Source organism: Medicago sativa, chromosome 2 (genome assembly GCF_051527215.1).
Source record: "Medicago sativa cultivar Bolivia chromosome 2, Bolivia_mono, whole genome shotgun sequence".
Classification (NCBI taxonomy): domain Eukaryota; kingdom Viridiplantae; phylum Streptophyta; class Magnoliopsida; order Fabales; family Fabaceae; genus Medicago; species Medicago sativa.
In genome coordinates, this window is record NC_140750.1 from 62,626,988 (window position 1) to 62,694,543 (window position 67,556).

General features: G+C 33.2%; 5 protein-coding genes, 1 long non-coding RNA gene and 1 pseudogene across 6 annotated transcripts in view; 3 read left to right on the forward strand and 4 right to left on the reverse strand.

The window, feature by feature from the left end:
- The window catches only part of LOC146949501 (uncharacterized), a 1,514-nt gene extending 806 nt beyond the window's left edge, over nt 1-708 (forward strand). The window contains exon 2 of the long non-coding RNA XR_015027287.1: nt 26-708. This is a non-coding gene — a long non-coding RNA (uncharacterized LOC146949501). The remainder of the gene's footprint in view (nt 1-25) is intronic.
- A 5,760-nt stretch (nt 709-6,468) lies between these two features.
- On the reverse strand, nt 6,469-7,843 carry LOC146949502 (zinc finger protein ZAT2-like). Its single transcript, XM_085741518.1, has one exon. It carries the CDS (start codon nt 7,629-7,631, stop codon nt 6,924-6,926), a length of 708 nt encoding a protein of 235 aa, XP_085597644.1. The 5' UTR covers nt 7,632-7,843; the 3' UTR covers nt 6,469-6,923.
- Nucleotides 7,844-33,395: 25,552 nt separating this feature from the next.
- On the reverse strand, nt 33,396-34,475 carry LOC146949503 (uncharacterized). The gene is made up of 2 exons (XM_085741519.1): nt 34,267-34,475; nt 33,396-33,886 (listed from the first exon to the last, which is right to left on the reverse strand). Exons 1-2 carry the CDS (start codon nt 34,350-34,352, stop codon nt 33,487-33,489), a joined length of 486 nt encoding a protein of 161 aa, XP_085597645.1. The 5' UTR covers nt 34,353-34,475; the 3' UTR covers nt 33,396-33,486.
- A 2,913-nt stretch (nt 34,476-37,388) lies between these two features.
- Nucleotides 37,389-47,319, reverse strand: LOC146949504 (putative WRKY transcription factor 62). The gene is made up of 3 exons (XM_085745499.1): nt 46,880-47,319; nt 38,111-38,215; nt 37,389-37,987 (listed from the first exon to the last, which is right to left on the reverse strand). Exons 1-3 carry the CDS (start codon nt 47,236-47,238, stop codon nt 37,531-37,533), a joined length of 921 nt encoding a protein of 306 aa, XP_085601625.1. The 5' UTR covers nt 47,239-47,319; the 3' UTR covers nt 37,389-37,530.
- A 12,204-nt stretch (nt 47,320-59,523) lies between these two features.
- Nucleotides 59,524-62,843, forward strand: LOC146949505 (putative WRKY transcription factor 38). The gene is made up of 3 exons (XM_085745500.1): nt 59,524-60,694; nt 61,795-61,899; nt 62,056-62,843. Exons 1-3 carry the CDS (start codon nt 60,288-60,290, stop codon nt 62,465-62,467), a joined length of 924 nt encoding a protein of 307 aa, XP_085601626.1. The 5' UTR covers nt 59,524-60,287; the 3' UTR covers nt 62,468-62,843.
- Nucleotides 62,844-65,060: 2,217 nt separating this feature from the next.
- Nucleotides 65,061-65,471, reverse strand: LOC146949506 (uncharacterized). Its single transcript, XM_085748534.1, has one exon. It carries the CDS (start codon nt 65,469-65,471, stop codon nt 65,061-65,063), a length of 411 nt encoding a protein of 136 aa, XP_085604660.1.
- A 1,531-nt stretch (nt 65,472-67,002) lies between these two features.
- Nucleotides 67,003-67,556, forward strand: part of LOC146949507 (uncharacterized) — a 7,056-nt pseudogene continuing 6,502 nt past the window's right edge.

Genomic DNA, 67,556 nt, shown 5'->3' on the forward strand with positions numbered 1-67,556 from the left:
ATATTTGTTGTTAATTTCTTTTCAGAAAATGTGCTAACAACAACAAAAACAAAACAAAAGTTTATGCAATGAAACCAATAGTTAGACCAGGAGGAGGATTGGGGACTGATCCGCAATCGACGTTCAATCGACGACCAATAGGTGAACCAACGGGTAGCACAGGAAGCGAAGGTTTGGAGACTGATCCGCAAACGACGATCAATTCCCATGATGGTGAACCAATGGGTAGCACAGGAAGCGAAGGTTTGGGGACTGATCCGCAAATGGAGAATCCTCAGCTACCAACAAATCCACCAAAAAATTCTGATGATGATGAAGATCAACTTTGACAACACTTTTGCATTCAATCTTAGTGGCAATGAGTGAGTGGTGATTTAGGTGATTTTTCAATTTGAAAAATGATAACAAGTGCTTTTAGGGCATTGTTTAAGCATCAAAAATAGTATACTTTTTATTTTGGAAATTATGTAATCATGATTTTTATGTGTTTGTCTTGCATTTTCAAGACAAAATTTCTTTTTGCAGGTTCCTTAAACAATGTCCTTATCGTAGGTTTCTGTTTACCCGTGTTTTTGGTAAACAATTCTGTTTACCCATGTTTTTGGTAAACAAGATTGTTAGTTTTAAAAGGTTACTTGCAGGATCAAACTATACTTGTTGGATCAAACTAGAAATCCAATGATATATTGTGCAATATTTTTTCAGAAATTGTTTGAATGTTCATCATATTGTTAAGTTTTAATACTTGTTAAGTTTTATTTATTAGGTTGGCGGTAGAGGATGGGTGTTCTGTGGGGTGCCAACCTAGTTGGGATGCTTCAGCGACACCTTGATGCCTAACCTTCCTATTGGCCTTATCAAAAAAAAAAAATGAACAAGACGAAGGCAACGGCTTGATTCGACTTAATCAAACAAGTTCTTAGTAATTTGCTAACAAACTTGACTTTAAAGATAAAGATGAAGTTTAAAGAAAACTAAATTGCATTGCATTAATAAAGATGATTCATCAAATCATGTTACATACCTGTTACTCCTTATCTCTACGTCGGATAATTCGAGTATGAGAAATCTTGTTAATGATTTGTGACCCTTTTTTCCTATGAAAAACTAACATGTGTGTGTGTGTGTGTGTGTGTGTGTGTGTGTGTGTGTGTGTGTGTGAAAATAACTAACATACCAACAGTCCTAAACTATATTTATTCGACAGACTTGACTTCTGCTTCCACGTGTCTTGGACCTTTGATATTCCCTCTTCAGAGCGGATTTGAATGCCTCCTAGTTGAATTCAAAAGACTTGGAACTACTCACATATTGAATTTCGTCGAGGGCACTTATCCCTTGTATTTGAAGAACTTTTTCTTCGACTACAACCTTACCTGTCGAAAATGAACATTTAAAAATACAAGGCTACAACCGTACCTAGCATTTTGCAGTGAGCACAATAAGGAGGCTGCTTCTCATATTGATTTGTGACAGGGAAAGGCATGACCCTCTCTTTCAACTAGCATAGACTCAAACAACTCGCTCGACTTATCCTCATCCACCAGAACTCTTGCATACAATCCAAAGATCCTAGCTTGTGTAGCTTCATCAATGGTAACATGGGTTCCAATTCCAAAGGTGATCTCATAAAGGTTTTTCTTCATCCAATATTCTTGGGGCATGTGCATTAAACACTCCAATATTTGAGCATGGGTCTGAACTTGATGTTTGGGGTGTGAAATCTCTTGCCCAGCGATAGAATCTCAATATACGAGGCTTCAAATTAACCACTCCAATAGCCAAAATTTTCGTCATATCCTCCAGAGTGTTGAACTTGAATTCAAAATAAATCATCCAATTAAAATTTGACAACTGTGTCTTGAAAAATTCTTGAAGCTATTTTTCTTGAGAAGTAGCATTTTCCAATTAAATATATCCTAAATTCGCCTAAAATAAAACAAAATAAAAATATTTTATTTTTTTGAAAGAAGAAAAATATTTTTGTTATTTTTAAATAAGTTATGGAAAGAAAATAAATCTAGCCTATGGAACAAAAAATAAAACTAACCGAGAAACAAGAAATATAAGAAAATAAATCTAGCCTATGGAACAAAAAATAAAACTAACCGAGAAACAAGAAATATAAATACTAACTTAATCTAAAATAAAAAGAAAACAAATCTAACCTAAGAAATAGAAAAAGAAAACTAACCTAAATAAAAGGAAAATAAAAACTAATCTAATCTGAAAAAAGATATACTAAACAAACTAACTATTACTATTACCTAACAGATAAAACTAACGTCCTATTATTACCATGACTTACCCTTATTACCATGATTTCTCATCTTATTTGTTTTCAAATGCAAAGAAAAGTACTAAAAATACCAAAAATATCATATGATGCCCCGTCATAATAATGCTAACGTGCTTGCAGACATCATTCTTCTACGGCGACGAAGCTTGCTCTCCGCCGCACCGAAGCATTGTGAACAAGCGCAATACCAACCTCTGGACTAGGAGATTCATCGTTACGATCCTCTGATCTTCACCGGACAGGTCAAGATAGAATTAGTGTTGTATAAATTTAAAAAATTAAAAGTCCAACATCGGATATAACACACACATGATGTTTATATAAGAGGTGAGTCACTCCCAAGGGTATGCCCTTGTGATACCTACTTTTGTGAACGGATAGAACACTCACAAATACATAAATCACACGCGATGTTGAGGCCGTCATGTCGGGCCGAGCTTGAGCTAATATGATATATAGTTTTTATCCCCAAAAAATGTTAAATTAATTAATTTTTTCATTATTTAATAGTGCTTTCTTAATTGACATGTTTCGTGTATATCTGATCTAACTAACTATCCCGATATTTTTGGTCTTATCCGCTTGCGAGCTCCAACTTGTTTCCCAAGCTTATCATATCCGTTTGGTAGTTGATCTAATGCGCGGAGATCTTGTTCCACAAATTTCTCAGGATCAGTTGCGAATTTTCCTTATAACAAGAGAGCTCGCATAATTCATGTAGTACACAACAAAAGGCTTATTAGTTATCAAACCATTTCTTCTCTTCTTCTTTTGACTTGTGTAACGAGCTATTCTAATCTCCATATTTTCTTTATGTCCTTAAGTTTTGAGTAATATACGTACCATATTTGAGTGGCCATACTATCCATATTTGAGGGAGTGATTCTATCATGATTTTCTCCAGTGCAGTAGTTAATTGCATAATGAACAAGGTTGTTTTATCGTGGAGACGTCATGATTGATAGTCTGCCTTGTAGAATTTTTGAGTTGTGTCGTAAAACATATATCCACCTGGTCGTGATTGAAGTCGGTAATCTTTTTTATGGTACTCCTTTTAAACAGGGGGCGAAGCCAGATATTAAACAACGGGGGACCAAGTTGTATACTTTAGTTAAAAAAAATGTACTGTTATGAAATTAATCCAAAGCATTGCAAGATATTGTACAACATAGAAGAGTAGAGAGAAAGGGATAAAGTGATAACAAAAGAGTATGTTGTATTGCTTCTCAAGTATGTCTTTACACTAAAATATGAGTCCTATTCATAGGATACAATATGAGTAAGTGAAGGATCAAAGTAATTAAGGACCACTAACCATCCATTCACTTATGGGAGCTGAAGGAAGGTGGAAGACCAAAGATGGACATCCACTAACTTATAATAATTATTCATAACACTCCCCCTTAGATGTCCATTAGGATCTGCCTCGTTAAAATCTTACTAGACAAAACCCAATAGGAAAAAAAATTCTAGTGCAGGAAAAAGAGTACAACATCCTTTTGTGTCATAATCTGCCTCATTAAAAACCTTACCAGGAACACCCAGTGGGATACAACCATGGTTAAGGGAAAAAGAGTGCAGGACACATTTTTGTCTCCCTCTCATAAAGACAACTAATAAGTTTAAGTAATCTTTTATACTAGTTGCTTAAAATCTTTACTTGGCGGTGACTCTATCGAAAGATATGATCTATCTCCATACTCTTCTCCAAATTAGCGGCTCTTGAGATATCTTCATATCGACTTGTTGAAAGAACCTCCTTTTAAAATTAGAGAACCGCAAGTTTCTTGTATGTATAAAATCACAATCTTTAATAAAGAGAATTCTCCATTTCCTTGATGTGGTGTTAGCAATTTCAAATGGTTGGGTGATATTGTTCTTTTTCTAAGGTACAAATTGTATGTTTGACTTTGCTGCAATATCTGTATTGACAAAACTAAAATTCCACAATATATATAATAAGCAAAATACATTAGTGTCCTCACTAGACCAATTCAAGTTGTTCATAATTTTCTTGAGGACATGATTTTTACTCAAATCAAGTGACATCATAATTATTCTAGTTTAAATAACAAATTTTAGAATATCTTCAGGATTTCTAATAATATTTTATACCATTATCATAAAATCGATTATAACGAATTCATTTCCAAATCCTTAAAATGGACAATGGTGTCATCTTTTCAATAATTTTGATAGCGTCTATTACGCAAATGAAATCCTTCAGGGAGTTTCATATATCACTATCAAGTGAGCAATACAAATATATTGTAGCACATCTTTCATATAATTTGAGCCTTTCATGTGCTACTGAATTTAATCAAGTATGAAAAAGTTCTTGAATTCACTTCAGGTGAATATGTGCCTAAAGAATATATGTCTCTTAAAAATAAATGGTAGACATTTATCAATTCACTTCAGGTGAACATATCAAACTCTCTATATATGTATTTTACCATTCTAATTCCCTTTTTGCGCGAAAAATCATACATATCTAATTAACTTCACATCTTCGAGTGTGTGGACTACAGGTCCAAAAAATTCAGCATTACAAAGCGAGTTTGATTTCACTAGAATTGTCTCTTTCCATCTGCAGATATTTTCCTTTTCTATAATCTTTAATAGACTTGAACTCATGATCCTCATTATTACTTATCACATATACCGCTATATTATATCCATAAACATGTCGACGTTGGCTTCATTTCGGTTCCATCTCATTCCATTGAGATCTTTCATTCATGACATAATTTATTAATATTTCATAAGTTTTAGGTACCTGATTAATTCTTCTGGAACTGCAAAATCAATTATGTCAGAAAACTCTTTTAGAGTTTCTATATCCTCATTTGGGTTATCATTCCTTTAAGCTCCTTTTCTTATTTGAGGCTTTTTATATTTGGAACCGATTGATCTACCATGCTTCGGGCACAGTTGAGACTCATCTGCATATTAGATTATCCGACAAGAACATTTATTTCATTTGGAGCATTAGCAGCTGATATTTGATTTATTTACCTTTGCAAATGAGTTATACCTTGAGGATCAAGACAAGACAATAATATTTCCTTTCAAATAATTTATTGAACTCAGGTTCACATTTTCAGCAACTTCAGGTTCACATTTTCAGCTGCTTATTATCTCCCCCTAATATTGGGAAAACTAATCCATCGATTGATAATCAGCCTACTAGGCTGTAAATAAGTTGATTCAATACAGTTAATGATAGATGGAGATTCATATCAATTATTTTTCCCAATATTCTTTCGAGATTTATCGTAGTGCATTATATTGGAGCAATTGTGATATACACAACACATCCAAACATTCACTTAGATGAGAAATATTAGGTTGTTAACCTAAAACCAATGATAAATTAAGGGGAGAACATATATAGTATTGTGTTGGCTTGATGGGAATCAATATCTCAACAACTTGTTGATTCCCAAAATTGAGTTTATAAGACATGGTCTCATAACCAAAATAGAGTTTATAAGGCATAGTCTGATAAGTATCAATTATACAATTAACTTTAGACGTCTAAAGAATGGATCTTCAAGTCCATTTTTATGAGCATATGCTACCGGTTATTCAATATCAATTGACAAATGATACTTATCAAATGCTTTCTGAAATGATCTTAAAATAAACTCTTAGTCAAATTTGTTGACATAATAATCTCACAAACTTCTGGTTGTGGATATACATGTGATCATTTAGTTATAATATCCAAGTGATTTAAATATCACATTATATAAGTGAGAGACTCGTTCTTATTGTCAACTTTCTATGGGAACTAGTAACAAAATAATTACTAGACTGAAGAATCTTCTGGCTCTTCAACATATATTCAATTTTTTTTTTCAACTAATTTATGCATCATAATAGATCTGGGATAACCCAATCGGTTTTGCAACGATAAATTTAATACAATTTGTAAACTTTTGGTTTACAATAATATGTGTTTCAATTGCACTAAAAATATAATATGTAAACTTCTAGTTTAAGTGCACTAATATAAGTGCAGTATAAATCAAGATATAACCTTTTTTTTTCTTTTTTTTTTTCACTACACTTATTTTCTCCAGAGTAATATCGTAATATAGAGATATTTAACCTTTTTTTCTCTTCAATATGATATAATGTTGTACTGGATATCAAATAATGCATCTCAATACGTAATTTTATTATTCAATATAACAATATATTTGCTCTTCTGGAGCCTTCTATAATTTTTATAGTGTCAAATATAATACTAAAATTAATTTCACAAAAGACAATATATTTGCTCTTCTGGAGCCTTCAGTAATTATAGCATAATTTGTAGTCTTTCACAAAGCACATCTTTCGTTCACAAACAAAATTCAACAAAATATACATAAAATTATTGTGATCCTTAGTGAGGTCAAGTTCTAGGAGAAATACTTGCTTGAGATCTCAAAATATCATAGACATGCTTTTTAGAAGGAATTAGTACTACAAAGTTCATATATAGTTCTCCTGTCAACTAACAAGGTTCCCAATTCAAAATAATATCAAAAGAAATAATAACATCACATTCACTACCACAATAATTAAAATTTCATTGGAAAAGCAATTATATAGAATAATATAAATAAGAAACCTAGCACTGATGTGTAGATTCTTGAACAGAAACCTCATCCTTAGCATCATCTTCATCGCTTGATAGAGAACAAGCTGACCTTTTCACCCTCTTTTCTGACTCTTCATAGGTATCCTCGTGATCATGCTTATGATCTTTATCCAAACTAGCCATAGTATTATTTCCTTGTATTGAGAAAGGGGTATCAACCTTTTGTGAATCATGATGAAGTTTCTGCTTAAGGAAGTGAGATCTTCGGTGACCACCCAATGCTTTTATTTTGCTAAAAATTTTTCCACAAACATTGCATTGATGTGTAGTTTCTTGAATAGAAAGCTCATCCTTAGCATCATCTTCATCACTTGATAGAGAACTAAAAGACCTCTTTATCCTCTTTTCAGACTCTTCACGGGTGTTCTCAAAACCATGCTTACTATCTTTATCAAAACTAGCCCTATTATAACTACCTTGTATTGAGAGAGGGGTTTGTACCTTTTGTGAACGATGATTAATTTTCTTCTTAAGAAAGTGAGATCTCCGGTGACCACCCAATGCTTTTCCATTGCTAAAAGTTTTCCCACAAACATTGCACTGATGTGTAGATTCTTGAACAGAAACCTCATCCTTAGCATCATCTTCATCACTAGATAGTGAACATGAAGACCTTTTCATCGTCTTTTCCGAATCTTCATAGGTTTTCTCATAACCATGCTTATGATCTTTATCCATCGACCTGAGAAGAAATTACAAAAAAAATTAGAAAAACAAATAAAAAGAACGATGACAGAAAGAGCTAATTAGCTAGGGTTACAGCTTAGACAGAAAGAGCTAATTAGCTAGGGTTACAACTTACAATGATGAAGAAACGAAGCTTTTTTTGATTTTTGAGGATATGAAGAAGCAAAGTAGAAAGCTAATTAGGTAGGGTTTTTATCGGTTTGAAAGTGACGAGAATGGAAGAGCGATTATAAACCTGAAGGAATAGAGAAAAGGTGTAATTTTGAAAAGAATTAGAAGAGGAACGATATCTATATATTCTCTCCCAAAATTATTTGCAATTAATTTATTTAATTTTTATTATATAATAATAACGGATTTTAATACCAACTAGTTTAGAGACCCGGCGTTGCCCGGGTTAGATATTAAATAAGTTTTATAAGTTTGTGTCCACGAATACACGTGTCAGTATATTAGATTGAATTTATTTAAATTTACAATTATAATAATATCATAAAAATAAATATAAATATTTCAAAAAAAATTAAAAATAAATATAAATGATGAGATGAATGTCCAATGCAAGAATAAAAAGTGTAACAAAATCAATAATGAATTAGTCCAAGTGGTAATAGTTTTGGGTCCTTTAAACATGGACTATTACTTTCCCACCCTATTGCCTTCTCCCGCGCCTTGTAAAATTTCTAAAAATGCCTTTGTGCATTCCGGATTTTGAAATTTGGATTCATGTTTACTATTTCGGATTTTATAATCCGACCAATTCTTATGTATAATCAGCCATCAAACTCTCACATTTCAACAGTTTTGAGTTTTCCTTTTAAAAACAACAAAAAACTAAGTAAAAAATGCTAAAAACCAGTCAAATAAAATCATAAAAATATAAAAATAGTTCCAAAAAATTCTAAAAATCAAATAAAACTAATGGAAATTTTTTCGGATTTTTCTGAGAATATGAAAAATTAATAAAAATGAAAAATGGGTCTAAACGATGGAATTTTGGGTTTTGAGGGGCGGAGTCCCGTAAGAAGTTCCTTCTACGGGAGTCATGGTCCTTGAATTTTTTCTGATTTTCTGGGGATGTTTTGGAGCAATTTGATCAAGTAGCCCGAAAACCCGATTTTTGTTAAATAAAATATTGGTTTTTAAAAATAGAAAAAATAATAAAAATATTGAGAATGAATGTGGAAGTGACATGTGGCATAAAAAACCTTACTTTATATATATACTATTGATTGATTGATTGATTGATTGATTGATGTGTAGTTTGTTGAGATAAAAAATACTGAGTGCATAAGATCAAAAGTTTGTTGAGATATTTATGTTAAATAAAATAGAAAAAATAATAAAAATATTGAGAATGAATGTGGAAGTGACATGTGGCATAAAAAACCTTACTTTATATATATACTATTGATTGATTGATTGATGTGTAGTTTGTTGAGATAAAAAATACTGAGTGCATAAGATCAAAAGTTTGTTGAGATATTTATGTTAAATAAAATAGAAAAAAATAATAAAAATATTGAGAATGAATGTGGAAGTGACATGTGGCATAAAAAACCTTACTTTATATAAATATTGATTGATTGATTGATGTGTAGTTTGTTGAGATAAAAAATACTGAGTGCATAAGATCAAAAGTTTGTTGAGATATTTATGTTAAATAAAATAGAAAAAATAATAAAAATATTGAGAATGAATGTGGAAGTGACATGTGGCATAAAAAACCTTACTTTATATATATACTATTGATTGATTGATTGATTGATGTGTAGTTTGTTGAGATAAAAAATACTGAGTGCATAAGATCAAAAGTTTGTTTAGATATTTATGTTAAATAAAATAGAAAAAATAATAAAAATATTGAGAATGAATGTGGAAGTGACATGTGGCATAAAAAACCTTACTTTTTTTTTTGATAAGGCAAGAGTCCCTTGACATAAAAAAGGAATAGAAAACAGTCCAAAAAGATGAAATGTCTTGTAAATTCCAGTCTATGTCAGGTTTTTTTTGGTTACACCAGTCTATGTCAGGTGCTCATATATATTATTAAAAAAAAGGAAAAAAAAATACAAAAAAATTGGGGGGACATAAACCTAACCCAGTCAATCCACACAAAGTGTAAGCCAACCCAATCGAGTGATATGAAGAAATAAAAACAACACCAGTGGATGTGTAACATGCGGTGTATGGACAAACCGTCAACACGGAATGAATCCAAGAACCAACAACTCCTTACGAAAGCAACAAGCATAACGTCTCTTTCGAGCTAAACAGTCCAATATCAGGTAGACTGATGTGGACAACTCCTTACTTTATATATATACTATTGATTGATTGATTTGTAGTTTGTTGAGATAAAAAATACTGAGTGCATAAGATCAAAAGTTTGTTGAGATATTTATGTTAAATAAAATAAAAAAAATAATAAAAATAATGAGAATGAATGTGGAAGTGACATGTGACATAAAAAACCTTACTTTATATATATACTATTGATTAATTCGTTTTCTCAAAAAAAGTATACTAATTAATTCATTCCTTTTTTTTTATGAACCATTCCTGGTTTATATAAATTTTTGGTGTATATGTTTTTCTTCTTCTGAAAGATTCCGGTATATATGAAAATTATATAGTCTTTTTGTATAAAATTAAAAGGTATTTTTTTTTGACAAGTAATTAAAAGGTATTTGTGACTGTATTATAAGATTACGAAAATTTATATAAAAACATTCAAAATATTTCTTTGTTACTATTCAAAATAATAATAATAATAATAATAATAATAATAATAATAATAATAATAATAATAATAATAATAATAATAATAATAATAATAATAATAATAATAATAATAATTTGTCAAAATAATAATAATAATAAATCTCAATCTCCTAAAAAAATTATTAATCTATATCTATATTATATATAAAGAAAACTATCCCTTTCAGCACACTTTTGGGTTGGAATTTTCTTTCCAAAAATACCCTTTATTTTTAATTTTAATTTTAATTTTAAATACAAATAACAGATGTAACAAATATATAAGAATAAATTTAATTTAAGGAGAAAACTTACGCACAATTCCATATGAACTGTTCTTATTGTTAGCCAATTATAAAATAACACGTGAATTACTATGCCATGTCACTAATCGTCTCCGTTAACCCTCTTTTACCTCCGTTAACCACATATCAAACTCACAAAAAACTAGCATAAAACAAAAACTCATGTTACTTTTTTATCTGCCGATTTTATGTTGTACATCTGTGTTGTTCCCCTCAATACAACCGATAAAGGTTGCCAAGTATTTTCATATCCCTTCCACAAAAAACAATATTCCCTTATTATTTTTATTAATATAAGTTATTCTTCCTTAACCTTTGATCATTTGTAACAAACGTGAGTAAAAAATAATGGTAAAGATTGAAATTTAAATCCTTATAAAAAAAGATTAGTAACAAACGTGAGCAAAAAATAATGTTAAAGATTAGACTTTAAATCCTCTAAAAAAAATTAGTAACAAGTGTGACCAAAAAATAATGTTAAAGATTGGACTTTAAATCCTCTAAAAAAAAGATCAATAACAAACGTGAGCAAAATATATTGTTAAACATTGGATTTTAAATCCTCTAAAAAAAGATTAGTAACAAACGTGAGAAAAAAATAATGTTAAAGATTGGACTTTAAATCCTCTAAAAAAAAAAGATCACTAACAAACATGAGCAAAAAATACTGTTAAAAATTGGACTTTAAATCCTCTAAAAAAAATATTAGTAACAAACGTGCCCAAAAAATAATGTTAAAGACTAGACTTTAAATCCTCTAAAAAAAAGATTAGTATCAAACGTAAGCAGAAAATAATAATGTTAAAGATTGAACTTTAAATACTCTAAAAAAAAAAGATTAGTAACAAACGTGAGGAAAAAATAATGTTAAAATTGGACTTTAAATATCTTGATAAAAAAGATTAGTAACAAACGTGAACAACATATAATGTTAAAGATTGAACTTTAAATCCTCTAAAAAAATATTAGTAACAAACGTGAGCAAAAAATAATCTTAATGATTATACCAAAATAAAAAAAAATGTTAAAGATTGAACTTTAAATCCTCTAAAAAAAGATTAGGACTCAAAATATTTTAGAAAAAGATTTCTTAGCACTATATTAAATATTAATAAGTAGGGTTCTCACAGTTAATAGTTCGTTCCCGCATTGTTTAGTTTTTCTCAACCTCTCTCAACCCTCTGCATCAAAATTCAGAATTAACCTGTTTAATTTTTTTTATTTTTCTTTCATGTTACAACTAATCAAAGTCGATTAATTTTATGGATTATATATTTGACTTTGCTGGTTATAAGCGGTTATGATTCAAATTGTTTACGATTAATTTTAAGAATTATTTGACTTCGCTGATTTATAATTGCTTATACAAACTATGATAGCGTACTTTTTTTATATATAAAGAGAACCGTGGTTTTTTTAAATTATTAAATAAAGGGAAAATAAGCAATAACACCCCCCGCCGTTAAGCTCCTTCCACTGTCGTTTAAAGGAAAAAAAGCATTGCTTTTTTCTTTGTGATTCCAAACGTTCTGCATGTATACAATTGATAAACTTCTCCCATGGCCCCCATCCAATACCCAACAAATTACCGTGAAATCAAAGTGTTAAAACCATTTAAACAATTCAAAATTGTTAAACGATAATCACACTCATGTTACCAACAACTAAAAACAGAAACACTGGAAAGCTTCAAACCACCATCTTTTGTTTTTAGTTACATTCAAACTACCATCTGAGAGGCCATAAAGAGGACCGCTAAGAAGTATGGATATGAACAGCGGCACCAGATACGACAGGATACTGACACATCAATAACGTTGATAATTTGAGAAAATCACATAATTTAGGGTGATTATATTTGTGGATGCGGATGCAACACGTGTTCAGACACATCTAATATGAGGAGTGTATGTGATTCATAGGCGATGAGTAATATCATAATTCAGATATGGTCGAAAGAGCCATAATTACACCTACAAATGATGATGTTAAAAAATTGAATGACATAATTATCAATTAGTTTCCAGGGGAATAACATAATTTGTTGTCATTTAACGAGGTTGAAGGGGATACTCATAACTTATATCAACCGGAATTCCTAAACTCAACTACTCCAGGAAGTATCCGACCACATATTTTAAAGGTAAAAAAAGCTGCACATTTGATGTTGTTGCGAAACATAGACCCTAGATATGGCCTATGTAATGGAACACGATTGTTATGTCGTGGTTTATTTAAGAATATGTGAGATGTGAAAATCCTAACAGGAAGCAATGCTGGAAAAAGAGCATTTTTGCCCAGAATTAAATTAAAAACAAATGTGAGTTCATGACTTCCTTTTGTGCTTAGTAGAAAACAGTTTCCCGTTAGAGTAAGTTTTGCTATTACCATAAATAAGTCACAAGGGCAGACATTCCCAATGTCGGAATCTATCTTCCACGACATGTTTTCAGCCATGGTCAATTATATGTAGCTTTATCAAGAGGAGTTTCTCAAAATTCAACAAAAATTCTCATTAAAGAAGGGAAAATAGAAGGAGAAGATGGAGACTTTACGAAAAACGTAGTTTTTAAAGATATTCTTTTATCATAATCATAGCAATGTTTCTTTTACTTAACATGTCATTTATACATTTATTTATGATGTTTCTTTTACACAACACACACATTTATGTTTTGATGTTACTAATTACTATAAGAATAAACAATAAAGGATCATTCTTTTACCTTAATTTTATATGCAAGCAAACTAAAATATGTTGAGTTCAAAAATAATTTTGTTATATGGCTTAACAATATTTTGTTTATAAATCAATATATATCAATAATTTCCATAATATTTAAAAATTTAAAATTTTAATCAAAATTATACAAACAAACATAATAAAATAATCACATGCATTAACGCAGTAGAAAGAGCGGACAGACGGGCACGATAGTGCCCGTCTTTCCGCTAGTAATAATAACAATAAAGCTTGTTTGTCAAAAAAAAAACAACTATAAAGCTTGTTATCAAATATATAAAGATCATTAATAATAATAATAAAGATCAATAAAGCATGTGGTTTAAAAATGAGTAAACTACCAAATTCGTTGATGTTATAAATATAGATCCTTGATATTATAAAATTTTACTCATATTAGTAATGCTAAGAACTAAATTGATAGTAAATGATTAAAATATAAAGATCTAATTGATAGTAAATAGTTTGTTTAAAAAAAATTGACAGTAAATAGTTAAATATAACAAACTTGACAGTTTAAAAAAGTTAGGAACCTTTATAAAATATTTATAATCTTAATGACTTATATGAGAACACTCTACAAATTTAAGGATTAGTTTACCGGTGGTTTACTCATTTAAAAATATTTTTAAAAAAAATTTGAATTAGCCCATTGAAATTGATACCGATGAAAATTGAAGTTTAAACCTTGCGATAAATACAATTCAAGGTCTCAAACCAAGTGGGTTATCTCATTTAAAAATATTACATACATGCATCTAACCATTTCTTGGAATGTAAGGTCAAGTCAGTGTCTTTGGGTATCTTGGTCTTACTTAGTCCTGGATGATAGGCCTATAGACTATCTATTTTTATAGCCTTATTTAATTTAATAATTTAGCGATGCAGCTTGTTGTCCGCTTGCCATCTATTCAAATGTAAATACCGATATTGAGAATAGTTGAAATCATAATTATTTTTATTTGCATTTTACTAGTTTTTGTTTGTTTTCCATTTTCTTAGGTTATGAAAAGGAGGATATGCAGAATGTGAAGGAAATTAATACAATTGTGTTGGAACAAAATGTGTTTAACAATGAACCTTAAAGAGTTTTGATGATAACAAGGTATTAAAAATTGTAAATTGGACTAGTTAATATTTGTTCAAGTGTACAGGACCACAGTTAAAAAGTTACATCATTAATTGGTTCTGGATGAGCAAATAAAGAGCAAAAGAAAATGAAGCTTAGACGCTTCTAAAGGCAATACGCTCCTGAAGACGGAAAGAGCTCCTGAAGTCAAGCTGCTCCTGAAGTGAGTAAAGCGCTCCTGAAGAAATGGTGCTCCTGAAGATTACTGCTTCTGAGGACAAGAGGTCCAGAAGACACATCATCAGAAGCTGCGTTATCAGAAGCTGCATCATCAGAAGCTGCATCATCAGAAGCTGCCTCATCAGAAGTCATTTCACCAGAAGCTGAAGATCAACTGGATTTGCAAAGATTCAAAGATTGAAAAATCAACACTGCAAAAGCTGTCTATTGGATTCGAAAACATAGCAGAAAATTAGTGGAACATTGCAACGGTCATTTCAAAGGTGTTTGAAGGCATGTGCTTGCAATTTGGACGAAAGCGTTGACATTGTACTATTGTACGATATGTACAACCACCTTCTCCACTACTCTGTTTTGTGTCCACGCTACAAGACAAGAAAACAGCTCCAGAATACGGCTTCGCCTGCTTAGATGTTCCTTTGGATAAGGAATGGATTTCAAATTGGTTCTTCATAGGACAACAACCAAATCAGGCAAAAGATCATTGGTGAAAGATAAAGCTTCAACAACGACTCTTTGATGTGCTGGCAATTTCACAACGTCTCTTTCACACCTCTATATAAAGGAGTGAAGACTTAGAGTTTTGGTAATGCTAGAACGCTAAACGAAAGACTCACAACATTTTTATAAGTGCCAAACCTCTGCTGAAATTGTTCTACATTCACTTAGAATTTCTGCGTCTCAAAGTCTTATCTTAGAAATTCTTATGTCAATTGAGTCTGTATCTGATTTGTATTGTGAGCACCTCTGATTGTATATCAAGTGTTCAACCTTAAACAATTTTCTGTGTAATTTTGTTTAGCTAGAAGTCTCTTGCAGTTGTGCTTGAGCAGGGAAGTCTCTTGATTGTGTTCTTGAGCAAAGGAAGTCTCTTGCTTGTGTGCTTGAGCAATTGTAATCAGATATTACTCTTAGTGAAATCTCCTTGGAAGTGCAAGGGGGACTAGACTACTTCCGGATTTTGGAAAGAACCTGTATAATTGCTTTGTGTCGTTCTTCTTCTATCTCTCTGTTTTATTCCGCTGCATTTAGATTCTGATAACCACTTCAGAAGATGTTTCACTTAGCTTCTGACCAGTGTGTTCAGTTTTTAGGAGAAACGAAGAATTTTCCAAAACACAATTCAACCCCCCCTTCTTGTGTTTTTCTCACCTTCAATTGGTATCTAGAGCCTTGGTCTGTTGTGTAACGCTTAATCGTGCAACAGTCAAAGATCTGAGAAAAACATGTCTACTCCCCCTCCTACTGGTTCTGATGATACTAGCTATAAACATGTCTCATATGATTATAGTGATAGTAAGAAATCCAGTGTTGGAAAGATTCCAAAATTCAATGGAGATGCTGAAGAATTTTCTTGGTGGAAAACCAATTTTTACAGTTATATCATGAGTTTAGATGAAGAACTATGGGATATTCTGGAAGATGGTGTTGGTGATTTAGTCCTTGATGAAGAAGGAGCTGCTGTGGATAGAAAGAAACATACTCCTGAGTTGAAGAAACTCTACAAGAAGCATCATATTATCAGAGGAGCTCTTGTCACTGCTATACCCAAAGCAGAGTACATGAAGATGAGTGACAAATCCACTGCTAAAGCTATGTTTGCTTCACTCTGTTCAAACTACGAAGGCAGCAAGAAGGTCAAAGAAGCTAAAGCTCTCATGCTTGTACATCAGTACGAGTTATTCAAGATGAAGGATGATGAAACTATTGAGGAGATGTACTCAAGGTTTCAGACCTTAGTCTCTGGGCTACAAATTCTAAAGAAGAGCTATGTTGCTTCTGACCATTTGAGCAAGATACTCAGAAGCTTACCTGCAAGATGGAGACCAAAGGTGACTGCCATTGAGGAAGCTAAAGATTTAAACACTTTAAGTGTCGAAGATCTTGTTAGTTCTCTCAAAGTTCATGAGTTAAGTCTCAATGAACATGAGTCTACTAAGAAGAGTAAATCAATAGCTCTTCCATCCAAAGGCAAGTCATCAAAAGCTCTCAAAGTGATTGAATCTGAAGAAGAAGAACAATCAAGTTCAGATTCTGAACCAGATGCTGCTGAAATGGCCATGCTCTCAAACAGACTTCAGTATCTGGCCAAGAAGAACAGAAAGTTTCTAACCAAGAGAAGCAACTCCAGAAGCTCAAGGAAAGAAGATCAGAAGGGATGCTTCAACTGTAAGAAGCCTGGACATTTCATTGCTGAATGCCCTGATCTTCAAAAAGAAAAGACAAAGGACAAGTCAAAGAGGTCTACATTCAAACCAAGCAAATTCAAGAAGCAGATCAAGCAGAGTTTAATGGCAACCTGGGATGATTTGGGAAGTGAATCTGGATCTGATAAAGAGGAAGCTGATGAAGATGCAAAGATAGCTGTTGGGTTGGTAGCAACAACAACTTCAGAAGCTGGATCAGATTCAGACTCAGAAGATGAAAACGAGGTATATTCCAAAATTCCCAGAAATGAACTTGTTGAGTCACTTAAAGAACTTCTAACACATTTTGAAGTAAGAACCAATGAGTTGAAGGACTTAAAAGAAAAATATGTTGATTTAATGAAACAACAAAAATCAACTCTATTGGATCTGAAAGCTTTTGAAGAAGGACTTAGGGGCTTTGACTTCATTTGTAAAACATATGAAGACAAGCTCAGGTTCTTATGTCAGAAGCTACAAGAAAAGTGTAATGAGAAACCTTTAAGCAACCATGAAATTGCTCTTGAAGATTTTATCATATCTGGCATTGACAGAAGCAGAGTGGCTTCTATGATTTATAGCATTTACAGAAACAATGGCAAAGGGATTGGTTTTTCAGGAGGGAAACCAAATGAAATCAGTCTCAAAGCATGTTGTGAATGCATCAAGGAACGTCTGAAAACAGTTTTTGTACCTGAAAGTGCTGAGTTGGAAACTATTGTTCAATCATAACCTGAAGCTTCTAGTTCTAAGGCTAAGATTACTTCAAAGCCAAAGAACCCTAAGCCAAAGGCTATGATCAAATCTGATTCCAAGACTTCAAAAATCAGGATCCTGAAAAGATCAGAACCTGTACCTCAGAGTCTGGTGAAACCAAAATCTGAGGTTCTGAAGTCTACGCTTTAGAGGAAGACAGTTACTGCTTCTGAAGTACCAAAACCAAAGGTAATGGTTAATCAGAAGCAACCCAACTCACAACACAAGGTACAAGGAGTGAAGAGTAAAGCCTTAAGCACTAACCTTTCAGGACCCATAGGACAATGGGTACCTAAATCTGAAAATGTCAATGATGCAGGTATGTCTAAGAGCAACACCAAAGCAAAAATCATGGTACCTAGATAGCGGTTGCTCAAGACACATGACAGGAGAGAAGTCCAGCTTCCTCAGCTTAACAATGAAAGAAGGAGGAAGTGTGAAGTTTGGGGGCAACCAATCTGGCCAGATCATAGGTACAGGAACCATTGGTAATTCCTCTACCTCAATAAATAATGTATGGTTGGTAGATGGTCTTGAACATAACCTTTTGAGCATTAGTCAATTTTGTGATAATGGTTATGATGTGCTTTTTGAGAAAACCAACTGTACTGTAATCAACAAGGAAGACAAATTCATTGTGTTCAAGGGAACGAGAGTTGACAATGTCTACAAAATTAATTTTTCTGAATTGGCTGATCAGAAGGTGATTTGCCTTCTGTCAGTGAATGATAAGAAGTGGATGTGGCGCAGAAGGTTGGGACATGCTAACTGGAGGTTAATCTCTAAGCTTAGTAAGTTACAACTTGTCAAAGGGCTACCAGACATTGACTATCATTCAGATGCACTATGTGGTGCATGTCAGAGAGGGAAAATTGTGAAATCATCTTTTAAAACAAAAGACATTGTCTCAACCTCCAGACCCTTAGAACTACTCCATATTGATTTATTTGGACCAGTTAGTACTGCATCCTTATATGGAAGTAGATATGGATTAGTCATTGTTGATGATTACAGCAGATGGACTTGGGTGAAATTCATAAAGAGTAAAGATGTTGCTTGTGATGTATTCAGTAGTTTCTGCACTCAAATTCAATCTGAAAAAGAATCTAAGATTTTGAAAGTCAGAAGTGATCATGGTGGAGAATTTGAAAATGAGCCATTTGAAGCTTTTTGTGAAAAACATGGAATTGTCCATGAATTCTCATCTCCTAGAACTCCACAACAAAACGGGGTTGTAGAGAGAAAGAATAGAACTTTTGATGGCGATATTCGCAAGTGTACGAAATCGTTCAAGTAGTAAATTTAAATCGGTAAGACTGAGTGTCGAACTCGAGGATCGCGTTAGATTGTTGAATCGTATTTATAACTTAATCGAACAAAAGGTTACGAAGTTGGTTTGTTTTATCGCAATATTGAAAATTAAACAAAGTAAATTGGTACAAATTATTAAGAGAAAAGCGTTGGGGATGAGTTTCACCGGATTATTACCTAGACCTATTACCTGATTATCACAATTGAATTGACTTATTTAATTGTTACCGAATTCTCTACAATATTCGTGCCCTAATTCCTTAGTGACAGAACCTTTAATCCTAAAATAAAAACCTAATTCCTTAGTGAATTTGAAGATTAGAATTAAGCATGAACAAACAAGAATTCTCAAACGGTTCCAAGAGTTTGCATCTATTCATAGATTGCAAAGGCAAGGATTTCTTATCTCAAGCGTTTATATATTCCACTTCCGTTTCAAAATATAAACCGTAAATCAATTTAAAGGTGATCAATCAATAAAAGCATTAAGCATGGAGATAAGAAAAACAATTCAATAAGTTTCATCAAAAGTCATAATCAAATTACATGGCAAAGGTATTCATCTAGGTTTACTCATCCCCAACAATGGAGGGTTTAGTTACACATAGCAATTAAACAAGAAGAAAGAGTAAAAGAGAGATTACAAGAATAATTCATGAACTTTTCTTGAAGAATCTCTCCCAATTGTGCTCCCGATCGCTTCCTATGTGTTTTTGTGCCTTTAGATCTCCAAAAACGTGAACCCTTAATTCAGAAACGGAGTTTTATATTTATAAGCAGGCCAAAATCGGCCCCCGAACCAGTAAAATCGGCCCCCGAACTGAATTTTCGTCACCCTGTGAACAGTAAATCGGCCCCCGATTGTGGTAAATCGGGGCCCGATTTTTCCAGAAACTTTGCTCCTTCCATCTTGCTGAAATCGGCGCCCGAATGTGGTAAATCGAGGTCCGATTTTTCCAGAATCCCAATGACTTGAAATCTTCAATTTCTTGTGCTTTTGGCTTGAATACCTTGATGAATTACCTTACAAATACATGAAAAAGTGTCTACAAAACTAGTCATGACATAGTGTCATCAACTTTACAAGAAATGGCCAGAACCATGATCCATGAAAACAATTTACCAAAACATTTTTGGGCAGAAGCAGTGAATACAGTGTGTTATGTCCAGAACAGGATCTATATCAGACCTATTTTGGAGAAAACAGCATATGAACTCTTTAAAGGAAGGAAACCCAATATCTCTTACTTTCATCAATTTGGATGTACTTGTTACATTCTGAATAACAAGCTCTACCTAAAGAAATTTGATGCCAAGGCCCAAAGAGGAATCTTCTTAGGTTACTCTGAAAGGTCAAAGGCATACAGAGTGTATAATTCAGAAACACTTTGTGTTGAAGAATCTATGCACGTCAAATTTGATGACAAAGAGCTTGAAGATAAAACTTCAAAGCAAGGTGAAAGTTTTGCAGAGATACAGGTTCCTGAGGTAACTCCAGAACCTGATCAGATAGCTGAATCTGAAGATAGTCCAGAAGCTGAACCCACATCAGAAGCGCAAGATGAAACTGCTTCTGATGAAGCACAAGATGGCTCACATCAAGAAGATCCTCCCAGAAACACTTTCAAGCACAAGTCTTCACATCCTGAGGAGCTAATCATTGGAAACAAAGATAGTCCAAGAAGAACAAGATCATACTTCAGACAAGAAGAGTCAATGATTGGACTGATCTCAACGATTGAACCTACAGTCAATGATTGGACTGATCTCAATGATTGAACCTACAACAGTTGATGAAGCACTTTCAGATGATGGATGGATCTTAGCTATGCAAGAAGAGTTGAATCAATTTCAAAGAAATGATGTGTGGGATCTGGTACCCAAACCTCAGCACAAGAACATTATTGGAACAAAATGGGTATTCAGAAACAAGCTGAATGAGCAAGGAGAAGTAACAAGAAACAAAGCCAGACTTGTTGCACAAGGGTATAGTCAACAAGAAGGCATTGATTACACTGAAACATTTGCTCCAGTTGCAAGATTGGAAGCAATTAGGTTACTTCTTTCCTATGCAGTTAATCATAGCATAATATTATATCAAATGGATGTTAAGAGTGCATTTCTTAATGGTGTCATAGAAGAAGAAGTGTATGTCAAGCAACCTCCTGGATTTGAGGATATTAAGTATCCTGACCATGTTTTTAAACTGAAGAAATCACTATATGGCTTGAAACAAGCTCCCAGAGCTTGGTATGATAGACTAAGCAATTTCTTATTCAAAAATGATTTTAAAAGAGGACAGGTTGATACAACACTCTTCAGAAGGACCCTTGGGAAAGATATTCTTGTTGTGCAAATATATGTTGATGATATAATATTTGGGTCTACTAATCCATCTCTTTGCAAGGAATTTTCTAAGTTAATGCAGGATGAATTTGAAATGAGCATGATGGGAGAGCTGAAGTTCTTCCTGGGCATTCAAATTAATCAATGCAAAGATGGAGTCTATGTTCATCAATCAAAGTATACAAAGGAGCTTCTGAAGAAGTTCAAGCTTGAAGATTGTAAAGTGATGAACACTCCAATGCATCCTACGTGCACCTTAAGCAAAGAAGATGAAGGAGCTAAAGTTGATCAGAAGCTGTACAGAGGTATGATTGGTTCTTTGTTATACCTCACTGCATCTAGGCCAGATATTTTATTCAGTGTATGCTTGTGTGCAAGATTCCAATCAGATCCTAGAGAATCTCATATGACTGCTGTCAAGAGAATCTTCAGGTATTTGAAAGGAACAACTAATCTTGGACTCCTTTATAGGAAATCCTCAGATTATAAGCTAATTGGATTCTGTGATGCTGATTATGCTGGTGATAGGATTGAAAGAAAGTCAACCAGTGGCAACTGTCAATTTCTGGGTGATAATCTTATATCCTGGGCTAGCAAAAGACAAACAACTATTGCTATGTCTACCGCAGAAGCAGAATACATTTCAGCTGCAAGTTGTTGTACACAACTACTTTGGATGAAACATTAGTTGGAAGACTATCAGATAATTGCTAACAGTATTCCCGTTTATTGTGATAATACTGCTGCTATTTGTTTGTCTAAAAATCCAATTTTGCATTCAAGAGCTAAGCACATTGAAATCAAACACCATTTTATCAGTGACTATGTTCAAAAAGGAATTTTAGATATACAATTCATTGATACTGAAAATCAATGGGCTGATATATTTACTAAGCCTTTAACTGTTGAAAGATTTGATTTTATAAAGAAAAATTTGAACATGCACTTTGTGTCTGATTAAATGATTGCTTGCTCCTGAATAGGATTTTAGGTTCTGAAGTTAGTTCAGAAGCAGTAGTCTATCAGAAGCTCTTTATTGAGGTTCTGAGGAAAACTCGCTTCTGATGATGACGTCAGCATCTGAAGTCCAGAAGCTGGATTTTATGCTTCTGAATAGTAGAGTTAGTGGAAACGTTGGGAGTTACTTTTTATGGTAACTTCTGGCCCACTAACTTGGTAGTTACTCTGAGAACTTCTGACGTGGCCTGTCTGTATTGGTGTATAACTAAAAAGGGCAATGATGATTTAATAGCTTTGAAAGTACTTTTCACGCACCCCCAATTTTGTCATTAATGTTATGTTTGTTTGTCTCTTTTGAATTGCAATCGTTTTACTTTTAACACTTTGTCAATTCACACACTACTCACTCACAACAAACACATTTGCTCTCAAACCTTTTGCGAAGTAAGCGCATTCTCTCAACCCTAGAACCCTAAAATCATCATTTTCTTCAATTCTTCAATCATCATCAAATGGCATCATCAAGCTCGCAACGAGAAATGTCAGAATCTACTTCAAGCATGCAAGGCGCATCAGAATCTGGGTCCGTGTACAAAGAGAAGACTATGGATATTCCATGGAAATCCTTAATAGTTCAAATAGAATCACCAGTGGACTTCGCTTCACTTAAGAAGTACGAAGTGGACATGGAAGGTTTGGTAGAAACTCAGAAGCTATCTGAGTACTTCAAGATGCTGAATGTGCCAACTTATGTGAACTTGGTCAAGGATTTCTGGTTAAGGGCTGAGGTGTACAATGGAAAGCCTGCAAAGGTCGTAGGTAAACAAGCTGGGTCAAAGAAAGGGAAAATGACCATGGATATGAATCCTACCTCTTTTGATGGCTTAGAAATAAGGTCTGAAGTGATAGGCATTCCTATAACCATCACTGAGGATGTTATAGCCAAAGCTTGTAGAGTGAAAGCAGAGGGAAGATTTCAAGAAATAGTCAAGAAGGAATATGTCCTGCTAAAAGGCTACTACAACACTCTTCTGGGTGGGAACAAAGATGCTAAGCCTTCTGAAATGAAGATTCACAACAGGATGTTAGTGAAATTCAGTAATGATTGCTTCTTTCAAAGAGCAGGAGGGTCTGATCAACCCAACAACCAACAGAAGCTACCAATTTACTTCATGGCTATTTTGGATAAGATAAATTTCCCAAGATATGTCATGGATCATCTCTACTGGGCTATAAACGAATGCATTGTTAAAGGAAGGAAACAAGTGCCCTATGGAAGATTGCTATCTGAGATCTTTTATCAAGGAAGGGTGCTGGATTTCTTGAAAAAGACAAGGGGTGCTTCTGATAGATGCTTCGAAGTTTCTACTGCTGAAAGGACTATCAGTAGCAGGAGCTTATGTTCTATGAGGTTTATCAAAGAAACTTCTGAAGATGAGAAGTGGATAGAGATGACTACTGCAGAAACTGAGATTATCAGGGACTTTCCTTCAATCTTTGAGGAAAGTAATCTTGATATCTTGGCTAAATCAGTAGCTGAGTATGTCTTGGAGGAAGATGCAAGCACTCAGGACGAAGCTGCTCCTGTTAAAGTGAAGAAGGTTACGGGAGCTACTGCATCAGAAGCAGCTACTGATAAAGGCAAGCAAAAGAAGGATGCTAAAAGAAAGAGGGGGAAAGCTGAAACAGTTTATCACAAGGAAAAACTGAATGAAGCTATGGATGAGTTGGAAAAAGAAGAAGCTGAGCCCAAGTTGAAGAAGAAAAAGGCACCTGTTGATATGAAAATCTCCATGGTTGAGCTGACTCCTGCCAAGGCCAAAATGGCTAAGGAAATTGCTGCTTTTAAGTTAGCAGATATAAAGTAGAAGAAGAGAATTAGGGCTGCTTCTATTCCCGTGTAAAGAAGTAAGGGCAGATCAGAGTCCATCATCACAGAAGAGCATCTGAACAAAGCTCTTGATGGGATAAAGGCAAATGAGCATAAGGAGAAGGCATCTGAACTAACCTTCACTCCAATGGTTGTAGTAACTTCTGATATGGAGAAAGAAGCTGATGAGCAAGCTGTTCAGATGCTAGCTGAGATAAAGAGGAAAGAAACCCAGTACAATCTGGAGAGGGATCAAAGGCTCAAGGCTTCAGGACTAGAGAAATGTGATGAATTCCTCAAGAAGAAGTCTGAAGAAGTCAAGGAAGTGGTTGTTAAAGCTTCAGAAGCGGTTCTGAAAGCACCTGGTGCTACCACTTCAGAAGCTAGAACTACAGTCAAGGTATGTCAGATTCCAGTCACCTCTACCTCCATCTCACCCTTTTCACCACAAGCAACTGAGCAAGAAGAAGACACTTCTGTCTTAGAAAATCTTGCTCTCCATTATTCAGGTGAATTACCTCTAGTCAAACTCAACTCAGAAAAAGCCTCTGAAGCAACTCCAGGAGCAGCTGCTTCTGAAAATGTTGTTTCAGAAAGCCCCCATCAACAACCACCTGAACCACACAAACCCACATCACCTCCACAACCACAATCACCAATTGTTGATATTGACCCCCAACTCAGCATTCAAACACCAAATTCACCAAATCAACCACCAGTCAACACTGAAACCAACTCCCCACTTAACCAACAACCAGAGCAAACTTTACCCAAACCAACTCTCATGGATATTGACAATTCTCAAGTCAATGTCCAAGCCTCAACCTCAACTTCACAAACTGCTTCTGACCAGCCATCACTCTCAACTCCATCCCAACAAATCACCATTTCAGAATCCAACCTTGTTCAAGATCCTACTATTAATGATTCTGACCTGGAAATCCTTGAACAACCACCCCTGGACATCCTGGAATCTGAACATATTGACAATGAGCTACTCAAGATCCTTTCTGAAATGCATGATCTGGTGGATCAAAGAAGGACAATTGATCTCACCAATGCATATGAAAAAGCATGGACATCACTTCAGAACAGAGCTGCAGAGTTAATAGAAGCTGTAAAAGACAAGTGCATCAGAATCAAGGGAGCTTCTGTCAGAAGGTTAATGGAGAATCTGAAGCAAAGACTCAGAGTTAGAAGTCCTAGACTGCTTCTGGCAAACAAGCCTTTCTTCTCAGAAATGGACTACTTGACCAGAGACGCAAGGATGGTCAAGCTTCTGAGGCAGAAGATGGCACAACAACAGCAAGAAGCTAAGGCAGGGGAATTAGAGTTTCTTCAGAAGCAACAACTTCTTGAAGATCAGTTGAAAAAGCAAGCTGAAGAAATAGAGATGATGAGGAAACAACTTCAAACCAAACCTTAGTGCACACCTTTGTGTTTATTTTTTGTTGTTTGTTTTAATCCTCTTCTATTTCCTGCTTCTGAATACTTCTTGTCTCAAGTTTCTTCTGCTTCTGAATTCTTAATGCTTATGTTTCTTTAATAACTATATATTTTGCCTTGTTCTTATATATTCTCATTGTTTGATTTACTCAGTTATTCATGCTCTGATTATGTTCTTTGATGAGATTATAGGTTCTAATTTTTTTTTATACTCTCTTATTGTTTGAGTTTTTCTCAAATCTTTTTGTCTTTATGCTTATTTTTTTTGATAATGACAAAAGGGGGAGTATATGTGATAGTATTTAAAGGCTCTGTGCCCCATTAATAATATTTGAAAATTTTGAAAATTTCTATCCTTTTGTTTTACCTTAAAACGGTGCATTAAAAAAGGGGGAGTATCAAATTTCAAATAAAATTAATTGAACCATTCTTCTTATCTATAAGTCAATTCTTTCAATTTTTTTTTAAAAGCTCTGATATTATTGTGCGAAAAATGAATTTAATTAACCTGGATAGAACTTAGGGGGAGCTTACAAACCTCACCTTAAAGACTATCAGACTCAGGGGGAGTTAGAGCTTACAAACCTCAGATTCTGAGCTTACAAACCTCAGAAACCCCAAAGTCAACTCGTTAATTAGATTAACAACAATTGACCAATTTTAAATACTATTGTTTGTCATCATCAAAAAGGGGGAGATTGTTGGAACAAAATGTGTTTAACAATGAACCTTAAAGAGTTTTGATGATAACAAGGTATTAAAAATTGTAAATTGGACTAGCTAATATTTGTTCAAGTGTACAGGACCACAGTTAAAAAGTTACATCATTAATTGGTTCTGGATGAGCAAATAAAGAGCAAAAGGAAATGAAGCTTAGACGCTTCTGAAGGCAATACGCTCCTGAAGACGGAAAGAGCTCCTGAAGTCAAGCTGCTCCTGAAGTGAGTAAAGCGCTCTTGAAGAAATGGTGCTCCTGAAGATTACTGCTTCTGAGGACAAGAGGTCCAGAAGACACATCATCAGAAGCTGCCTCATCAGAAGTCATTTCACCAGAAGCTGAAGATCAACTGGATTTGCAAAGATTCAAAGATTGAAAAATCAACACTGCAAAAGCTGTCTATTGGATTCGAAAACATAGCAGAAAATTAGTGGAACATTGCAACGGTCATTTCAAAGGTGTTTGAAGGCATGTGCTTGCAATTTGGACGAAAGCGTTGACATTGTACTATTGTACGATATGTACAACCACCTTCTCCACTACTCTGTTTTGTGTCCACGCTACAAGACAAGAAAACAGCTCCAGAATACGGCTTCGCCTGCTTAGATGTTCCTTTGGATAAGGAATGGATTTCAAATTGGTTCTTCATAGGACAACAACCAAATCAGGCAAAAGATCATTGGTGAAAGATCAAGCTTCAACAACGACTCTTTGATGTGCTGGCAATTTCACAACGTCTCTTTCACACCTCTATATAAAGGAGTGAAGACTTAGAGTTTTGGTAATGCTAGAACGCTGAACGAAAGACTCACAACATTTTTATAAGTGTCAAACCTCTGCTGAAATTGTTCTGCATTCACTTAGAATTTCTGTGTCTCAAAGTCTTATCTTAGAAATTCTTAAGTCAATTGAGTCTGTATCTGATTTGTATTGTGAGCACCTCTGATTGTATATCAAGTGTTCAACCTTAAACAATTTTCTGTGTAATTTTGTTTAGCTAGAAGTCTCTTGCAGTTGTGCTTGAGCAGGTAAGTCTCTTGATTGTGTTCTTGAGCAAAGGAAGTCTCTTGCTTGTGTGCTTGAGCAAAGGAAGTCTCTTGCTTGTGTGCTTGAGCAATTGTAATCAGATATTACTCTTAGTGAAATCTCCTTGGAAGTGCAAGGGGGATTGGACTACTTCCGGATTGTGGAAGGAACCAGTATAATTGCTTTGTGTCGTTCTTCTTCTCTCTCTCTGTTTTATTCCGCTGCATTTAGATTTTGATAACCACTTCAGAAGCTGTTTCACTTAGCTTCTGACCAGTGTGTTCAGTTTTTAGGAGAAACGAAGAATTTTCCAAAACACAATTCAACCCCCCCTTCTTGTGTTTTTCTCACCTTCAAATTGATCCAGTTTTAATGGTTAGAATGATCAAGTGATGGAAGTTAAAGACCAAATCAAGGGAAAATGGGCTGAAAAGTCAAGACAAATGTCATTACGGTCGTAGCTAAAATCCCCTTATTTGTAGTCAAAGGTCGGATGATGGAAATATATAAGAAGTGTCGAAGGCAAAGAACATTACAAATACCTATAAGTTATAACACATGATTACGGTCGTAATGGCCTATAACTCTTGGAAAAACGTCGGTTACACTTTAAAAATTGTATAGTTTTTGCACAATTAACATAATTCGTTATATGCTTGGCTAATGTGCACAAATTTTGGCTGATTTAAATAGCTTTCTTCAGCACATGTAACTCCCTTCTTTATTCTATACAATTGTATTTTAGTGAAGTTTCATATTCTCCCAAAGAAAGTCGATCTTTCTTGTTCATGTGTGTTGTTATTTGACCAACAAAATAAGTTTTCCTTTTTATTTTCTTTTTCTTATATTTATTTTAGTTTGCCTACTATGAACTCTTGTGAGTAGACTCTCTTTTGTCTTAGAATAATGGAAAGTAGTTCAATGATAAACTTTCCAGAATTCCAATCTTTTCTTTTGTTATGGAATTTCAAAACTCAACTCAATCTTATTGTTTTTCACTTAAATAAAACATGGATATGATTGTTTGAACTTGGATAAACATAATTTCAATATTTTCTTTTGTTATGGAATTTCAAAACTCAATTCAATCTTGTTGTTTTTCACTTAAATAAAACATGATATTATTGTTTGAACTTGGAAAAATCAAGTTGAAACTTAATTGGTTAGGCATTTACACGGTCAAACAAAAACAATCATACAGTTTTGATTATTTGATTCTTATAACATCAACAATGAATCAAAATATCTTGTAAAAAAAAACAATGAATCAAAATATGAGTTGGTGCCAATATAGGAATCAGTTAAACATGACACCATGATTTATAACCTTAGGCATCTACCTTTGTTGAAATACAAAAGTAGATAATGGATCTATAAGATTTAACGAAAGTCTTGAAACATGAGCTAAAGGTTTTGGGATGAAATGGGTAATAGGGTCCAATCGATTTTACCAATATATAAACGTGAGAATAGTGGCTATGTTGCTATGACCAACGATTATTCTTTGAACACTTCGATGGTCAACCTATGTGCTTGACATAGGAAGATAATCATTGACTAATTATTTTAATTCAACACGTATAATTTTATGGTCGTTTGGTAGAGATAGTAAGATGTAGTAGATTTTAATTAAGGAAAATGTTAACCGATGCCTCCAGAGCACTGGTTAAAATTACTAAAAAAGAAAATTATACAGTAATTATTGCATTGAAAATTGTGTAATTAATTTATAAATAAGTCAACAAAGTTTCCTTTTATGGTAATAAATTTCATTTTTGTATGTTTAACGAGTGCTCCTGGGACACCGGTTAGCTTGCCCCTTTAATTAATAATTAGATTTTATTTTAACTAACACTTATATCATGCATAGTCAACTATGATTCGAATATTCGTTGGAGTGGAACTCGGTTGGAATTCAAACAGATGTGGGTTCACACAAAACAATTATTCAAGGTAGTACAAAAAGTATTTCAACTTGATATAAGGGAACAACTTTCCTTTTTTTTTTTTTTTTTTAATATTATTATAAACAAAACTTTTCTTCAAGGAAGTACAAAGAGTACTCCAACGGAATAACTTATGAAACAATACAATTATACTCTCTAGAATTCATTTTGGACTTAAACGGAAATCTAAATAAAAAATAAAAAAGGAAATTTTCTCTATAGGTCTCTTAAAACGCTCACATACCTCTCAAGTTCTCTAAAATGCCACTGTTTTATAACATCGAGTCCTAACTCTTGATCGATGTGGTTTGGGATTAGACACTGATTCTCTCAAGGGTTTTGATCTGATCCAAGATTGGCTGACCCGGATCCAATGTGGTTGGTGCACAGAATTGCAAAAACTGCAAAGTTAAAGAGTCAGAATTGCATAATTACATTATCAATTTCACACCATACAAAAATTACATATCATGCATCATTCAAAGTATTGAAATCAAACTGCAACACTCAATAAACCATAAATGATGAGAGAAATCTCATATTAAATAGGACATGTTCAATGTTGCGGTATTAGAATACCAATATAGGAAATATCAATGAAAACATCATAGAAGAAAATAAATTAAAATTGCATATTAGCATACTAACATCTTCTTGATTAATATATCTCAACAAAGCTTAAACATTCACATTTTAATTGTTTAATAACTCAAAAACCCTAACTGTGAATATAAACATAACTAGACTTTTGACCCGTGCGTCGCACGAGTTTTCTCGACTGTAATAAAGACCAATAAATAATCTTTAACCCGTAAGATCATTGATATGGTAGAAAATATTTTCTTCAAAAAAAAAAAGGCAAGCGGATAGGAATGAAATTGGTGTGCAATGCATTTTTTTAGATGGAATTTGTTAGGTTAAATAATTACAAACCTAATAAAACAAATGAGCGGAAAAAAAAATTAGGTTAAGTTGCTGCAGACATAACAAAATTAATAAATAAGGATAAGAGGAATATAAGTAACTAACACTTGTTAGTAAAATGAAAATAAGCGAGCATAAATGGAAGGTCTTCGACCCCGTTAGATGAAAATCAACGTTTGAAGTAAAGAGTGTGTTTAAATGTGTAAGTTGTGGCTTTAAAAGGAAGGTTGCTTCAAAGGTTCATATCTGTTTATACTACAAACAAATGGCTTGCGAAAAAAAATCACAAATGCATATCTGTTTAGCATGAATTAGTGTAAAATTTGGTTTTAGTTGAATAAAAGTGGTTGTGGTTAGGGATGGGAATAGGCTAGGCCGAACTAGGCTTTGTAAGGCCTGAGCCTGGCCTGCCAATTTTTTTTGAAGGCCTAAGCCTGACCTGCGGCCTGTCATAGGCTTACTTTTTAGGTCTGAGTCTGACCTTCTGAAAGTTTGATACGGTCTGCTAGCTTGTTTAAAAACCTGTTTCATATGAACATATTTAAATCAGCAATGTGATCTAAGTGTAAATAGACTAGCAAACTAATATATGAATTAGATTAAACTCTCTTTTGATAATCAACGTGAGTTTTTAGGGAATTTGACTATATATTGTATCATATTTCAGTTCTAGTTGATAATAATACATTTCAATATGCAAAAAATTAATTTATACTAATAAGCTTAAATTACTTAAAAAGTTAACACATTTTTATTTTGATTCAAAGTACAAAATATAATATAATAATAAATAATATTATTCATATTTACTTAAATAGGCCGGCCTAATAGGCCTAAAAGGCTTTTTGAATGGTCTGTGTCCTGGCCTATTAAGCTAAATAGGCTTTTCAAAAAGTCTAGGCCTTCTCTATTTAAGAAAAAAAACCTGGTCTGACCTGTCGTAGGCTAGGGCGTAGGCCCCTGTAGGCCGCCCTGACCTATTCCCATCCGTAGTCGTGGTGGTAATTTTTGTTTATTATAAGCCATGTTTATCCTCGTGAATTTGTTGTAATACTAGTTTTCGAGAAATTTAACATTTTCCTTTATATTTACAGGTTGATCAAACTTAATCCATCGGGAGATAAATCCTGATAGATTCGGTTCGTAACTCCTGCTAGGAGTGTTTTTGGGTTTTTGAGGGTCCTATTAACGGTTAAAGGGACCTATTTAGCAATTTTTGGATAAAAGAATGGGTTTTAGCCAACTAAAATAAAAGTCCAATTCAAATGCATGGTCCTTCGGCCCAAAAAGTTTATGGGTACTTCTTGGCATAACATGTGTCAATAGCATTTTATATTTATTGACTCTTGACATTAAAAAAAGCAGGTTAATTATGTTTTTAGTCCCTCTAAATATTCACAGTTTTGTTTTTAGTCCCTAAAAATAAAATCACACTTTTTAGTCCATGTGACATTTTCCTTAAGCATTTTAGGGACCAAAATGTTGATGGAAATTTTTGACAAGGACTAAAAATGCTGATGGAAAAATTTTATAGGGACTATAAATGCTGATGGAAAATTTTATAGGGATTAAAAAGTGTGATTTTATTTTATATCTCTATTACTATTAAGATAGAATTAGTGTTGTGTAAATTTTAAAAATTGGAGGTCCCACATTGGATAGAACACACACTCAATGTTTATATAAGAGGTGAGTCACTCTCAAGGGTGCGTCCTTGTGATACCGACTTTTGTGAACGGAGAGAACATTCTCACAAATACATAAAATTAACACTAATTCTATCTTAATAGTAATAGAAGTTTATGAAAATTAACACAACCCATAAAATTAACTCACTTGAGTGGTTTGGTGGTATTGGCTGAAGATCTTGGATTATGTCTCAAAATCCCACTTTTGATTCTCTGCGATGCCAAATTCGGTTGGCTAGTTTGATTTCTTAAAATAAAAAAACACAATCTATACAATTTTCTGCACAATTATATAAAAAAATATTAAAAGAGATAGAGACAAGAAGATGAACACCATGAGATGTTTACGCAGTTCCACGTCCCCAATTGAAAATTTGGAATAGATATAGATGTTTACTTTCTGCTCCTTTGCAGGACATTGGATAGAACACACACTTAATGTTTATATAAGAGGTGAGTCACTCTCAAGGGTGCGTCCTTGTGATACCGACTTTTGTGAACGGAGAGAACATTCTCACAAATACATAAATCACACACAACGTCGCCGCCGTCCGGTCTGGCCGAGCTTGATAATATATATGTTATCACACAAAAATGTTAAATTAATTAATTTTATCATTATCTGATAGTGTTTTCTTAATGAACATCTTTCGTGTATATCTGATCTGAATAACTATCTAGATATTTTCGGTCTTATCCGCTTACACACTCCAACTTGTTCCCCAAGTTTACCCTAACCGTTTGTTGGTTGATCTGACCAGCAGAGATCTTGTTCCCCAAGTTTATTAGGATCAATTGCGAATTGTCTCTATAATAAGAGAGTTCACATAGTTCATTTAGTACACCAAAAAAGGCTTATGAGTTATTGAACCTTTTCTTCTCTTCTCCCTTTGACTTGTGTTAACGAGCTATTCTCATCTCCATCTTTTCTTTATGTCCTTCAATTTCGAGTGATATACGTACCATATTTGAGTGGTCATAATAGCCATACTTAAGGGTGTAATTTTGGAACAATTTTCTCCGTTGCAGTAGCTAACCGCATAGTGAATCACCTGTTTTATCTTGGAGACATCGTGATTGCCATTTTTTTAGCAGTGCCACGAAATGTATAGTCATCTAGTCGTGACTGAAACCTTTTCGATGGTACTCCTTTTAAGGTAATTTTTGAATTCCTAAACCAACAGAAAACAACTAGTTGCATGTAATATTAACTATCATCAATTCTCATTTAGTTTCAGAGTTAAGATCCTTTCCATTTTTTATTTAGAGAGATAAAGACAAAAAAATTGAAAAAAGTATAAAATAATTAATAATATGGTGTGAGTCACTTAGTGCTAAGACTCATTATCTATTGTGTTTATCTCTCTCTAAATTGCATACTCCATTTATTTTGTTAAATGAAGACGATCCTTGCTCACTATTTCCAATCCATTTGCCACTTCATTTTACGTCTTCATTAAAATGAAAGAAAAACTGAATTTCCCCACCATAAGAATGCCAAAACAATATCGATTAATTACATGAAAAAATTAATTAAAACAACTCCTAATTAATGTGCATTAAACAATGTTGAACCTACAAAGAGGATAAAAAAAAGATAAATCACCACCCACTCATTGCCAGTAAGATTGAATGCAAAAGTGTTGTTCTGTTGATCATCACCATCATCAGAATTTTTTGGTGGATTTTTTCTTCGCCGAGTATTATTCGTGTGTGGACCAGTCCCCAATCCTCCTCCACCAGTGCTACCTGGTGGTTTCTTTCGACCAATTTTGGTTTTGGTTTTGTTTTTTTCATGTTGATCATCATCAGAAGTTTTTGGTGGAATTGTTATTCCCTGAGTATTCTCCGTTTTTGGACCAGTCCCCAATCCTCTTCTTCCTTTGCTACCCGTTGGTTTCTTTCCAACAACTTTTGTTTTGTTTTTGTTGTTGTTGTTAGCACATTTTCTGAAGAGAAACAACAAATATAGTTATGTTCATGATTCATGTATTGTCCAATGATAGTTTGTTATAAGTTTATACCATACAAAAAAAATTGCTATTTAACTACCGATTTATAAAATCTATTTGGTCTATGAGAAAAATTGATACATATATAATTATGCAAACACTAAAACTATGCTTACTAGAAGGGAAAAAAAATAGTCTTTGTCCATATGAACATAAATCAGTTGGCAGAGACGTTACAATATTTACGAAACTCAGATTCCTATACTTATTCACCTTAAAAGTTGAATTTTTAACCAATAAACTACTTGACCAAAAGAAAGTATCTTCAAACATCCGTATATAACTAAAGTTGTCATTTATATCAGATATATACTTACATGGTAATTGTCATAGACTTTTTAGACACGTAATTTTGGGTTGGCAGCACTGGCATGTGGGTGAAGCTACCTGCTGCAAGAGCCATTTGAAATAATACAAATTATATATCAAACTTGATTTTCTACCCAAATAATAATGCAGAAAGAAGCTTTGCTTGCAGTTGCCAAAGTTAGTGTGTTTGTTCAATTGTGTCTTGATGGTTAGTTAAATCACTTGAATAATGGATTTATAGAGAAGGAAGCATGTTACAACTATGAGAATCTCTGCAACTATTGATGAAAACTAAAACACGTAATTAGCGTTTGAATGTCAACTTTGAGTACTTCGATGGTCAACCTATGTGCTGGACTGAGGATGAAAATCATTGACTAATTATTTTTAGGATCATGTTAACGGGTGCTCCGATGCACTAGTTAAGGAAACAAAAAAAGAAATATTTGCATGAAAAATATCATTCTTTACACTTTTTAAATCTTGACTACACAAGTTTCAAGATATTTATACTATATTTGGTTTCCTTAACTAATTTCCGGAAAACTAGTTGACATTTTCTTTATTTTTATTTTAAACTATTTTTCTCCTAAAAGAAAAAACAGTATAACTTGTTTGGTGTCACAACTCACAAGTGGGGTCCAGAAATCAGATTGCGCGGTTGGTAGTCGGTGATTGATGGTTGTCGGATCGAGATTCTATGGTCTAGATTTTAATTAATAATTAACTTTTATTTTATCTAAAAATTGATGCCCTTAAAGAAACTAAGATCCAACAATTATAAATATGTTAACTATGTGAATTTTTTTACCACCGACAATTTGGAGCAGTGTTAAAGGAGTGTTTATAAAGAGATTCAAGATTCAAACTCTATTTTAATCGGTTAATTCTTCCCAATCCAATTAGACATTAACATTTTATCTATAAAAATAATATTCCCTCCATCTCACAATAATAGTCTCTTCAGCATTTTTTCTTCTTCTCAAAATAATTGTCACTTTAGAATACCAATGCAACATTTATTATTTTTTTCCATTATTATACCCTTATTTATTGAATTTCATCCAACTTAACTACTCCACCAGCTACAATTAATAAGGGTATTTTAGTAAATGATAATAATTTTACCATTGAAATCAACACAATCAATCATTTTCTTAATAATCGTGCACAAACCTTAAACGACAATAATTTAGAAACGGAGGGAGTATTATAACTTGTATGCATAGTCCTCCTAAAAAAAACTTATATGCATAGTCAACTATGATTCCAATATACATTCAAAAAAAAAAAAAAAAAAACTATGATTCCAATATTCGTTGGAGAGGAACTCGGTTGGAATTCAAACAGATGTGTGTGTTCACACAAACAACTTGTTTCGTGATCTCTAAAACAATATTATAATAACTTCAACTTCACTTAATTAATTAGTTATTCACATTCACTTACAGCTCTTTGTTTATTTTATTTTATTTTATTTTTATTAAAAGAAATGGTATATTCATTCATTCAAATTGGTAAAATATATTAGAAATGAATACAAATTCAACATCGCCGAAAACGAACAAATGTATGCAAGTTGGTAAAATATATTAGAAATGAAGAATATGAGAATCAACTCACAACACAACATGCAAGTTGAAAATATAAAACGGACAAATGTATGCAATTAATGTCTAATTATTGATTATTAGAAATGAAGAATATGAGAATCAACTCACAACACAACATGCAAGTTGAAAATATAAAACGGACAAATGTATGCAATTAATGTCTAATTATTGATTGAAAATATAAAACCCTAATGTTGAACATCAACATAATGAGAGGAATATAAGTAGAAACTAACACTTGTTAGTAAAATGAAGATAAGCAAGCACAGATGGAAGGTCTCCGACCCCGTTAGGTGAAAATCAACGTTTGAAGTAAAGAGTGTATTTTTTTTTTGAAGAAGCTAAACTAACCCACCCAAAGTGTCACTAGAGAGAATTGAACCTGAGACCTTGGGGATGAGCACACTCCCAGAGAGAATCAACGTTTGAAGTAAAGAGTGTATTTTAATGTGTCAAGTTGTGAGTTTTAAAGGAAAGTTGCTTCAAAAGTGCATATTTAGCTCTGTTGTTTTATTATAGAGCTATGCTATATATGACGAACAAATTGCTTGCGAAAAAAAATCATGAATGCATATATGTTTTGCGTGAATTGTTGTAAAATCCAGATTTAGTGGAATAAAGGCGGTTGTGGTGGTAAATTTTTTTTTTTTTTATTTATTATAAGTCATGTTAATCATCATGAATTTGTTGTAATACTAGTTTTCGGGAAAGTTGGCATTTCCCTTTATTGTTTACAAGCTGATCATGTCATAACCCTCGAATTTAACGATCGGGAGTTAGACTTTGATAGATTCGGTTCGTAACTCCTGATAGGAGTATTTAGGTTTTTGAAGGGCTGTTAACAATTGAAGGGGCCTATTAAGCAATTTTTGAAGTTATATCAACTCATATTTTGTTTTTTCAGCCAAAAAACAAAGAAAAACTATAATCAAAAGAAAAGAAAGAATCTAGGGCAACACAAAAGCCACTCTAAAATAGAGAAAAAAGAATATCACTATCTAATCCCAACTTAGCTTAAAAACTTAAAGTAGTGTTTCATTGACTAAGGGTATGGTACAAAATCACACTCCATTCCCTCAACAGCAATTTGATAGCACAAATCAAACTAACTTTTAAAGACTACTTGATCAACTGAACAACTTGGAGCGACTTATATTACACTATTCAGATCTATATATAAGAAAAAGTTTGGCGAACAAAAGTTGATGCATTTGAAATATGATCTACATCAACTTTTGTTGAACAAAAATACATCAATTTTTGTTGAAGCGAAGACAATAACACACAATCGGAGAGACCAATTCTCTAGACCAACACAAAAGAAAACCCTCATGATTCATGAAGAGCAAGAATCTCCATATAAGTGATATAATGGATATTGCCACATCCTAAAAATCCATGTAGCAAAGCCACATTATTACTCTCGAGACACAAGTTGGTGCCAAATTTGTTCTTTGTGAACAATTCATCTATTTTACCAGAATAATTCAACTTTTTTTTTTTTTTTTTATAAAACGGAACAATTTATTTATAAACTTACAAGGTATTCACTTTTTATATAATCAAATTGAAAATAAATTGAAAGACAAGAATAGAGAATAAATTGAATTTTCTTTTAACAATTGACATTTTCCTTAAATCACACACATTAAGACTTACCTAATTAAAATCCATAGGATCAACAGTATTTGTTCCAAGATTGCGCCCACAACCATCATGAAATTGAAGAGATTGTGTGGATGATAACATAGTAGCATGCCTCAAATAATCAAATTCATCTTCATAGTCACATGAGAGAGGGTAATTTGATGTTACTAATTGGTTGTGACCAATGTGGTGATCATAGGGATTAATCACTTCTATAGGCTCCAGTTTTGTGGATGATAAAAATGTAGGGTATTGTTCTTTGATTTGGAGGCTGTCATTGAAGCTAAGGAACATAGAAGAAGTACTATTAGGTTCCAATAATGTGATATCTGAATTCAATAAAGAGGTTTTGCAATTATGATGGCCATAATATATGGTTCTGTATAATGGAGGGTCCTCTTGAATTCTCTGCACATGTTTCATAGCTTCACATTCTTCATCACTTTTGTAACTGCATCTATAGTAGCTCCTATGATATGAATGATATATTGAATTATGATTATTCATTAAAAATTAACAATGTCATAGAAGAAGAAGAAAAAAAAGAGATTTTGAGTAAGTTATTATAAGATGAAATTGATGATATATATACCTGAGGTATTTTGCATTGATTATCTTCTTTTGTCCATACTTTCTCCATTCATAGCCATCTTCAATCAAAATTGAGCTATCCTTCTCCCAAGTAAGTGCTTTTGATCTTATCAAAATGAAATAGTCTACCAATAAATATCATATTTCTTTGTACAATTAACTCATAATCTGCTAAGCTAAATAAATGTTTTACGAAATCAATAGCATTACATCATAGTTATAAAAAGGTAAAGAAGACACCTATTGTGCATTTATATCGTATATTTATTTTAAAACTATAGTAATGGACACTTCCATTTATTTTAGAAAATGGAGAGAATCCCTACTTTTTTTTTCTTTTTCACATCCCTGTTAATTAAAGTCTATTGTGGTCTTAATTAAGTGATGAAGCATTATTTACTCTCTCAGTCTCACAATAGTTGATACTATAAATTAGACACTATTTATACTTGTTTTTAAATGTCAAATTCAATAAATATAAAATGCTACCGACACATCCTATGCCAAGACGTACACATAAAACTTTCGGGCCGAAGGACCATGTTTTTGAATTGGACATTTATTTTAGTCGGCTAAAACCCATTATTTTATCCGAAAATTGCTCAATAGGCCCCCTTCAATTGTTAACAGCCCCTCAAAAACCTAAATACTCCTATCAGGAGTTACTAATCTAACAGAGTTTAACTTCCGATTGTTAAGTTCAAGGGTTACGACCTAAATAATAAAGGGAAATGCTAATGAATTTAATAGAGTGATAATTTTGATTTCATTCATATATTTTGATTTTTGCTAATATTAAATTTAGGGTGGGGATGATGACTCAGTCTAAGGTAGGAAAGAATCTGGGGCTCAAAAAGTACTTACAAAGGTATTTACCTTCACCTCCCTCCAATGAAACTTCTCATATTCCATATCTGTCTATTTACCATTAGACTGAACCTTTGGAGTTTTTGATTTCATTCATCACACAAAGCAATAAATATGAAAGGAAATTAGAACCATTGAAAGTGTTGTCTTTCAAGTGTGAGTGGTTAAGTCTTACAATGCCTATGATGAGTAAAATGTTGGATTTATAAGAGAATTGACCCTTCACTTGTTTACTTTCTTTTTTGACAAGTCTTGTATACCACAAGATTGTTTCTTGAAGTGAAAAACAAGTAAAGCAATTTATATATGAGAAATGATATATGTACAACCATTTTGTGACAACTTTTGTAACAATTTTCTCTTTCATACTCACATTATGTTTTTACTCTCTCTCTCTCTCTCTCTCTCTCTCTCTCTCTCTCTCTCTCTCTCTCTCTTGTTTTGGTTTCCGTGTCAATACATATTTTTTTTTGTAAATTTATGATTGTTTCAAAAGTTGTCATACAAATGGTTGTTCAAATAACACACATCTTCCTACATATATGCGTTATTCCTACGTTACATGATGCACCAGTTAGAAATAATTTTTTTTCTTTTTCTTATACTTTTGTTTTAGGGTGGTGTAAGATGTAGTTAGATGTTTTCGTTAGAGAGGGTGGGTGTACTAGGGCCATGAGGTGGTTGTTTGAGAGTAGTTTATGTGTTAGTGTTATTCTCTGGTTGTCATTAGACATCGATCGCGGTTCTTTATCTGATTTTGGAATTTTCACATTATGTTATTGTGTTTTGATTGTGTTCCTTTATTTTCTCTTTGTCGGTCTTTTCAACAACTGGTTCAGAGCCTTGATTCGGTTTGGTGGGGGAGTGGGAGTTAGATCATGTGTTAGATTTTTTTATAGGATGTGAACTCACACTTGTGGAAGAGATTTTTGGATTTCAGGTGTGAGTGGTTAAGTCTAATATCACTTATGAATTATTAAAATGTTACATTTATAAGAGAGGTGGCCTATTAACCTACTACCTTAAAGTTTTAGATGCAATATTGTGTCTCTTTTATAATCTTGGAGCATTGTCCCTTTATGATCCATGTGTTTTTCTCTCAAAAAGTATGTATTTTGTGAAATCGTCTCTAGCCATGAATTAAAAGGGAAAAAATAGACAAGGGCACAAGCAATGTCTATGTCTAACTCAAAAGACATAAGGTAGTGTTAAAACATGTTTATGGGGTTATTAGATTATCGTGACAATATTGGTGATGGTGTTTACCATCACAACATTGTTGATTTTTGGATTTTTAAAACAATTGTTTTTGGATTTCAAAAGTCAATTTTGAAAAAGAATTTTCATCCACCTAAGTTATTCCTGGGTTGAGTCACGACCAGGTTATGTGTTGGATATTTGTATGTTGGCTTCATTTTTGCCTAAAACAAATATTCAAATGTAATGTTGGAGATGATGTTCCAACATTCTTGCAAGGCTCAGTACGCTCTGTAACCGTGCCATGATTTGCGCACGCGTTTCTTTTTTAAGGAATCCACACCTTTATTTCTTGTTAGTCAAACCGCGTGTCTTTATGTTCAGAATCAGAACTTTTATTATTTCCTGAAGGAGTGCCATCTACTTAGGAAAGTATGAATATGTACGAAGATGTTCCTATTAATGTGCCTACATTTTAGGACTTTCCTTATTTGATTCTGATTGATGTGAAACAGATCACCGTTTGTTCTGAAGCCCAACAAGTTGTTCTGACCCGTATTGCTTCAGTATATATAGAAGACTACAAGACCATTTTCAGTATTCAAGCCGTTATTACAAGATTAGATCATTTCTAGGGTTTTGAGTCTTTTGTTTGTGAGCCTTTCGTGTATCACCTTGATGCATGTTTAGGACTGTGTTTTGAGTTGTATTTTGTTCACTCGTCTGAAGCCTTTAAGCAAAGAGGTAGGTAGTTTGTGTACTGCACCAAAGCTGTGAAGCACGGTGTATAGTTGTTTATTTTGAAGGTAACTTCATATTTGATTGAGTCTGTAATCTGAGAATCACAGAAGCTGTGATCAGTTGTAAGGGAGCGAGATGCGATCTCAGATATAAGAGTTCTTAGGTTGAAGTCAGTACGGGTAGGTCCAGGGTCTTTAGTGCAAACAAGGTGTTTGCTGAGAGCTATTGAATAAGGACTACACTAGTGGATTTCCTTCCTGACTTGGTAGCTCCCAGAGTAGGTGACGTTGCACCGAACTGGGTTAACAAACTCTTTGTGCCATTCTCTTTTCTGTCTGTTGTTTTTGTTATCCTTGTTATTTGTTAGCGTAATGTTCTGATCATCTTATTCAACATTTGTTTTTCTCTGTAACTGGTGTTGGAACATTGCGTAGAACATCTTAAGTCTAATGTGCCAGAAGTTCATTATGTTCTTTAAGACGTTCCATAACACTACCTAAAGTTGAGCAAGACAAACTATCAACCACGCCGCCTACAGGATAAAACAAGTCCATTTACAATTGTGCGATTAACTACTGTAATGTAGCTAATCATTTGAAAATAACACGTCTAATATGATACTAAAACCACTCTGAATTTAATATTGAAACTAATCAATTATGAAATTATGATCATTCTAACCGCTAATTTCTCCAGAGACAGAAAATAACCAAAGGATATATACTTTTAAGATCATTATTAATACCGAAGGGTGATTAGTATATCTCAAAAGGGACTATGATCGCAAAAGTTCTCTTTATTTTGAAGGTACAATAAATTATAGAAGAGACTATGTTCTTAAGACCATTCTTAATTTCGAAGAGACATTTTACCTAAAAGGGACTATGGTCTTAAGAACACTCTTAATTCCAAAGGGACAGGAAAAAAGATGAATATGAAAATAGCTCGTTAACATTAGATGAAGGGAGAAGAGAGAAAGAGTTCTAGACAAATCAATAGAACTCTTTGGTGTGTATTTTGAACTAAGTAGTGTCCTATATTTATAAAGAGATTTCTATGATATTATGATACGCGCTGCAAACGAAATACATCCCATCTTTCTCAAATTTCCAAATCTCGGTATCCTGTTGAACCGAAGTGAACAACGACGTCCAACATTTATGGTATGCCAAAATATCACAAAATAGGATGATAACATTCTCATAATGCCACTGTTTTCTACCAGGTTTGAATTAGCCATTAATCATAATCCCTTGCATCGCTGGGTGCATTAACGTTGACAATTCTATAACATGGTCCCAATGGATCCAATGGTCCGACACAAATATTTTTCCTTAACCATATACTCCATCGAAAGTCATTCTAAATAGTTAACGTTGCATTTCATATGCTTCTCCAAACCCTTGCTTGGGTTTTGTCCTGCACGAGAGGCGAAAAAACCACCAGTGAAAAAATATCTAGCTTTGAGTAGTCTGGTGATTACAATACTTGGTGATGTGATAAGATTCCACGATTGTTTGATAACCATTGAAATGTTGAAAGCTTTGAGACTTTTAAACCCCATGCCAGCATATTCTTTTGGAACTGTAAGCCGCTCACAGGATAGCCAATGCATGCCCCTATTGTTGCCATTACCATGACCACACCAAAAAGCATTGAGCATCTTCTCGATTTCCTTAACTAACGAATTTGGAAATAGAAAAATGCTCATTACATATGACGGGATGGATTGAAGAACATAGTTGATGACAAACTCTGTACCTTATTGAGAGAGACATTTACTACTCCAAGAATTCATTTTATGCCAAACTCGGTTCTTGATAAATGGGAAAGTTTTTGCTCATTCTTATCTAATCATGTTGGACCTAAAATAGTTTGCCTGAGGGTTAAGATCTACTGCATCGACAGAGAAGTTCGTCAATCATGGTCTGTCGTGAGTCCTTCTTCATCGGTGGGTGGGTACCTACTCATGCTTTGCCGCTTAAGTCAGTGAGTGTTTAAGGAGAGTGAGGCAAATATATGCGTAAAGAGTGAGGTACATGGGCCAATGATGTGCATTAATATTTATAAGGAATAAGTAGAGTTTTAGATGTCAAGCCTTTACTTGGACAGGTGTCCCTGTGGGATACTTTTAATGATCTGATGAAAACTTCAACATTGGATACATACTGGAAGATCTAGATTGATTGATTGGAACCACTATCCAGTTTAATTTAGGGCTTGTCCATGACATGGATTCGCTCTTAATCATATCTCAATCGGGCTCGAATTGAATCCAGATTGTGCCTCGGCCTAGCTTGGAACACTATCATAGATGGAAGTCCATGGTATTTACCAGTTCTTAAGATCCGTCGAACCCTCAACAAGTTATCTGTGGAGTTTCCTACCTCAATTGGAGTATTTTTACTACAAAATATTTCAGATCTTTCGAGATTGATAGCTTGGCCTGAGACAGCTTCATATGTGGACAAAATATTAATTCATTACAAGAGCTTTTGTGTCGGATGCTTTAAAGAAGAGAAATCAGTCATCCACAAATAATAGGTGCGATATAGCTGGTGTTGTTGTGCAAATTCAGACTCCATGCAAAGACTTTTAACCTTCAGCTTGACTGAATTAAAGCAGACAAACCTTCAACACAAATAATAAACAAGTATGGAGATAGAGGGATCACCTTGCCTTAGCTGTCTTCCATGTACAATAGGTCCCACTTTTGCACCATTCACAAGTGTTAGAACAAAATGTGTTTAACATTACCCTTTAAGTTTTAATGCTAACAAGGTATTAAAAATTGTCAATTGGATATGCTAATATTTGTTCAAGCGTGCAGGACCAATAGACAAAAATATAGTGTCTCTTTAAAGCATAGGTTCTGAAAGAACAAATGAGAGCAATGGAATCAACAAGAAGGAAGCTTGAAGCATCTGAAGAAAAGAGGTTATGAAGACAAGTGCTCCTGAAGTGCTGACGTCATCAGAAGCATCTCATCAGAAGCAAGATCACCAGAAGCAGATTTCATCAGAAGTTCTGAAGATCATCAGGAGTTGAAGATCAGCAGAAGCTGAAAGAATTGGAGCTTCAAAGGCTGTTCAATTGATTCAATCACGTTCATCATTGCAGAAGACTAGAAAAGTGGAGCAACGACTAATTCAAATGGATTTGAAGGCATTGGATGCTTATTCGTTGGAGAGAGTTGAAAAAATACAATTGTACAAATTGTACAACTACCTTCACTACTCTGTTTTGTCTCTGTAACAAGACAAGAACAACAGTTATGCCTGCACTAGTGTTCCTCCATACTTGGAATGCATTTGAAATTGATCCTTCATAGGACAATAACCATATCAGGCAAAAGATCATTAGTGATTTGATCAAGTTTCAAACGACTCTTTTTTGATGTGCTGGCAATTCAACAACGTCTCTTTCACACCTCTATATAAAGGAGTGAAGACTTAGAGAATGGCAAGACTCTTACAACAATTTACTTGTGCCAAAACTCTGCTGAAATTGTTCTACATAAAAAGTTCACTTAGAATTTCTTAACCACTTTCATATCTTAGAAATTCTAGAGTTTTAAGAGTCTGTATCTGATTTGTATTGTGAACACCACTGATTGTATATCAAGTGTTCAACATCAAACAAATTTCTTTGTATTTCTGTTTGAATGAAGTCTCTTGTTTGTGTGCTTAAGCATAGGTAGTCTCTTGATTTACTTCTTGAGCATAGGAATTCTCTTGCAGTTGTGCTTGAGTAAGTTTGAAGTCTCTTGCTAGTTTTAGCAGTGAGCAGTTGTAATCAGATATTACATTTTTAGTGAACTCTCCTTGGAAGTGCAAGGGGGACAGGACAACTTCCTGTTTGTGGAAGGAACCTGTATAATTGTTTTTCTCTCTCTCTCTCTCTCTCTCTCTCTCTCTCTCTCTCTCTCTCTGTGTGTGTGTGTGTGTGTTTTTATCCGCTGCATTTAGAATCTGAACATCACTTCAGAAGCTGAGCTCTATCTGCTTCTGATCAGTGACTTCAGTAGGAGAAAACGAAGAAAAAGCTAACACAATTTAATCCTTCCTTCTTGTGTTTTTCTCACCTTCAACAAGTACAAAATAATCAATCGTCTCAACACAAAACATGATCCATTTAACCAGGCATGTTCCTTTGGGGGAGCAAACAGCTCAATGGAACTGGGCCTACCCAAGGTATGAGCCTAAAAAAAAATTGTATAGCCCAGTACTACTACCCCCACCAAAAAAAAATCCTTATTCTCATTTCTTTGATACGCGCGTTCCAGACTTTCTTTCTTCTCGTTTTAGTGACTGGAAGGTTTATAAAGTTATTTGCCTGAACTTGTATTTTTATATTATTTATTAGAATATGAATATTTTTTGTTAGTTACAATCATGATTATTTCTTATGTTTACGGATTTCATTTTCAATTTAAATAGAACATTGTTCTTTTAAAAAGAAATGCATTTTTATTCTATTACGGGCCTCTTCTTAATTATAGAGCCGAGCCTCCGAATTCATAAGAATGACCCTACATTTAACCCATTAGTTTGAGAACCCCATCTTTAACATAATATATCTCAAATACCCCAATCAATATTGTCATAAACTTTGCTAATATCTAATTTAAGTGCAACATCACACGGCTTACCTATGGCTTTGGTCTTCATGTGGTCAACAATTTCAAAGACTGCCATAGCATTGTCCAGGATGGACCGACCAGGAACAATGATTGACTGGTTGTCTGAAATACATTTATCCAAAATAAGCTTTAGCCTATTTGCTAGAACTTTGGCTATCACTTTATATAGAACATTACATGGTGCAATAAGCCTCCAATCCTTCATGGATGTTTGAGAGTCTCCTTTAAAAATGAATGTGATATTCATGAAGTCTAGGCTAGCAGGGAATTCCCCATGAGCCAGCCAAGAGCAACTCGCATTATACATCTCTCTTTTATTACATTTCTTTAAAAAAAAAACAAAAAAAACATTTTTTTATTACATATTTTATGTTTTTTTTTAATGACTTTTTCACATACAATTGATATGATAAATTAATAAAATCATAATATTTCTGTCTCATACAAAATTAAATATATAAAACTGGGTCGTTTACTAAAGTGACATATATATTAGGACCAGAGGATGAGTATCAATCTACTAACAGGGGTAGTTCCTAATGACTCCTTCTTTTTAAGTGCGGATTTTTTATTTTATTTTTATTTTTTAGATATAAGAAATAACTGAGCCATTAGAAAATCACAAGTACAAATGAATAAATTGGAATTCGAATACTGATTACAGCGTCCGACTTAGCAATTTTAGCATTTTTATCTTTTTTTTTAAGTGATGACTTTTTATTTTATTTTTTATTTTTTTATATACAAAATGAATAGACCAAAATTTGAATTCTGATCACAATGTCCAGCTTAACAATTTCAGCATTTTTACCAGTTTAGTTATGACTTGTTGACATGTGTTTTATTTCTGGTAATGGTAGTTCTGTTCATAATGAATTCTCTTATATAGACTTCAGTATTATCTCGCCTTTATCTACTTTTGTGTACAGGGTTTGAAGTATTTTAGTAAACTCTTTTTAATATTAAATAATCTTGCACTTTGCACGATTGATAGATGTAAAAATTGTGGTTTTTCTCCATTAATATTTGCTTCTTTATATTTTATGATATACATCATGCTACTATATAATTCTGATAAAGAAGAAGAACATATACATACATACATACATACATACATACATACATACATACATACATACATACATATATATATATATATATATATATATATATATATATATATATAACATCAAAATAAATAAATAAATAAATAAATAAATAAATAAATAAATAAATAAATAAATAAATATAACATCAAAATAATTATATATAAACATAATTAACTTCCTACCAAGGCATGCATATATGACTTTTAAATCTTACTTTCTTTTGGAGCAGCCTCTTTGAGTTTTAAAACCCTTGCAAGCTTTATAATCTTCTGTATCCTCAACTTCAAGCTTTGGGCAATTTGCTTGTGACAAATCTTTGATAGGCAAAAACTCCTCATTGAAGACATCATTACTAGTGTTCAATAGAAAAAGAGAATTTGTGAATGATCTAAGTACCTTCTTAGCAAGATCTTGAGCAAAGGGTAATTGATCTAAATCTCCATGGTGAGGAATATTGACCAATTTGTAAGTAATTACTTCAAGTAATTGATTAGCTGTGTCACGACCTCTAATTAGCTCTTGTTTCATAATTTCCTTTCTCCAGTTTGAAGGATGTTGTTGAATCTGGTCCATTGTAGTTTACTGAGGAAGTAAAACCTAGGTAGGTATAAAGTGGTAAGAGAAGAGGAGAGACTCAACTTTTTGTTGAAAATGGCGTTCCCTAACTACCTACCAACATTAAAAATTGTTACTCTTTAAAGTCGAGACAAAATTTCCAAATAACTAGGGTTGGTTTTTGGTATAACCAGCTAGATAAGTGAATAATTAACACAAGATAAAGTTCTTTAAATAATCTACTTGATTTAGAATGTACTCGTGAGCTTATCTTAGTTGGTATGAACAATACATAGAATATGCAAGACTCGGGGTTCAAACCTCGGCCACCACAAAAAAAAGAATATGAAATATTACTTTTTCTACCAAAAATATATATAAAATATCACTTATTACTTCTTTTTTTTTAATAGATATATAAAATATTACTTTTTTTTTTGGGTACATTTACTTCTTTTTTTTAATAGATAAAATATTAGTTTTTTTTAGTAGTAGTTTTTTTTTAATAGATTCTTTTTTTGACTCACTGATAAAAGAAAGTTAAGAAATAAAAAAATTTAATAGATTTTTTTTTCCTGATTCACTAATGAAAGAAAGTTAAGAGAACGAAACCCATATCTAGGCCAAAAAAAAAAAAGATATTTCTGTTCTATTCTTTAAAATTATGATAATTCACAATACTCTTTAAAAAAAAGTAGTAATTCACAATATTATATTATTTAAAAACAAAAATACATATCAAAGACTTGTATGCAATACTCCTCAAGTTAAGAAATAAAAAATTTCAATAGTTTTTTTCCTGATTCACAAATGAAAAAAGTTAAGAGAACGAAACCCATATCTAGGCCAAAAAAAAAGATATTTATGTTTTATTCTTTAAAATTATGATAATTCACAATACCCTTTAAAAAAAAAGCAGTAATTCACAATATTATTTTATTTAAAAACAAAAACACACATCAAAGACTTGTATGCAATACTCCTATTGGGGTTTAGAATAATTAACAGTTGCCTCAAAATAAATATTATTAACAGTAACTAATAACAAAAACTAAGATCCAGTCAAATCAAACAATAATTAAATCTAATATGAGGAATTACCTGTCTTTAGTAGCACCTTTGTTTCCAAATTGTTTTTGGTTCCTCACAGGCATGGCAACAAAATCCATACCCGCGGTTATCCACCCGAACCAAACCCAATTTGACGGGTTTTCCCCGTTTTGACTGGGTTTGGATATGGGTATGGGTTTTCCCCAATTTCAAAACACGGGTATGGGACGGGTAACGGGTATATAGGTACCCACCCCGAACCCATACTCAAACCCGTCCCAAATGTAAAAAAATTACTTTATGATGATATGTCATGTTATTTTGTTTGATAATTGTCATTTTAATACAAACTACCATTGATATTGAAAGGATCAACTAAATCAATCCCCCTAACAAATGTTAAAGTGAACGTATTGTTGGATAATGTATTACAATGTTGTTCTTGGGGATGATAAAGACTTCTATTTTTTGTTAAAAAAAAAATTATTCAATGCGGAGACGGGGATGAGACGGGGATACCCGAACCCATCGGGGACGGGGATGAGATTCAATTTCTCATCCCCGTTGGGTATGGATAGGGTAACGAGTAAGTATATTCAAATCGGGTATGGGGATGGGGAAGGTAAAACATGTCTCCACCCGCCCCATTGCTATGCCTAGTTCTTCATCTCCCGTGTTTTACGGAAACTCTTTGGCTTTCTTTTTTGTGAGAAGAATGAGTTACGCCACCTTCATCACCTGCAACTACAACTACTAAGAAATACATATTGTTTATTACTACAAGTTACTAGTACTATAAAGCATAACAGTAAAATATATTAATAATTTTGAAAGTTACTTCCTCTCTCCCTATTGAGTTCCATCATTGTAAATTTTCTATACAAATCAAGAAAAATATGTGCATAAAAGATATTATTCATGTGTCTTACAAGTCAATTTTATAACGATGACTTAGACTCGACATGAAAACTAGGTGAGTATAATTGACTTGTGATTTATGTGTGCATAAAATTAAACTCCCTCCTTCACACACACACAAAATGATACTCCCTCCCAACCACCAATTTGATTAGAGAGGATAGTAATAGTTTTATTGTACCTTGTCAAGTAATATTGGTGTTGTATGAGTAGTATTATTTAGATGATACAATTGAAAATAAAAGAATTAATGATGTTCCGCTGAAAATGCTAAAAATGATCTTGAAATATTTGATATGATGAGCTGTGAGTTTGGACCCATAATGATTCACATATCGGCATTTTCTTCATGAAAGTTTCGAATAAAAAACATTTGATCATTTTAAATATATTAAAAAAATGATAAATATAAGAAATAAAATGAAAATTTTAACAAACTTCCTATATAACTATTGCATTTTTATTATCATAAATACAAACTGAAGAGAACTTAATGTTCTTTAAAAAAAAACTTAATGTTAATGATGCACACAACACAACATTAATTAGTGAGTACAATTAAAAAATAAATGATTAAAATTACATTAAAATCTAAAAATGACAATTATTTTGAGACAATTTATTTTTTATAAACGTGACAAATATATATTTTAAGACGGTGTGAGAAATAATTTAATTAAAAACGCTGGAAACATTATTTTTTTTTTTAATATTCATTCTCTTATCAGATGAAATCAATGTGAATTTCATCACGTTTTCAAATATGAAATTTACGTTAATTTCATTGAGTAAGTATTGAAGAATTTGTTAAAAAAATAGTGCTTCCACTTTCCACCACTCTTGATTCAATTAATTATTATTTTTAAAATCTTAATCATAACTCTTCCTAGTACATAATAAAACATTAAAACTACCTAGGAATCTTGAGACAAAATTCGAGACAAGACCAACAGCTAAAACTAACTTTCCGACGTTACACGACAAATAAAATGCAAAGGAATATGCTGAGTGATGTCACGAAGATTACGTAAGTGCTTCGAGTTATATCGTCACAATACTCCAAATGACAACAATTACTCCTTCATTTTTAATTATAAGATTATTTTAAAAAAAAAAGAGTTTTATCTTAAATATATGATCATTTACTAACAAATTTATATCTTAATTTATTATTATTTTTTTTTTAAGAAATCAAAATGGAATAAATTGCTCAAAGGCAAGGTGATTCACCCCGCACAAGGTGTGCTAAAAGTGATGAAGCACCTCATGTCAGTTACAAGCCATACGCACCTAATAAAGATGCTCCCACCAAAGGGAAAAAAAACAAAAAAAAATTTACATGACACCCATACAAAGGAGTGGATGTCTCCACCAATCATGAAATCCAAACGCAATAGGAACAAAACTCGAAGAGAGCCATAAAAAGGAATTCAGCTTCACTATGTCAACAATAATGAGAGGATCAATAACTACATTTTTAAAGACACAGTTGTTACGCTCCTTCCAAATTGCCCAAATACAAGTTAGCCAAATAACCTTAAGATAAAAATGGGAAGGACGCGGTAAGCCCGCCAAGTGAGTAAACTGAAAGAAATGGTCCATTACCGCGTCGGGAAAAACACAAGGAACACCAATCCACTGACAAACTGAATACCAGACACTCCCAACCAAGTCACATCCAACGAAGAGATGATCCGCCGTCTCAGAAGAACCACAACCAGTAACACAAAGATTGTCAATAGGTTGGAGAACATGTATGCGCACCAAATTAGATTTAGTTGGAATTCTATCTTGAAGGAGACGCCAAGCAAACAGAGATACTTTTGTAGGAACCAGTTTATGCCACACGTCATTAAGTTAGCCCGCAGCCACCTGTTCATCTGTGTCCGTTAGAAAACGGTATGTCTCACTAACCGAATAGCCGTGAGTCGGATCAAGCAACCACCGCCACTGATCCAGAATATTCTCTTGCAAAATAATATCATTTAACAGAGAAGCACACTCCCTCACACTATCTTCCTCCCACGCCATCAAACGGCACCTCCACACCCACCCATTACCACCAACCTCCCAACCTAACCTCGCCATCTCCTCCACCAAACAGTCCTTATGAACTGAAAACTCATAAAGGCGATTGAACCGAATCTTTAAAGGGACTCCACCCAGCCAATTACCAGTCCAAAAGAATGTGTGACGCCCATCTCCTACCACCCGCCTAATAATGGTGTCAAACCACCTACCAACAACCGCCCCCCTCCCTTCCTTCACGCCACAAATCATCCTCCACCACCTAGAATCATTTCTACCACCTTCCCTAATGCGGCCACCAACCTCACCATACCGTGCCTTTAAGACACGATACCACAACCCAGCCTTATCCACCAACAACCTCCAGCACCACTTCCCTAATAAAGAAATATTAAATTCTCCTAACCTCCGAACCCTCAAGCCACCTTTATTCACAGGTAAACACACAGAGTTCCATTTGATCCATGCAATTTTATTAGAAACCTCACTCCCCCCTCAATTTTTTTTTTTAAAAATAGATTTTAATTTATTATTCGTTTTTAAAATATACTCCCCATTTATTAAGAATATTAAGATGTCTTGAAATATAAAATGTTTAATTATAATTTGTCAAAAAAAAAGTTTAATTATAAGAATTTATTTTTTTAAAGTTTTATCTTAGATACTATATGATTTTTTTTGGGTTAATTAAGTTTTTAGTCCCTATAAATATTCACGGTTTTGTTTTTAGTCCGTACAAAATAAAATCACACTTTTTAGTCCCTATGACATTTTCCTTAAGTATTTTAGGGACAAAAAATATCGATGGAAATTTTTGACAGTGACTAAAAATGCTGGTGGAAAAATTTTATAGGGACTAAAAATGTGGATGGAAAATTTTATAGGGACTAAAAAGTGTGATTTTATTTTGTAGGGATTAAAAACATAATTTTGAATATTTATAGGGATCATTTACTTAATTAACCCATCTACTAACAAATTTATAGATGAATTTATTATTTGTTTTTCACATATACCATTTATTAAGAATATTAAGATATCTTGAGATATAAAAAGTTAGGGAAATGTTATCCAATACCCCAGGTATTAGTTAAAGAATTATAAAAGGAAATGTTTTCTCGAAAACTATATATTTTACTTTTTGAAACTTGAAAAACTATTGTTTTTAATGTTGACTTTGTTTTTTCTTTTCATTTTTAGCTGCTTAACTAGTGTCGCGGGGGTAGTTAACATGACCCAAAAAATTAACATTGAACAAAGATCATCTCAATCATTAGACGAGGAAAGCCCTTATTTTAGACCCCAAATTTTTATTAATTTTTAACTAGTATATACGTACTACTCGCTCCGTTTCAAAATGAGTGTCGTTTTAAGTGTTTACACACATATTAAGAAATGCAATAATTAAGAGAAAGAGAATGGTTATTTTACCAAATTATCCTTATTAACTATTGGTTAGTTTTAAAAGTAATACTTTTGAAGTAGTGTGCAGAGTATTAATTGGAGGGTACAATTGAAAGGAAAAAGTTATTATTGCATTGGAAACTGAAAGCGACACTCATTTTGAAACAAATTTTTTTGGCTAAAGCGACACTCATTTTGAAACGGAGGGAGTATATATTAGGACTAATAAAAATATAGCAACAACTTGTTTTAACGTTTGCAGTTCCAGTGAAAGTATTGATTATGTGATTCACACTTCCTTAAAAAAAAAAAGTAGAAAATGATACATCAATTGACATGCTTAATTATGTTTAAAGAATTGTCTCTTTTCTAAATGCCTATATTCTTCATAGAATAATGTTAACAAATAGTGTAACTTTTGCTTACGTCAAACATAGTTTTTCAAAATTAAAATTTTAAAAAAAATCCTATATAAGATCGATATTGTCTTAAGAAAGATTAAATGTGTTGAACTGTTGACGGTATAATATATAAAAAAAATGTTAAATGAAATTGATTATGATAATTTAATAAACGATTTTTCATATATTAGAAAGCTCAAAAAAATAAAATTTACATAAGATATTAATTTAAAAAAGGCCTTACTTTTAAAGTTGCTTTAGGCCTCAATATTGGTTATGACGGCCCTCCATTGAACATATCAGCTACGCACAAAGCTTCATTTGGTAATAGTCACACATATCTGAGACAAATTTATTTTTCCAACAACTTTTTTTAATACTCGTGATTTTTGTTAAACGATCCTATCAAAAGGATAGAGAGAGTAATAATTTAATGGTCTTGCTAACGAGTGTCAGCGAAGCACTCTTTAACAATTCTATATTAAAAAAATTACCCTTTAAAAAAGTTAAATACTTCAATTTTTGATGCATTGAATAGACAAATTTTCATAAAAACTTGCAATTTAATACTCCCTCTTTATTTTATAAATAAAACATGTAGGCGGCTTCAATACTAACCCCCTCCTTCTTTTTTTATTATAAGTTGTTTTTATATTTTTGCACATATTAAGAAATATGGTTAACTTTGTATTGGATTAAGAAATATGACTAACTTTGTATTGGAAAAAGAAATTGTGAATGCTTTTATGAAATTATCCATTATTAATGCAGAGGAAAAAGAGATTGAAAGACTATAGATTAATAACTTATAAAGGGTGGATTCTAGGGTGAGAGCTCAATTAGGTCTCTCACTGGTGGACCATGAGAAAAACATCGTTAGATAAAATAGATGGTCCATTCTTCACACAATCACGACGTGAAATGAAGTGAGGGAATTGATATGTTCATAAAATTGAACCTTTCGTGGATTGTTTGCTAATTCTTTTAATTTGATGAAGGTTGATGTTTGGTTGCGTAGGAAATGGATTTAGGAGCAAAGCTGGTTAGAATTTCATATTTTCCTCTTCCCAATCTTTGATTTATATTTCATCGTCTGATTTTGGGCTGAAAAGAGGGAATTGATGTTTGAAGAAGAATAAGAAATTTTTGAATTTAGGGTTCATAATTTGATATCAGATTTTATGGTTTGAGTGCATGATCATTGGAGGCAAAGAGAGTATCTCATTTTGAACGAAGAATCAGAGTAGGAATTGTAAACATAAGTGAAAACCATATGAGGATAATATTGAATGTGAAAAGTTGGACATGTTCTCTCTTTTAATTTGAACAAATCTGAACTATTTATTTAATCTATTGGTGTTTTTCTCGTGGTCCACCAGTAAGGGACCTAATTGGACCCTCAACCTAGAATCCACCCTTATAAAGGGTATGATAGGAAAAAACATTAATAATGCATTTGTATTATATAATGACTTATAATAAAACAAAAATATTTTTTACAAAATGACTTATAATAAAATACAGAATAATATTTTTAAATGATATTTCGAGGACATTCGCTAACATTTTCTATAAGTTAAACCAATTGGATATACAAACAAACAAAATATTGAACAGGAAGAAATTTCATACTGTTGAGATAACTAGAGTTAGTTAAGGTAGTTAGAGTTGGTTAAATGTTAGTTAGAGAGAACTATAGTTAGTTACAAGTAGTTAGGGTAATTGAGGTCTATAAAAGGACCAACCATGTACTCATCAATTAATCCTTTTCAATACAATTCATAATGAATTCTAAGGGTTTTTCCTATGTTTCTTCCTATCAATCATACTTCTCCTATGAAGTTAATCTACATCTATTCGATCCTATTATTTCTGATATGGTATCAGATCGATACCATTGCACATCAATCTATAGTGATCATGAAGATGAAGATTTGGCTTACGAAGATGAAGACAGAGAACTTGTTTCTGACTGTGATGATGAAGATCTAAGCGAACATGAAGTTGCTCATCTGAATCTCTACGTCAAGCATCACCATTCCAAGAAGCTATGGAGAATGGCCGTGTTTCGCAGATGATGAAGAAGACGACTTATCTCTTCCCTAACTTCTCAAAGCAGCAAGATTCAATTCTTGAATCTGGAATCATGGAGTGCAAGCATTGGTTCGATCTTCCTCAATTGTTTTCCGGTGTCACTGTGAACTGTTGGATCAAGATCGACAAAATCATCGATTCAAGAACCACTGAGTTCTTGTTTCCCATTCCAAGTTTGATTCAGTTTTCATGCTTGAAGTTTGAGAAGTTGGTTTCAGCAACGACGACAACACTGCCGGAACGCGTCAATTTCTTCTACAATCTCCATGGCATCCACATCAAAGTATTTGATCACGGTGGTAATTTTTGCGATTCATCTCCCTCACCTCCGTCAAGTTCAGTTTCTATTTCATCTGTTTCTGTTAGTATTTTTGTGTTTGATTCCAACGGCAACCGATTGTGTTCGCTACTGAGTTTGTTTCGAGATGGAGACTCTGCATTTGTATTTGATCCCGACGGAACAAATTCATTCCGATCTTCTCTGTTTCTGTCGATTGTGTTTACAACGGCGTTTCATCTCTTTTTCCCTGCGATGATACTATCTCTGAGCTATCATTCATTCAATTCATCGCATTTCGTCTTTGATCCTCGAGGCATATGCATTTTCATCTTCATACATCGTAACACCATAATCAAACAGCAGAATCAATGAAAGTTAATGGATTGATTACAACTCAGAATCATACGAGAATCCACAGGAAAAGTGCATTTTTGGGAAAGCTATTCTAGTTGTGTTTGGGAAATCTAATGTGTTTTGTGTGTTTCTGTGTTTGGGTTTAGAATCTCCTTTTCAGAATTACTTTGCAATATTGTGTTTCAGAATCATTCTTGTCGAATCGTGTTGCAGAAACACTTTGCATAGCCATTTTTGTAGATATCGCATTGCAGAAGCGAGTTTGGAAAATCACTTTCTAATAAGCGTGTTTGCAGATTCTTGTATGCAAAAGCGTGTTTTGAAGCTTGGATAAGCTGATTCATTTTGAGAAGCACGTTGTGGTAAAGCGATTTTGGTTTAGATACGTTTTTGGAGAAGCACGTTGGGAACAACAATTCTGTTCCTAGAATTTTCAGATGAAAATCACGTTTTGTATAAGTTTTTTTTTTTGGTTTAGAAGTGTGTTGGCATTAAGTGAAGAAGAGAATCGCGTTTGCATCAAGTTGGAAGAATAAGCGACATGCATGAGCTGGTTCAAATGCGTTTTGCATAAGCTGGTATCTGGAAGGTGATGGGGTTCTAACATGGGTTTGGAACTAATCTTCAACATTATTGGACTGCTCAAGTGAAGAACATGGATTTTGCATTGGGCTTGGGTTACTCCTGTTTCATTTAGTTCCTTCTGATTGTATGTACTAAGTGTACCCCCTTGGGATTTGTATTTCAAACTCAAGTAAGAATTCTCTTACCTTGAATTTGAGAGGGGGTGTTGAGATAACTAGAGTTAGTTAAGGTAGTTAGAGTTGGTTAAATGTTAGTTAGAGAGAACTATAGTTAGTTACAAGTAGTTAGGGTAATTGAGGTCTATAAAAGGACCAATCATGTACTCATTCATTAATCTTTTTCAATACAATTCATAATGAATTCTAAGGGTTTTCCCTATGTTTCTTCCTATCAATCATACTTCTCCTATGAAGCTAATCTACATCTATTTGATCCTATTATCATACGTACATCATTAATTAGTTAATAATTCAATCGATAGGATAGGATAGAGCTAGCCAGACAAAATTTCCTAGCTGTTGCATTACATTTTTTATTTTTTTTTTACAAAACACTGCATTGCACTTGTCTCATTAGTCATTATATGCGTGGACTTTTTTTTTCTAACTACCCAACTTACGGAAAAAAAAACCTCCAATATACCCTATATCGAAAATAAATATGCTATCTACTCTAGTTTTATTTTTTTTCCCTTACTTAACGTCATCTGAGATGGCACCACTCTCCTTCAAATGGCTCGACCATCTGAGACAATACACATTTTTTTTTTTGTTGAAATTAGTCCTCCTCCACTCATTTTGTTTTGTTTTTGCTTTTTATTTGTTGGGAAATGCTAATGAATGTCCTTTAGACATTGGTTAAAGTGTTAAATTTAATAAGTTTGTATTAAAAAGTTATGTAATTATTGATAAGACAAAAATAAAAACTTACTCCCTCCGTCCCTATATGTAAGCACCATTTGCCTCTAATAAAAGGGTACTTAGATATAGGGACGGAAGGAGTATATTTCTAAGGAAAAAAATTATTAAAGGATTCTTTAAGCAATATGCCATTAGGGTACTGATTAGCAAAATCCTTGTTTGTATATTATGCTGAAATTATTTCTCCATTCTTTATCATGGCTCCAACTAAGACGGAGTCATCCAACTGGTTTTGGAGTGAAAGAAATTATTGTGTGTTTCGTCAACAAGAGGACTCTCTACAAACTTTTTTTGATAAAATTAACCTTCAATCTTATTGGTGGCTGAAAGCGAATCAGATTAATTTTGCTTCTACTTATCACATGTGGTGGTTTAATCCTTTAGCTTGTTTGGGAATCATTTTGTAATCAGGACGCTTTTAGACTTTTTTGATTTAGCATTTTTTTGGTGTTTGATGTAATTTATTACTTGCTTTGCTGGTTTTTCAGCACTCCTTATGCTGGAATTCCCAACCTTTTGAGTCAATACCTCATTTTAATTACCTTTTTTAAAAAATAAAAAAAAAAGTAGATGAATTGATAATTTTGATTAATGTGAACTTAGATGAATGAACGAACGATTTCTTGTTGTTGTCACATTTGTTTTCCGCACGTGTACGTTGCATAACTTTAGTGACACTTGACATACACAGTTATTTTCATCAGGTTAAGGTCCTTTTAATGAAGGTGTCGAAGAAGATGACCTAGTGAAGTGAAACTACCTGGCTCCTACAAAGTCCGTGTTACCTTTGTAGTCAAAATATGTTGTTAGTATGGTATAGTTGTCTTTGGATATAAATTATATATGCCAAAAACAACAACATATGATAGCGACAAGAATGGTATTAATAGCTATACAATCTTGAATAACCAATTAGTCAAAAAATAATATCTTGAATAACCAGATAGGGAAATAACGAGAAATTAAGAATCAATCACCAATCTGGCTTTTGTCCAGACATGCATATATACATATATCCCAAATTACCCTTAACTAGCTTCAATAAACATATATCCCAACAAGAATCAAAGGGTATTATTGTCTTCAAAATTGTGTTCTCAGCAGCATGACGTTGGCCAGATGAGATCACTTTACAATTCCATTAAAACTAAATATATACAGCGCTTCTTTCCCCGAAGCTCAAGACCATACCAATCAAAATAAGAGAAATGTTACCATCACACTTTTTAAATAATTGATATTATTGTTACATGTTAGTAACGTTTTAGCACAAAAAAAAAATTACTTTTTTTTTCTTTCAAAAATAAATTTAACTTTTCACATTCATCTACGACACTACGTACTCAAAGGGAATATATTATCAAAAATTAAAGAAAGAAAAATAGTTTTAAAGGACTAGGCCAAAACCCAAAGGAACATAATATTATTGACAACTGTCTTGTTAAAAATATGGCGTAGTATCAAAAGTAAGTATAAAAGTATTATCATATTCATTAAGATTTAAATGATATGAATTTTTTAGAGGTGACTAAGAGCATTAATTTCATGGCGACTCATATCTTTGGAGAAGAAAACTCTATTTCTAATGGTTTATAAAAGTGTTATCATATCCACTAAAAGGCAACTTCACGCTTTAATTGATTTTATAAGGTGGCAAGAAGCTCCTAGTAAATAACATGTTGGAATGCTCAACTTTAGGTTTGTCCCATTTTGATAAGGTTTGGGGTATATTTGACCTTTCCTTTTTTCTGTGTTTCTCTTGTTTTCAATGATTTTGGTTAAACAAATATTAGCCTTAAGCTAGAGATTGTTTAAGTTTGTTTCATAAAGTTTTGAACAAATTTAAATTGGAGAAAAGCAAAATTGTCAAACTCGAGTTTTTACATCAACTTGTTTTGCTTATGTGAAGTCGACTCGTAAACTCGATTCATAAACTTGTACAATTTTACTTCATCATAAAATAATATTAAAACTCTTATATGCATGACATATAGACTTATATAATACTATAAATGAATCAATGATTCTAATTTTCAACTTAATTATAAAACAAAAATATACCAAATCACCATAATAAACCAATATTACCATGGAATCCACGCATGAATCCTCCACAGTAGTCTCTAATTAGGCCACCAAAACCTGCTATTCTCGGGTTCGATTAAGCACTATGCACATTAAGGATATATGTACTAGATGGTCTTATCTGTCAAGCGATAAATCGAGCATGATGTTTTGTACTCTCCTCTTGTGTATCACTATAAGCATGAGCAACAACACATGTCATATAATTAATTTTTTACAATAAGTCAATAAGAGATGTGTTATTATCCTAAAAAATCTTAGCATTTCTAGCACACCAAATGAGCCACATGGTAATGGGGATCACAATATCGAGTTTCTCAATATTGTCTTGTGACCAAGTGAAGATCCAACTATCCTCATTAGGGAGATTGCAGCTAGGACCCACAGTCGAATTTCATATAGCATTTGCCCGATTACAATTAAATAGACAATGCATCAAGGTCTCAAATTCATTTTCACTAATAGGACATGTAGAATCTAAAGAGACACCTCTATGGTTCAAGGTAGTTCGTGTGGGAATCGCAAGATGCATCACTGGAATTAATAATATTTCTTGTGTTGAAAAAAACATTGCTTGAATTTATAATACGTACTTAATTTTAATCGGTGGGATCTACTTTTAAAATAATGAAACTTATTTTAATTTGAATTAATAATATTTCTTGTGTTGAAAAAAAATTGCTTGATAAATTTCTTACTAACACGTACTTAATTCACATTGAAATTTCGTATGTTGTGTGTTCTTCAGACACGTTTTGGTGAAATGAACATAGACTAGGAACTTTTGTCTATATACGAACAGTTTTTAAATTTGCAAGTAGGAAGGTTACCAAATTGAATAAAAGGCCATGTCCCTCTTTTTCTTCTTCATATCCATTAATACCTTATTTAGCCTAGCTAGTTACTAGTTATAGAAGGTGTTAATTAGTTTACACTACCAAAAATATAATGGAGAATATGCTTTGGCTTCCAACAAATTATGGCAAAAAGGCAATGGAAGATGAGCTTATGAGAGGACGTGACATGGCAAATCAATTACTTGAAGTGCTAACTTTTGATGATAAGTCAAATATTAGAGAAGTTAAAGGGTCAAACACAAAATCATCAAAAGTGCTACCCTTTAATATTGTTGCTGAAGATCTTGTGCGTGAGGTTCTCAAATCATTGACAAATACACTTTTGCTCTTGAACAAAGGCAAAGAGTCCAATGATATGGCTGTTCCTATAACTCCTACAACTATTAGAGATTTTTCTTTTTCAACTAATTGCCCTAAGATGGAGGAGGATTTGGGTGGAGCTTACAAGAAACTCAAAACTCTCAACACCAAAAATCCAAAAGTGTCGAACAAGAGAAAGTAAGAATCTTAATCCATGTTTTATACTATGTAAGTATTTGACTTGTTTCAAGTTTTTTTCCCTACTATATTAAATTTCATATTATTTGTATCGTTATGATATCGGACAAGGACTTCCTTTTCCAATTGTTCTAAAGTTTTAAACATGAAGAAAACTTAGCTAGATTCAACAATAATCTTGATATCCAAATTTAGTTATAAGATTGATTTTTGAATTAACAGTCAATTATGTCATTAAACTAATAGAAAAGTTTGCAATTTCTCTCTTTCTCCGATATATATCTATATATATATATATGTGTGTGTGTGTGTGTGTGTGTGTGTGTGTGTGTGTGTGTGTGTGTGTGTGTGTGTAAATATAATTTAGTACAACTTTATTTTCTAAATCCTTCATTTTTCTCCCTCTCCTCCGCCAACTGGTTTTGCAAAAACTAGAGGTTTCTCTTCCTTCTTTGTTTAGGGTTTTTGTGGCTCAAATCCATATACAACCAAGAAGGAAGATCATTAAGGAAAACCCAGAGAGAGAAACAAAAACAACCCCAAATATAATAGAATGTCATCCCTTACTTAAAAGTTGTCTCCTAGGTTTTTATTAATATTGTGTTATTTTTCTATAAAAATTATATTAATTCTTAAAATGAAAATAATTCATGCAATGGTGGGTATATATATTATATTTGTGTAATATTTTACTATCTATATATAATATCAACTTTCAATCTCGAGTGTGGATAATTCATGTGAGATTGGGTAACCCAAACCATATATACTTATAAAGTTAATATAAATTGACCATAGGTCTAAGTAAATCTCAAACCCTTTCCTTTATAATATTAATTAAATTCTTATATTGTCCAAATCCTCCACCCCTGACAAAAAAAAAAAGCAAATACCATGTCACTACTCTTAAAAGACAAGTTAACGAAATAACAAAAATGTGTGATGCACAGCTAGGCCTCCAGACATATATATGATCATCATTACATACTCAATGGAAGAATATATGGATCTATTAATATTTTATAAATATTTTCGTCAATTTGATTAGTTAATTTATGATACTTATGAAGTAATTGAATATAAATCATTCATTATATCAGGTCAAGTGCACCAACTTGGGAAAAGACGGCCTCCAAATTAATTGATGATGGTCATACATGGAGAAAGTACGGACAAAAAATGATCACAAATGCCAAATATTTCAGGTATATATCTATAGTGCAAATTCAAATAAGAATAAATATTAGTCAACATTATACACTAATGTGATAATTTTAATGTGTTAGATTCCATCAATCTGTAACATTCAAATTAAAAATTAATATAGATAAAGTTAAGTTTAAAATTTAATATGTATGCAGGAGCTACTATAGGTGCACTCACATGAATGATCAACAATGTGAAGCAATCAAACATGTTCAAAGAATACAAAAGAACCCTTCGTTGTACCGGACTACATATTATGGTCATCACACTTGCAAAAGCTCTTACCATTCAGACTTAAATTTGGAATCCATTTTCTCTTCTGATATTGACTCTTCAATATTACTTAGTTTCGATAACATTTCAAGTAAACAAGAATATCCGTTTGGACAGTCACCACCATTGCCACTTCTTGCATCTCCAAAAGGAGATCCCAAGGAAGAGATACATCATGATCATTTTCCTCAAAACCAAATGTTCTCACCGGAGAATCTCCAGTTATGCGATTTTGATGTTTATTTTGATTATTTGAGAGATGTCACTGAGTCATCATCGAGTGAATCTTTTTAATTTGAGAATTTGTTTCTTCATCGTAAAACTCGATATCTGACCCAATGACCGATTAATTTAAAGGACCAATTCCACCGTCCACTAAAGAAGATCCCATCTAAAGCTCACATAAATTACAACCCGGAAAAATCATGTTTAAGATATTAAGAGGAGCACACTACACCACGAGGTTAATAGACTTATGGATATATATTGATAGGCAAGTTTATTTTCGATTTGGCATTGGAGGATAATTAATTGTTATGTGAAATAATCTAGCGAGAGATTAATTTGTGGATATATTTATGTAAAGTAAATCTAATTTTGTATTTGTTTACTATCAAAAAAAAAGTTATGGATTGCATCAAAAATATGAAATCATCTTCCCATTTATTTATGAATGATTCCATTTCCTCTTGATTGTATACTTAGTCAGTGTTTATTTTTGTTTTGAGAGCTATCTCTTTGTACTGTCTTTTGGTGGTGGATTGATTACCACTTGTACGCAAATTTAAGATTAAAATAATAGAGATAAATGTTTTTTTTTACTGCAATAATAGAGAGAAATTAGACACACAAACCAAAATAAATCTCTATTATTATAATTAGGGTTTGTCTAACATGTGCAACATTGCACATGTTAAAACAACTAATAGTAGTAACTTTTTCTTCGAAAACAACAATTATTTATTCAAAAATTTTATATTTAATATTAAACGTACAAGTTCCAATACAAAATTTCTAATTTAAACTTCTTAACATGTGCAAATTTGCACATGATAGAAAAACCCTTATAATTAACATCTACATAAGCAACGATGTTTTAGACAGCTTTTTTTTAGTATTTTTAATAGTATATTATGTGTTTACACTGATTTTTGGTAATGTAAACTTCATTATCCATCGCTTTAGGACTAGATAAATGTTTTTATATAATGTCCGTTCAAATCTTACGATTTATGATATCACTTCGTGCATTCTTTAAGAACAAAATTATTGTTTTTATTAATGTTAGAATTGCATTCAACAACTTTTAATAACAAGTTGTCACATGGCAACATATTAGAAAAATACTCAAGTGAGCATATTTAAAAGAAAAGAAAATAAAGAAAGATGAAAAGAAATGCAAATTGCAAAAGAAAAAGAAAAATAAAGCAAGAACAAAGCAATATTAAATTGTAGGGAATGTAAAAGGTGATTGGAATCCATCTCTATCCGCCCTGAACCCGTTTGCCAACGCAGCGTGGGTATTACAAGGCTTTCAGAAAATAGGATCCAACCCTTTGTTCTTATTACAAACTGATATATATAGACTTTGCTGGAAAAATTACCAATAATTTCCTATACTTAGAGCCCTACACTTGACATATAATTACAAGACACTAGAAAATAACTTCAATGCACTTCAGCTTTGTTTGTTACCACGTGTTCCACTTTGCTTTATTGCACTCCAATTGCAACTTAAGATTATTTCTCCTTATCTTTGGTCGAAAACCACATGCATGAAACATATTAAAGCACTTGGTCGAAAATGCGGCATGTCGAAGTCTGTATGTGCTTGATCGAAATCCCCTTACACTTTGCAGCATGTCGAAAAATTTCATCCAACTTATCAAAATCTTGCTTTCTCCATTTAAATATCCATTAAGCACTTCAAATAAATAACCACAAATAATATTTTATTTTTGGTATTAACACTATGTTCCTCATCCCCTGATCCTCATGGACAACTATCTGATCTAAGTTTCTTTAGACAACAATCTTTTTTTAGTATTTTTTAGTATTTTTAATAGTAGACTGAGCCAGGTAGCAACAATGTTATAGACATCTATCTTTTCACAATTTTATTGCAATACATAGTTATACTATGATCCTCATCCCTGAAACATCTTCAAGAGGGTTTTAGTGCTTATTGTAATATGTAATTATATATAATCTAATCTAATCTAATTAATCTTAAAACGAAAACCGAAAAGAACAAATGAAATATTTTTTCTAAGCAAAGTAAATTCATTCAAACCTGAGCACAAGAACTGTGTGTCAAGTGTCACTAAAATTATACACGTACACATGCACACGAAAAAAGGAAGAAAAAACAAATGAAAGAAGATGACCTAGTGAGTTTCAAAAGAAAAAAAAAAAAAAAAAAAAAAAAGATGACCTAGTGAAACTACCTGGCTCCTACAAACTAGGCGTTACTTTTGTAGTCAAAATATGTTGTTGATAATGGTATGGTCATCTTCAGATATAAACTATTAGGAAAATAACGAAAAATTAAGAATCAATTACCAATCTAGTATTTGTCCGTACATGCATATATTATTACAACCCTAATTACCCTTTACAAGTTTGAATGAACAAATAAAAAACGTGGGCGGCTTCATAATATCCCAACAAGAATAAAAGGGTATTATTGTCTTCAAAATTGTGTTCTCAGCAAACATGACGTTGGCCTGATGAGCTCACCCTATAGTTCCATTAATTAAAACAAATATATTATATAGTGCTTCATTCCCCCAAGCTAATGACCAAATCCAAACCAATAAGAGAAGAAATGTTGCCATCACCCTTTCTTTCCTACCACCTCTTTTTTTTTTTTTTAGCAAAGGCAAACTTACTGCATTTCATTCATAAACAAAGAGTACAGGCTAGTAGGAACATCATAAAAGACATGGGGGCTAGGATTTGATAGAGCAGCTCTAGCATTGTTATGAGCCACACTATTTGCTTGCCTCCTAACAAACGACACTACATAGTCGGGATTACTTAACAAGAGAGTTTGACATTCCGAAACTAAATCACCAATTTCATTGAGTGGGTGATTAGTATTCCCTAGTAAATCAACCAAAAGTTTGCTATCTGTTTCAAAAGCAACATTGCGTAGGTCTTTGGAGATTGCCATTCTGAGGGATTCCAAAAAACCTATAGCCTCAGCTTCTAGGACGGTGGTCGACAAGAGTTTGAAATCAGACTTACCAAAGAGAAGATGGCCTGAAGAGTCTCGAAAGCAAAAACCATAGCACATTACCGAGTTGCCATTGAGAAGAGTCGCATCAACATTACACTTGATTGAGCCATGGGGGGATTTTCCCATGTAGGGGGCTGATCATCGTGATGCGCCGGGTGCTTTGCTTTTTGAACACAACTCCATTCATGAAGAGCGTCCTGGGCACGAGTGACTGTGAGAGTTGGAGTAGTGTCGTTGTTATCCCAAAGTAACAGGTTGCGACTCTTCCACAAACTCCAAAGGGTCATAGCTGCTAGTTGTCTTTGTTGATCATGGAGTTTGCTAAATAAGTCAAAAAGCATTTGTTGGAAAGAATCAGCCCTATGTAGTAACTCCTGAATAATGCCACCTATGCCAAAGAGGTTCCAGCAAGCCATTGCTTTATGACAGACAAAGAATAAGTGCATGTGAGATTCAGCTAGGAGATCACATGATACACAAGTTTCGGAACAAGGGACACCTCGCTTGGAAAGATTATCTCGTGTAGGAAGACAATGATGAGCTGCACGCCATAGGAAGGTCCGGACTCTTGGGGGAACATGGAGGTGCCAGAGGAGCTGCCATTGTGTCGAGTTAGCCACCGGTAAAGAATCACTAAGGAGGTCGATGCAAATGCGATAAGCCGATTTAATTAACTGAGTAAGATCCATCAACAGTAGCCTTCCATATACATGTGTCTTCTCTTCGTCTATTAAAGAGAGGTGTAGATAGAATTGCAGCAGCATCATCAGGATTAAATAAAGAATGAACGAGGTCATGGTTCCAAGAAGATAGATCTGGTAGCATCAGATAATTAACAATTAAGTCCTCATAATTATGTGGAGGAGTGGATGACTTAAGCAACGGAAGGTCACGCACCCAAGGCATGCTCCACATTTTGATTTTAGAACCATCTCCAATTTTCCATCTATGACCCAAGGTAAGTAAATATTGAGTACTCCAAAGACTTCTCCATGTATAGCTTGGATTGTGACCGAGAGGGGCATCCAAGAAATCCCTTCGCGGGAAATATTTAGCTTTGAGGATTCGGGTAAGTAGAGAAGACGAGTCTGAAAGGAGTTTCCAACTTTGCTTACCAAGCATGGACAAATTGAAAGCTTCCATGTTTCGAAAGCCGAGTCCACCCAAACTTTTGTGGAGAGTTAACTTGTCCCAACGCATCCAGTTAATTCCACGACTACCGTTCTTTTTCGAACCCCAATAAAAGGAGTTCATGATTTTTTCAATCTCATCACAGAGGGAGGTGGGAAGAGGAAAAGCGCCCATACAGTAAGAGGGAATGGCCTGGGCAACTAATTTAATCAAGACTTCCTTCCTTTCCCCGACATATTTTTTGGTGGCCGGTTATGTAATTTGTATATTTGTGGCCAATATGTAACTAATATTATATATATTAAATGAAATGAATTATTTTTTTGGTGGCCGGTTATGTCACACTAATTATTGCTTGCATTACTTACTTTGTCTCTAATTATTCAACTATTTATTTTATCTCATTTATCTCATATTTGTTTTTCATTATATTTTTGTGAAGTTTGTGAGGTGAAACATGTCTGAAGATGCACAAGACCCGGTTAAACTTGAAGTCTGTTATGTAGATGTGAAAAAGAGGGCTTGGTTCACTGTAAACCCCACCGATAAGTTGGACGAGTTGAAGGCAAAGCTTGACGACTTCTTTATCCATATTGGTTCTAATCATAGAACACGTGATGTGATAGTAAATGTGCCAGGCCTGGACTTGGGGGAGGATAAGGAAGAGGACTTCTGGAAGACCGTGTATTACCCACAACTTCTCAAAGATGATAGCGACGTTGATTTCATGTTTAGGGTAATGGTTTGGAATAATACTTTGTATCTTTTTGTCCGATCCGTTGAAGTGTAATCATTATTTAAGTTTAATAGTGTAATGTTTGACCGTTTATGTCAGATTATGTAATTTTATAAATTTATGGACAAATTTGTGTAATTTGGATCGTTTACGTGCCATTAAGTGTGTTTAAATGATTACGGGTCAGTACCGGCGAATTTGGACCGTTTGGATCGTTATGTGTGATTATGTGATTGTGAAAAAAACGATGTTTTAGTGTAATTTTGATCGATTGT

Excerpts from the sequence above, each read along its gene's own strand:
- LOC146949505 (XM_085745500.1), top strand. The coding sequence starts at position 60,288 with ATGGAGAATATGCTTTGGCTTCCAACAAATTATGGCAAAAAGGCAATG. Across the intron at positions 60,695-61,794 it reads AAAGTGTCGAACAAGAGAAA|GTCAAGTGCACCAACTTGGG; the intron begins GTAAGAATCTTA and ends TCATTATATCAG. Across the intron at positions 61,900-62,055 it reads ACAAATGCCAAATATTTCAG|GAGCTACTATAGGTGCACTC; the intron begins GTATATATCTAT and ends ATATGTATGCAG.
- LOC146949503 (XM_085741519.1), bottom strand. The coding sequence starts at position 34,352 with ATGGCTCTTGCAGCAGGTAGCTTCACCCACATGCCAGTGCTGCCAACC. Across the intron at positions 33,887-34,266 it reads AAGTCTATGACAATTACCAT|AAAATGTGCTAACAACAACA; the intron begins GTAAGTATATAT and ends GTTTCTCTTCAG.
- LOC146949506 (XM_085748534.1), bottom strand. The coding sequence starts at position 65,471 with ATGTGCTATGGTTTTTGCTTTCGAGACTCTTCAGGCCATCTTCTCTTT.
- LOC146949504 (XM_085745499.1), bottom strand. The coding sequence starts at position 47,238 with ATGGACCAGATTCAACAACATCCTTCAAACTGGAGAAAGGAAATTATG. Across the intron at positions 38,216-46,879 it reads AGAGGCTGCTCCAAAAGAAA|ATCAAAAGCACTTACTTGGG; the intron begins GTAAGATTTAAA and ends CATTTTGATAAG. Across the intron at positions 37,988-38,110 it reads ATCAATGCAAAATACCTCAG|GAGCTACTATAGATGCAGTT; the intron begins GTATATATATCA and ends TTCATATCATAG.
- LOC146949502 (XM_085741518.1), bottom strand. The coding sequence starts at position 7,631 with ATGGATAAAGATCATAAGCATGGTTATGAGAAAACCTATGAAGATTCG.